At 42.2% G+C, this 72,089-nt stretch overlaps 1 long non-coding RNA gene and 1 pseudogene across 1 annotated transcript; one reads left to right on the top strand and one right to left on the bottom strand.

Moving 5' to 3' along the window:
• The first annotated feature begins 9,040 nt into the window (after positions 1 to 9,040).
• Positions 9,041 to 47,516, top strand: LOC143818242 (uncharacterized). Its single transcript, XR_013224410.1, has 4 exons — positions 9,041 to 9,141; positions 15,293 to 15,376; positions 37,889 to 37,962; positions 47,430 to 47,516. It is a non-coding gene; the product is annotated as an uncharacterized LOC143818242 (long non-coding RNA).
• Positions 21,268 to 22,880, bottom strand: LOC143817541 (jouberin-like; annotated as a pseudogene).
• Positions 47,517 to 72,089: the final 24,573 nt, after the last annotated feature.

Below are 72,089 nucleotides of genomic sequence, written 5' to 3' on the forward strand. Positions count from 1 at the left end.
TTGTCAGTGAAAATAATGGACAGTACATGGATCTCATCTGAGATTTATCTGTGTGTTGTCCGCTTTTCACTGGCAAACCTCCATCAGTTATTATTTCTGCATGCAAGAAAAACTGATGACACACGGATAGTAAAAATAGACACATGGTCCAAACACTGATGATAATCTGATTCAGCACACTCATGAAAATCGGTCTATTTTTGTTAAAACTGATGTGTGGATTTGGCCTAGCACATGACAGGTAGCAAGGTAGGAATTCTGCATATGGTCCCCCAGAGATGGATTGACAGGACACACAATTAAAAAATAATAATACAATGCAGTTAATTTACAAGTTGTAAACTCATCCTTTGCTCTGTGCATATTGCTGCTCAGAAAAAAAATATTGCTTTAGGTTTAGTTAAAATATATTATACAATGGCAGTTATTCAGTCTTGATGTTAAATATCCAAAGGTAGACATGACAGGTCCCTGATCAATAATTGATTTCTTAACTATATTTGGTTACTATTTATTCTCACATCACCTGTTTTAGCCAATTCTGTGACCTTTGGATTTTCTATACCTTGTAGCTTAACTTTGTGTTCATATTTTTCGTCTGGAAGAAAATGAAATACATTCCTGTAGAGCCTCCTTCTCAACTATGAAAGAGTTAAACCTACTTACCAGTAATTCTCCAAATGGTGGAATGTGTGATTATTGTGAGCTCAGTAAGTGCCCTTTGCCCATTCATAATAAGTGTAGTCTCTTTCTGAAAGCATCTGCCATGGCCTTCAGTGTGCGTATTGTACAATGTTCCTCTCTCAGCTGAGGTTCAATTCACTCAAATGGCTGGCTCCACTCTATTCTTTAGAAATGGCACTTGACTTGCAATTAAGCTCAGCACAACACAATACAAATGGGTTGCTGATGGCACACACTTAGTGTTCAGTCACTGATTGCCTTCTACAGGCTGCCTCTTTTTACACAGTCTTGTATGGCTGTGTGATATCTGTAACACGTTATTGCATGGAGAGAAGCAAGTCCCCTGTTATACTGTATTTGGAGATGTTCAATGTTTGAAGCCTGGAACATGGCGGTTTGCATTCAGAATGTCTGTTGTGTGTTCGAAAGATTGCTGCCATTTAGCGGTAAACAATAATATTGCATTTTATATTTCTCAGAAGGTTAGTAAGAGACACAGTGGTTAAAAGAGTGCATGAATATATAGCATAGGACTCATATTTCTAAATTGGTGTTCCAAAAAAATCATTACAAGAATTTTTAGAATAATCCTGGGGGTTCAGTGTGACCATTTCTAAAACCAAATGAAAGGAACACAATCACCAGGATAGGCTTCTTTACCTTTTACTTGCAGATACTCTATATGTGACAATTTGTCTGATCGACACCCATCCCTCTGTTATACCTCATCTCATACCGCAATGCTCAACTTAACCTTGACTCCTTGATCCAAAATAGGAAGAGGTTATTGTGCGTGATCTGGGGAAACACTCACTTGAGTTGACACTTTTGGGAGCTATTTAGAGTCCAAAATGATGTCCAGTCCATGAGTATTTGACACTTAAAATAATCTACAAGGCTTTTCTGCTGATAATGCACAGGTTAAGACCCATTTTCCTATAATGAACAACCTATCTAACTATATATTTCTAAATGATTGAATCAGTGGTGGACTTATCATTGGGAAACCTGTGTAGCCGCACAGGGACCCACGTGGCCTACCACCACTTCCAGAGCAGGTAAAATGGTACATTATAATGAGTTTTTGCACTGCAAAGAGCCCATGAACTGTTCTTGCACAGGGGCCAACATCTGTCTCTGTTCCCCACTGTCTTCAGTATTGAAAAAAAAAGCCTTTAAGCTTTGATCAACAAATTTGTTGTGCTCATTGGTAAATATGTTCCTACCTCTACAACTTGTTTCTGGTCCAGAAATAAAAAAAATCAATTGCCTTTATTCTGTAGGACTTTGATATTGGCTTTGAATTGATCAATTATATAATAATAATAATAATAATCTTTATTTAGTGTGATATCTACTCCGTTGATCCCTTCAGCATAGGGTCCACCAGTGGTTCTTTATGTCTTTGTGTGATTGAATGGAAGGTATTCATTTGCACCCTCAGAAGATACTGCTCTGGTACTTTTTATATTTTACAAGTTTATGACTTTTTTTCACCCTTGGCATTCACTTACTACAACTAAGATTTTCGTAGATGGAGAAATTGAAAAAAGACAACCTTTCACGTGGAGGTCCTTGCCATAGTCAAACATACTCTCATGTTGCACATTTCTTGCAAAGCTTCAATTTCTAATGTCCCCTATTCTAATAAATGCAGATATTACAGATGTTGTTTAAGACAGGTACAAATTAAGTATTAAGTAAAAGAGTTTACCAAGCAATTAACAAGAGCCACACAAGTATACTGTAGATAATATGACATTCATTTACACATAGCCCTTTCCCCATCCTTCAATAACATTGAACAAAACTTTGAAATACCACAGTTTGCAAATTAAGACCTTTAAAATAATTGAATGGCTTCAGTAGCAATGGGATTATTAGGATAATGTGATGTTTAAGACGGGCTTTTGTTTTGCTTCTCAAAGGAGTTTCTTGAATTTTTGCTGAGCTCATTCCACAAGGGACCTCCTAGCGAGAGATCAGTTATGACTTTTATTAAAGTCAGCCGGGCCCAATACCTGGATGTGTTAAAGCCTGAAGGAATTTCTTTCTGTAGCTCTGATTGAAGTTTAATGGAAACTAGACAAAGGAAACGCTCTTAACCTGCTCACCCACCTCTTCCAGTGTAGAACTGTACTGGGGACATGTCCTCGTCCTCAGAGACTAAATCAAAACTGATGGCTTTTTCCGTTATCTCAATGCCTTGTGGAGAGAAAAATCTAGAGGGATTAACAGCTGAAAGAGAATCCTGACCCCCAAGAGGCCAAGTTTCTGTATAAATTCACCTTTCGCCTGCCCAATTCATCCAAGTAATATAGAGTACGTAGAAAATGAGTCGCTAATTTGGCGGACTTACTTGATTCAGGTAAATAAATAGTTGCCAATTTCTCTTTATGTACCAAATGCTTAAAGTGATTTTTGAATGTTTTTGGAATGACACAATTTTTTTCTTTTTTTAACACATTTTTTTCTAACCAAAGAACAGAAGAAATCCCTGTAGAAAAGAGATATGTCTTGTTTCAGTTTCTTACAGAAGGTGTTGAATAAGGAAAAGAAGACATTCCCTGCCATGTATCAAAATAATATTTTATATTATTCACATTGCAAACAAACTCAGGGCTATGAAAGGAAAAAGTGATCACGGTAGCAGGATAAGCAGCTGTTATGTGGTGTGAAAATGGACTAAAATGGAAACAATTAAAAAAATAAATAGCTTACCAGTCTGTGATGAAATCCTCAAACCTGCCAACGCCCAGCACGGATCGGGGTGAGCACCCATGCCAGATGAGAACAAGAGGAGAAATGATCCAGCTTGAGGCGGAGGTGGCTAAAACTTTGTGAAGCTTTATTGGACAACTTAAAAATGTATAATGTTCTTCAAAACATATGCATAGCAAACACCTGGCACACCAGTGAGGATGATCAATGCGTTTCAACTACAGAGTCTTACAGAGATCATGAGTAAGACTCTGTAGTTGAAATGCGTTGATATACATTTTTAAGTTGTCCAGTAAAGCTTCACAAAGTTTTAGCCGCCTCCGCCTCAAGCTGGATCATTTCTCCTCTTGTTCTAAAATGGAAACACATCCATTTCCATACAAAACATCACCTATCTATTGACAAGTCAATTTCAAATCTCATTTAACTTTAAAGAAGCCCTCCTCCCATCGAAATTACTATCCTCCTAATATATTGCAGTCATCATATTATATAGCACTGTGTACTTACAATTGCTCATTTTGCCTTTCTACCCAGCTAATTATTCTCTTTTCTCTGCTCTAAGTAGAAACCGCAAATCTCAGGTCCCTGGAGGGGAAATCATTCCCCTCTCCAAAGGACTGACCCAGCTGCCCTGCTCCCCCCCAGATACTTTTGCAGTGAAGACTCACGACTCATACAGAGAAAATTGATCTCCTGCTTCTCCATAAACTTAGAAGGAATCAGCTAGTCAGTTTTTAATCATTTGATGTCATAGACCTAATGGAAGAGAGAAGAATTAGCTGGGTAGAAAGGTAAAATGAGCAATTGTAAGTGCACAGTGCTATATAACATGATGATTGTTATATGAATATATGAAGAGTATAAAAACTTTGATGGAGGAGGGCTTCATGGAAACTAGTGCAATATTGTCATGTGCTTGTGAAACTGCTTTGCTTGGTTATAATACCACATGATGTCACTTGGAGGCAAAGCATATCATTTATACTGTCTGGCATGATATCAGAATAGGGCTGGGAAGTTGACTAATGTCATCATGGATAGAACTGTGATGTCAGTGTGGACAGGTATCGCTTACACTAACGCATCATGTCAAAACTGACATTCTTAAAGATCTACTTCGCATGTCTCAGCATAATACCATAGCTACACACAGCTGTGGTGTACTACCTCCATTTTGTTCTTTATAGTTGGAGGATTGGTCTTGATTTGTTCCTACATTTTCCTTTTATCTATATCCATCTGTCCGTCCATCCATCTATCTATGATCTATCTATCTATCTATCTATCTATCTATCTATCTATCTATCTATTATCTATCTATCTATCTATCTATCTACCTACCTATCACTTTTCATAACATGCAATGTTAATATAAATACCAAGAAATTAATTTTGTGATGTATCTTCGAGCAGTAAAAATTTTACATTATATATACATATTTTTATTTTCTTATTAATATTAACATGTAATTTAACAGAAGAACCCTTATATGTTCTATACACAAAAACCTTGATCTGTAACTGTACAAGGACTTTAATACTAGGGATGACAAATCTCTACTCAAGTGTTTCATTTCATCATTCGTCTGAACCTTCTAAGATCCAAGGCCGATAGGAAACTCGCAATCGACTGTGTTTAATAATATGCATGTCCCAAGCAGTATCAAATCCCATCTGCAAAATAAGAAGATTGCATGACAGACACAGATACAATCTGACGTGCTGGAGGACGTGATTTATTAATGGCCACCTCACTTGGTGGAAAACATGGCAGGAAGCTAGAGAAGAAATGGTGATGATGTATTGGGCCGGAATGTTAGGAAACAAGTGTTGCCTGCATTAATTCTAAAGTTTGTTGCTGATGTTATTTTTAAATGTGTTTTTTTGCAGAAAAATAATGTTTTGTGCTAAAACAATTACCATTTAGGGAGGGACTGTGGAAAAAAACTAAAACAATAAAACTAAAACAATGAAAACTGAAGGGAAAAAAATTAAGAATAAGTTAAAAATCAAAACTAAGTAATTGTTAAAAAAAGCTGTCTATAGTAAATCCTTATAATAATCACTAAAAATGTGATCAGATCCTTACAGAGTTAAGGATGTCCTCTTCTCAGCTGAAGCTGTATTGATGAAGAAACATATGGGGGACATTCTACTTATTCTCATTTTGGACAATTCACAGTAATAATCTGATACTGTATTTTTTTTTCAGGCTCGTAGTTAATGATGCAGACTATATTTTGACACTTTGGGTTCTGTATAGTTATTTATTATACCATTCATGTTGTACATGGCCTTTATTCCTTGGCTTATGTGGCCGTTTTTAACCTTTTTTTGTCATGGCCTTTTTACATAGAACACAAAGTGCTATTTTAAGTGTTTTCATTTGTCTGTGTGAAGTTATTTGAGAATAAAGATTAATCTTTATTACTTTTTGCATGTTTTTTTTTTTTTTCTTTTTTGTTCCTTCATTATCACAACGCTGTATCTAATTAACATAAAAGCAAACACCATTGAGCATATCTATTTATAAACTTCCATTTACCAGTTGTCCCTTTCCCAAAGCTGCCTATAGGCAAAGGCCTCTGTTACCTGTAAAAACCCTTAAGAAGAGATAATCAGACCCCAAATGCAATCATGTGATCATAAGTTAAACTATAAAACTGTAACCCGTTGGTGATATTCCTTTATTATGGGCAGCTCAGCATAGTTCACAAATGTGTAAGTTCATTACTTTGTATTTGTGCCCACTTTTATACCTTTCAGTTCATTAGTAGACTTAGATGTCCATTTGAAATGAAAGAAACCCTATAGAATCCTTAGCTCTGGGGGCGCTACTAGGCACTTAGATCTGGAGCCCATACCCCTGTCATAAGTGTATCACACCGAATCTGTGTCAGTGCCTCTGCGGTGTTGTCAAAAGGTTCCTACAATGAGTGCTGCACTCGCCTTACTTCATGCCCAGTGCTGGAAGTCATTTGGAAGCTCATATTTTGCCTGCATTTGTCTCAGCATTTCGGTCACAGCGGTTATCTGACTTATGTGTTACAGCACAATCAGTCAATTAGCAGCTGCGCTGGTGACATGTGTGATGCTGCTCGGTGCACTTAACTACTGCACCGGATGCTACTAACACTAGTAGGAAGTGCCAATTCTGCCTTGCCTGACGCCACCAAACAGGAAGTTATGGTGATACAAAGGACTGCAGGTAACATTTACTACTTTATTAGTCCTCAGAGAGTTATCACTGTTATCTGGGGTGTTACATGGGGCTGCGCACTTAGTGCATTATCTGTAGAGTGTCATCAATGTGTATTATATGTGGTGCCACCTATTAAATAATCTGTACTCAGAGAGTTATCACTGTGTGTTATTTGTGGAGTAACATGGGACTGCAGGTAATATCTACTACATTATCATGCACAGATAGATATCACTGTGTTATCTGTAGTGTTACATAGAACTGCAGAGAGAGAGGAACGCTGACCATAAGAGCTTACCCTCTACAGAAGAGAGACATACCTAGGAACCTTGGAGATGGAAAACGACGCTGCCATACAGGCTGTGCTCTACTGGGAACCGCTGATCTCTAATGACCCAGGTACTGATCACCACTGTACAAGGTATGACAATCCACTAGATGCCATAGGTGCAGGGCATTATGGGGAGGCCCACACGGCCACAAAAAATGACATTAGCCCGCTCTGAGATACTTCAGCAGTGTTGGAGATTTTTTATTTTTTTTGCGAACCGTGAATTGAATCTGAAAATTCTAATTAATTTCAAAATGCAAATTTCAGGAAATTCGTCTTGAACTCAGTCCTCAAGTTCCTTATGTCTATTTATTACCCCTGTACTGGGATATCACTGTTTTTATTGTCCCCGTATTGTTACATCACTCGGTAATACTTTGGTACCATGTCATTGCTATTTCTATTACCACTGTCCTGTGAAATCACTGTGTTTATTATCCCTGTACTTTAGCATTGTTGTGTGTATTATCCCTGACTATGATATTGCTGTGGTTATTATTCCTGTGCTGTGACATCACTCTGTGTATCATCTTGGTTCTGTGATATCACTGTGCGTATTACCCTAGTATTGTGACATTGTTTTGTTTCTAATATCAGCACTCCTCCCATTCGGCCCAAGTGTTTTTAATTATTGATTTTTATTTTTTATAACTATTCAGTTAATATTGAATGTTGTACTGATCATTGTTGTGTACTGGTCATTGTTGTGTGCTGGTCATTGTTGTGTGCTGGTCATTGTTGTGTACTGGTCATTGTTTCCATAGTACTGTGCCTTTGGGGTGGTGTAACAGCAGCAATGGCATACTATTATGACTCTCCAGGTCATTATGAGTTCATAGATGCCAAACATGACTAGGTTCCTTTTTATCTAAGTGGTGAAAAAAATGTCAAACTTTGCTAAAAAAAAAAAAATTGTGCCATTTTCCGATACCCGTAGCGTCTCCATTTTTCATGATCTCGGGTTGGGTGAGGGCTTATTTTTTGTGTGCTGAGCTGGCGTTTTTAATTATACTATTCTGGTCCATACACAATCTTTTGATCGCCCATTATTGCATTTAAATACAATGTTGTGGCGACCAGAAAAACGTAATTCTGGTGTTTTGACTTCTTTTACTCGCTACGCCATTTAGCAATCAGGTTAATCATTTTTTTATTGATAGATCGGGCAATTCTGAATGCGGCAATACCAAATATGTGTAGGTTTGATTTTATTTTTATTGTTTTATTTTGAATGTGGCGAAAGGAGGGTAGGGTGACGTGAACTTTTATATTTACATTTTTTATATTTTTAAACACATATTTTTTTTACTTTTGCCATGCTTCAATAGTCTCCATAGGAGAGTAGAAGCTGGCACAACTCAATCAGCTCTGCTACTTAAGTGCGATGGTCATATAGTAGAATTGCTGAGTTGTTATGAGCGCCGACCACTGGGTGGCGCTCACATCAATTCGGCAGTGACAACCATAGAGGTCTCCAGGAGACCTCGGGTTGTCATGCCGACATACCGGTGACCCGCGATCACGTGACGTGGGTCACCGGTGTGGGAATTTCCTGCGCGATTGCCGGAAGCGCCATTTAAATGCCGTTGTCAGCGTTTTACAGCGGCATTCAACTAGTTAATACCACTGTGGCTATTGCGGGTGCATGTCAGCTGTTCAAAAGCGGAAAGGTCCCTAGAAAGTTGTGGGCTCACAGCTGGAGCCCACATCAAAGGGAGGGATACCGACATCAGCGTAGTATTACACCCGATATTGGTAAGGGGTTAAAGTCAGGGACCCACTAACAGGTTCGCCATGACATGGTAGTGAGCTTCCTACAGTATGATCAGTATGAACCTTGTGATCAGTTTTGTATATTTTTGCTTAGCTGCAAAAAGATCAATGTACATGTTTTGGATGTGTGGTCGCTTTGTACAGCTATGCTATGATGTGTTTATTATTCTTGTTCTGTGACATCACTGTGTTTGTTACTCCAGTACTGTGACATCACTGTATTTACTATCCCTGTATTGTGGAATCACTACGCTTATGTTTGTACTATGACATCGCTGTGTATATTATCCCTATACTCAGTAGCATAGCTTCTGGGGGGGCAGAGGGGGTGGTCATCCAGGACCCTGCTCTCTGAGGGGCCCACCCAGAGCTACACTACTGTTAACTGTATGGACATGTGCAGAGCGCCCATACAGTTGCACTCTATGTAAGTAATGTATAGCGAGCACCACCTATCTATAGAGGGAGGGATCAACTACTACATATGAAAAGTATGACTTTTGAGAAAAAGAGGCCAAGAGATGTGTAGACAATAGTGACCACTCACATATATATGTGTATATATATATATATATATATATATATATATATATATTTTTTTTTTTTTTTAATTTTAACAAGAAAAAACAAAACAGAGGCAGGTGCAGCCATGCACCTGCCCCTGATAAAGCCGCATTGGTAGCAGCGTTACGCATGGGGGCACAATCCTGCCTGGGTGTCACTTCTCATGGCATCTTAATATGATATCTCTCTAAAAACGTGTTGGTCATGCTAGTATAGTGTATCTTTTTTTTTTTAAAAGTGCAGCGCACCTCTAAGGTTACACTTTGTTGAAGAGCAGGGAGACTCGATCTTCCTACACTACCAGTTGGCCACTATCGGACCCTTGAGCAGGAGGGAAGGGGCATGGTGTCAGCAACTTCAACTGTATCAGCTGGTTGCCGATACAGTTGAAAACACTGATGAGACAAGGAATATCCCATTCCCTCGCCTGTCATTCCCCCTCTGCATCTGACATCCCTGATGCAGACACTGACAGCGGGCACAATGACTTCATAATTTGGCTCCCGTTGCCATGAGATGAGTGGATGCTAGGAGCAGTGGGGGAATGAGGAGCAGAGGTGAGTGTGGAGTGCATTATACTATACAGGCATAAGGGGAGTGCATTATACTATATAGATGCCAATGGGGAGTGCATTATACTATTCAGATTCTTCCTATGGGTAGTACATTATACTATATAGAGGCCTATGGGGAGTGCATGATACTACATAGAGGCCTATGGGGAGTGCATTATATGATATGGAAGCTATTTAGTGGACCATCACACAGTGTGAGGAATACAGTAAGTGGGCCATCATACAATGTGGGAGATAATATGGGGTCGTTGTACAGTGTGGGGGCCATCATAGAATGTTGGAGCCATCAAACAGTTTGGGGGCTACTAAAGGGTCAGTATATTGTGTGGGGTTACTCTACAGCGAGGGGGCATTATACTATGTATAAAAGAGCATCATACTGTGTAGAGGGGAGTTGTGCAGAGGGGAGATTAAGGACATTATTAAATGTTAAGTGGTCACTTATAGGGGAACTCAGGTTATTGTGACTGTCAAAGGGGCACAGATAGGGCATTATTACTTTCTACACTGTGTTCCAAATTATTATGCAAATTGGATTTAAGTGTCATAAAGATTTAATTGTTTTGTTTTTCAAATAAACTCATGGATGGTATTGTGTCTCAGGGCTCAATGGATCACTGAAATCAATCTTAAACACATGTGATAATTGGTTTTCCAGGTGATTCTAATAAAAGGAAAACTACTTAAAAATTATATTCCACATTATTAAGCAGGTCACAGTTTTCAAGTAACATGGGAAAGAAAAAGGATCTCTCTGCTGCTGAAAAGCATCAAATAGTGCAATGCCTTGGTGAAGGGATGAAAACATTAGAAATTTTCCAAAAACATAAGCGTGATCATCGTACTGTTAAGAGATTTGTGGCTGTATCTGAGCACAAATGTGTTTGTGCTGATAAAGGCATAATGAGGAAGATTTCTGCCAGGCAAGTTCATCGGATTAAGAGAGCAGCGGCTAAAAAGCCATTACAAAGCAGCAAACAGATATTTGAAGCTGCTGGTGCCTCTGGAGTTACTCGAACCTCAAGGTGTAGGCTCCTTCAAAGGCTTGCTGTGGTGCATAAACCTACTATTCGGACACCCTTAAACAGTGTTCACAAGCAGAAATGGTTGTATTGGGCCCACACATACATGAAGACTAATTTCCAAACAGTCTTGTTTACTGATAAGTGTTGAGTAGGGTTGAGCGACTTTTATTTTTATAGGATCGGGTCGAGTGAAATCGGCCAATCCTATAAAAAAGTCGGGGTCGGGGTCGGCCGAAACACGAAACCCAATGCAGTGCAATGGGATACTATGGTTCCCAGGGTCTGAAGGAGAGGAAACTCTCCTTCAGGCCCTGGGATCCATATTAATGTGTAAAATAAAGAATTAAAATAAAAAATATTGATATACTCACCTCTCCGACGCAGCCTGCACCTTACCGAGGGAACCGGCAGCCTTCTTTGCGTAAAATGCGCGCGTGAATGGCCTTAGAATTAGGAATTTAGGACCTGAGAATTACGTCACGGCTTGTGATTGGTCGCGTGGCGGTCACATGGGCGGCCACGACCAATCAGAAGCCGTGACGTCATCTAAGGCCATTCACGCGCGCATTTTAAGCAAAGAAGGCTGCCGGTTCCCTCGGTAAGGTGCAGGCTGTGTCGGAGAGGTGAGTATATCAATATTTTTTATTTTAATTCTTTATTTTACACTTAAATGTGGATTCCTTTACCGATTTCCGATATCGCAAACATATCGGAACTCGGTATCGGAATTCCGATACCAGATTCAGAAGATCGCCGACCTCATGGCCGACCCCACACAGGGGTCGGGTCGGGTTTCATGAAACCCGACTTTGCCAAAAGTCGGCGACTTCTGAAAATAGCCGACCCGTTTCGCTCAACCCTAGTGTTGAGCAACCCTGGATGGTCCAGATGGATGGAGTAGTGGATGGTTGGTGGATGGCCACCATGTCCCAACAAGGCTGCAACATCAGCGAGGAGGTGGAGGAGTCATGTTTTGGGCCAGAATCATGGGAAACAGCTGGTAAGGCCCTTTAAGGTTCCTGAAGGTGTGAAAATGACCTCTGCAAAGTATATAGAGTTTCTGACTGACAACTTTCTTCTATGGTCTAAAAAGCAGAAACGTGCCTTCAGGAGAAAAATCATCTTCATGCATGACAATGCACCATCTCATGCTGCAAAGAATACCTCTGAGTCATCGGCTGCTATGGGCATAAAAGGAGATAAACTCATGGTGTAGGCACCATCTTCCCCTGACCTCAACCCTATAGAAAATGTTTAGAGGATCATCAAGCAAAAGATCTATGAGGGTGGGAGGCAGTTCACATCCAAACAGCAGCTCTGGGAGGCTATTCCAATTTCATGCAAAGAAATACAAGCAGAAACTCTCCAAAAACCCACAAGTTCAATGGATGCAAGAATTGTGAAGGTGACATTAAAGAAGGGTCCTATGTTAACATGTAACTTGGCCTGTTGGGATGTTTTGGAGTTAAATAGCTTTTTTGTTCAGTGAATGTGACCTCCTAATGCTGCAAATTCCACAAATGAGCATTTTCAGTTCTTTAAAACATATCAAATGTTTAGAAATCCTACTGTGCATAATAATTTTGAACAGTGCATTTTGAGCTTTTTATTCATTTTGGAGATTATACTGTTATCATTGGGAGGTTTCTTCAATAAAATTTGATGTATAATCTAACGGGTGATGACTTTTATTAGACTGACTGTCATTTGCACAGACCATTTAGGAAAATCTGATAAAAATGTAATTTGCATAATAATTTGGAACATAGTGTAGGTGGCAAAATGTATTTACTCTTTTCTAGGGCACTTGCACCCGGCATTCCTATATTCTAGAGGGCAAAGAGAACCACACAGCAGGTGCAGTAATAGGGACACATATGGCAGCAGTGGCTCAGTATTGGGGTATCAGGTGCAGTAAGGCTACGTTCACAATTGCTTTGTGCGCCACAGCGTCGGTGATGCAACGCACAACGCAGGAACAACGCATGCACAACGCATGCACAACGCTGCGTTTTGCGACGCATGCGTTCTATTTTTGAATGCAAAAAAAATGCATCATGCTGCGTCCTCTGCGTCAGGACGCTTGCGCCAAAAAGGACGCATGCATCCCAAAAACGCAACGCAAGGCATGTCCATGCGCCCCCATGTTAAATATAGGGGCGCATGACGCATGCGGTGACGCTGCAGCGCCCGATGCTGCGGTGCACAACGCAAATGTGAACGTAGCCTAATAGGGACACATACGGCAGCAGCGGCGGCTCAGTATCGGGGTATCAGGTGCAGTAATAGGGACACATACGGCAGCAGCGGCTCAGTATTGGGGTATCAGAGGCAGTAATAGGGACACATACGGCAGCAGTGGCTCAGTATTGGGGTATCAGCAGGATGAGGAGTTTGTCCAGGTTGGGAATAGATGAGGACGGTGCAGGAAATGTGAAAATGTGAATGTCTTTGTTGTAATCTCTGCAACGGAGTCCAGACTGGTAGAAGTTGTCATGTCGGTCTGGGCCAGGTGGAAAAGACAGGAAAAGTGTACGATTCCATCAGAAAGAAAGTCACCTGTAAGTCACTATCTGTAACTGTGCTGTAATCTATTACATGCAGGGCCGCCATCAGGGCATTACTGCCCTTACTACAGTATGGGGCCCGATGTTCAGAGGCAAAAAGGGGGGCCCGAACACACTGGCAGCTCACTCCGCTCGGGCCCCCCTCTCTTTGTTTCTGTTCATCGATCCCCTGGAAATTTTGTTCTATTCTGCCGAACACCCGATGCATAACAACAATGTGGTGATTTAAAGATACACCTACAGTGTTTGTTAATGCATCGGGCGGACAAAAATGGGCACTGCACCTTTAAGTTGTGGCCGGCCTGGGTGCATCATGGTCCTGATGTCACGCTGCTCCTGCTCACACTTCCTCATTCTGAGCAGAGCAGCGTGCGGGGTGACTGGTGTCGGCGGGCGGATGAAGTAGGCTGAGGAGGAGGAGGCGGCGGGCAGTCAGGCAGGCAGAGTAAAGTGAGGAGACTGCATCCAGTCTCTCTGAGTCTGGTGAGCAGAAGAGGTTTCAGGTGGCTGTGCCTGGCAGCATGTGGCTGATGAGGGAAGGCGAGTTGTGATTGGGGGCTGCATCCAACAAGGTTCAGGGGGAGGATAGGGGGGACTACCAGCCCCCACTAGCCTCCCCTGGACCCTGCAGCCCCCAGTTCCCACTAGCCTGCTCCTTGGCACTGTAGCCCCCACTAGCGTCCCCCTGGGCACTGCATCCCCCACTAGTCTCCCCCTGAGCCCTGTTAGACGTGGCCCCCAGTCATGGACTGGGGCTGCATCCAACAGGGCCCAGGGGAGGCTAGTAGGGACTGGGGGCCGCGTCCAACAGGGTGAGGGGAGGCTGCTCAGTGGAGTGAGGGGAGGCTACTCAGTGGAGTGAGGGGAGGCTACTCAGTGGAGTGAGGGGAGGATAGTAGGGGAAGGGTGCTAAGGGGAGTGTGCATCCAGCAGGTGGAGATTGCGATGGTGAGTCTGCGTCCTGCAGGGGGAATCTCTTGTGGGGAGTCTGCATCCCTGTTGGTGGAGGCTGCTAGGGTGAGTCTGCGTTCAGCAGGAGGAATCTGCTGCGGGGAGGCTGAGGAGACTGCGAGGACAGCCAGGGCTAGTCGACGATTGCATTTCAAGAGGGTGCTAACCTCTGTGAACAGGTAGCAAACAAGAATAGTTGACAAGTGTAAAGAGTTGTGGAATTAATGGTGCTATAAAAGTTAGTAAAATAAATAAATAATAATAATTTTTATTTATATAGCGCCAACATATTCCGCAGCACTGTACATTATAGAGGGGACTTGTACATACAATAGACATTACAACATAACAATAAACACAAATCAAAACAGATACCAAAAGGAATGAGGGCCCTGCTCGCAAGCTTACAAACTATGAGGAAAAGGGGAGACACGAGAGGTGGATGGTAACAATTGCTTTCGGTGTTCGGACCAGCCATAGTGTAAGGATCGGGTGTTCATGTAAAGCTGCATGAACCAGTTAACAGCCTAAGTATGTAAAAGTACAGACACAGAGGAATGGTTTAATTTTTTTGAATGAACCACACAGGGATAGTTAGGTTAATGCGTTGAGGCTGTAGGCCGGTCTGAACAAATGTGTTTTTAGGGCACGCTTAAAACTGTGGGGATTGGGGATTAATCATATTAACCTGGGTAGTAAATAAATGGGGTGATCACCCCTTTACTGTTGACTACTTTTTATTTTTTATATTATCACTTTGAGTTAAGTTTTGAGGTGTATTTATGTTCTAGAATTTATAGATTTTTAATAAATACCAATAAAGATATTTTTAGTTTTGCATAATCGGTGATTATATATGTAATAATATACACTGTTTCCATTTATTTGGCGGGCAGGCTGAGGCAGCAGCGGTGTGCAGGCTGAGGCGACCATTAGATTCTTCTTGACTGGGTGGTGGGCGCGGTGGCAACATCGGCTGTGTGAGTAAATAACAAGTCCATGTATTCGTTTGTCCACCATATCAGTAAGTGATTGTATGATACAATCATTCCTTCCCCCTCCCCTTCCACTCCCCAACAGCAATGTGTATATGTTACTGGATGATCCTGACCTGCTGCAAAACCTAATGCCCAGCAGAAGCTCAGGATCATCCAGTAATTTATAAGTTTTGGTTGGGGTTTGGAAATGGGGGGGAGAATTATTAATGCAAGTGAGTATATATGATTGGGAAGCATCTTTATTATTATGACAGTGTAATTTTTAGAAGGGGGAAATCGGTCTGCGCTCGCACAGCAGTGCATGGACTGGGCGGCGATCTCCTGACCAGCATCCTCATACATGCTGTGAGGCTGCTGAGTTCAGGTCAGGAGACCCGCGTCCGGTCCATGCACCTCGGTCCAAGTGCAAACCGATATTCACCATCGGTTCCTCTAGTCAGATTCCTCTAGTTAGATCAAGAGTCTACCTTGTCATGGTGGAAGGCTTAAAAAATATTTTGGTCAAAACAAAAGCTGATTGCTATGCATGTGATATGGTGTTAATGTGTGATTGGTGAGGACGTGGTGCAGAAGTGGAGTTTTTCCAAGAGAGGGCAGAGGGACTGTGGAAGGTTCGATGGGTGGAGGCGGAGCTAGGGTTGATGCGGAACTGGGGGTGGAGCCTGGGTGGAGTTTCAATGGGGCCCCAAAATTTTGACAGTATGGGGCCCTGAAATTCCTAGTGGCAGCCCTGATTACATGTTCTGCAGGACTGGTATCTACCACTAAATAGGCACCATATAGCGGCAATATCATTGTTGGTCTTTGTATAGAGATTTTTTTAGTTACAGCTCTGTTATCTGCTGAGGTCTTCTTATACCTACAATTAGGATTGCCACCATAGTTGTAATCAGGATTACATGCTTAGGGGCCCACTCAGAAGTTTTGCCCCTCCTGATCCAGAACCTTAGGTATGCCTTTGCCAGTTCTGTAACCATCTGTTTGATTGCCGTATTTATTATCTCTGTACTGTGTCATCACTTGTGCATACTATGTTGGCACTGTGGCGCCACTATGGGTATAATCTTGGTACTTTGTTGTCATTGTATTTATTACTTCAGTACTGTGACATTACTGTGCATATTATCTCGACACTGTATGTGTATTATTCCTGTGCTGTGACATCGCTGAGTCATTAATCCTGTTCAATGGTGGTGTCACAGTGTTTATTACCTCTGTGTGCTGAGTGCATTACCTATGTACTATGACATCACCATGTTTATTATTTCCTGTACTGTGAAATCACTGTGTTTATTATCGCTACACTTGACGTCACTGTGCATTATCTCTGTACTATGGCATCACTAAGTGCATTATTCCTGTACTGTGACATCACTGTTTATTGTTTCTGTAGTACGAAGTCATTGTTTATTTTCCCTATTTTGTGACATTATTGTGTTTATCATTCATGTACTGTGACATTGCCATGTTTATCCTGATACTGTGACATCACTGTGTTAATTAACTGTGTACTGTGACATTGCTGTGTTTATTATCCATGTACTCTGGGGTCATTTTACTATTATACAGAAGCCACAAAAGGGGTAGAGGGTTAAGCATGGTAGAAGAGGACATTTAGCCTTTTTGGGAGTTGGCTGCTTGAAGAGAGACCTAACTATGTTAATTTATTTTTTTGGATACTATTGATTTAGGCAGAATTAAAGGAAGATACTTTTATTGTTAGCACATCACAGGGGCACTAGAGCGCTATGGAGATATGGAGATGCATTTGAAATTATCAGTCATGGATAGATCAGCCATGTTAAAGTCTGCAGAGATGACTCATAAATGAAAGAAGTCTTAGCGGTCTGTGCTGGATGAAGAACAAAAGTGAAAATTAGTATTTTTATTGGTGACGTCACTGGTGACTCAGTGGATTTATCTGTACAACAGTTATGGCTAGTGTTGAGCATTCCGATACTGCAAGTATCGGGTATCGGCCGATACTTGCTGTATCGGAATTCCGATACCGAGATCCGATATTTTTGTGATATCGGGTATCGGTATCGAAACAACATTAATGTAAAAATGTGTAAAAGAGAGAATTAAAATAAAAAATATTGCTACACTCACCTCTCCGACGCAGCCTGCACCTTACCGAGGGAAGCGGCAGCGTTCTTTGTTTAAAATTTGCGCTTTTCTTTCCTTTACGTGAGTCCCGGCTTGTGATTGGTTGCGTGCCGCCCATGTGACCGGGACGCAACCAATCACAGCAAGCCGTGACGTAATTTCAGGTTCTTCAGGATTTTAAAATTACGTTCCGGCGTTGTGATTGGTTGCGTCGCAGTCACATGGGAGACGCAACCAATCACAGCAAGCCGTGACGTAATTTCAGGTCCTTAAGGATTTTAAAATTACGTCCCGGCTTTGTGATTGGTCCGCGTCCCGGCAACATGGCCGCCATTAACCAATCACAAGCCGTGACGTCACGGGAGGCTGGACACGCGCGCTTTTTAAAATGGGCGCGTGTCCAGCCTCCCGTGATGTCCCGGCTTGTGATTGGTTGCGCCGCGGTCAACCAATCACAAGCCGGGAGGCTGGACACGCGCCCATTTTAAAATTTTAAAATGCGCGAGTGTCCAGCCTCCCGGTTTGTGATTGGTTGACCGCGGCGCAACCAATCACAAGCCGGGACGTCACGGGAGGCTGGACACGCGCCCATTTTAAAAAGCGCGCGTGTCCAGCCTCCCGTGACGTCACGGCTTGTGATTGGTTAATGGCGGCCATGTTGCCGGGACGCGGACCAATCACAGCAAGCCGTGACGTAATTTCGTCACGGCTTGCTGTGATTGGTCCGCGTCCCGGCAACATGGCGCCGTGACCAATCATAAGCCGGGACGTCACTGGAGGCTGGACACGCGCGCTTTTTAAAATGGGCGCGTGTCCAGCCTCCCGTGACGTCCCGGCTTGTGATTGGTTAATGGCGGCCATGTTGCCGGGACGCGGACCAATCACAGCAAGCCGTGACGTAATTTCGTCACGGCTTGCTGTGATTGTTCCGCGTCCCGGCAACATGGCCGCCCTGACCAATCACAAGCCGGGACTTCACGTAACCAAGTAAAAGCGCGAATTTTAAACAAACAACGCTGCCGGTTCCCTCGCTGAGGTCCAGGCTGCGTCGGAGAGGTGAGTATAGTGATATTTTTTATTTTAATTCTTTCTTTTACACATTTATATGGATCCCAGGGCCTGAAGGAGAGTTTCCTCTCCTTCAGACCCTGGGAACCATCAGGAATACCGTCCGATACTTGAGTCCCATTGACTTGTATTGGTATCGGGTATCGGTATCGGATTGGATCCGATACTTTGCCGGTATCGGCCGATACTTTCCGATACCGATACTTTCAAGTATCGGACGGTATCGCTCAACACTAGTTATGGCTGAAAGTGTTTGCACCCTTGAAATTGTTCCAGAAAATTAAATATTTCTCCAACAAAATTATTGCAATTACACATGTTTTTCTCCTTTGTGTGTAGTGTAACAACACAAAAAAAAGAGAGGAAAAGCAAATTGGACATCATTTCAAACAAAACCAAAAACATGGGACTGGCAAAATTTTGGGCACCTTTCTAAAATTGTGGGTAAATAACTTTGTTTCAAGCATGTGATGCTCGTTGGAACTCACCTGTGGCAAGTATCAGGTATGGGCAATATGAAAATCACACACGAAATCAGATAAAAAGGGGAGAAGTTAACCTCTGCAGAGGAGAAAGAGGAGAAAAGAACTGTCTGAGGACTTGACAAACAAAATTATTAATAAATATCAACAATCTCAAGGTTACAAGTACATCTCCAGATATTTTGATGTTCCTTTGTCCACGATGCACAACATGATCAAAAAGTTTAAAACTCTTGGTATGTAGCTAATCTCCCTGGACGTGGATAGCGAGAAAAATTGATAAAAGGAAACAACGCAGTCCGAATGGTGGATAAGCAGCCTCAATCAAGCTCCACAGAAATTCAAGTGGTGCATCAGTGTTAGCTCAATCTATCCATCAACATTTGAAAGAAATGAAACGCTGTGGCAGGATACCCAGGATTACCCCACTGCTGACACACAGACATAAAAAAGCTAGAGTAAGCTAAAATCCTTCTGGTAAAGCGTCTTCTGGACAGATGAGACCTAGATACAGCTGTTTGATAAAGCACATCATTCTACTGTTTATCGAAAATGTAATGAGACATACAAGAGAGAGAACACAGTACCTACAGTATAGTCAAATATGGTGGGGTTCAAAGATGTTTTGAGGTTCTTTTGCTGCCTCTCACACTGGGTGACTTGACTGTGTGCAAGGCATCATGAAACCTGAAGATTACCAAAAGATTTTGGGTCGCAGTGCAGTGCCCAGTGTCAGAAATCTCGGTTTGTATCCTTGGCCATGGGTTTTCCAGTAGAACAATGATGACCCAAGTCATACTTTAACCCCTTAACGACCAGAGGTATGTTTGGTTTTGCATTTTCATTTTCTGTTCCCCTTCTTCCCAGAGCCATAACTTTTTTATTTTTTGGTCAAAATGGCCATGTGAGGGCATGTTTTGTGCGGAATGAGTTGCACTTTTGAAGGACATTATTGATATTACCATGTCATGTACTCGAAAAGGGAAAAAAATTCCAAGTGCTTTGAAATTGCAAAAAAAAGCAGTAAATGCTAAAACTGACCTGCCATTATGATTTTCCGGGTCAAAATGCTGTAACAATCAGCAAATCCTTCCATAAAAGAATCAACCATTTTCATATGTTGGTCCTTAATTGTTTTAGAAAGGGTTAACAGAGAACGAGTGAGCAGAACACTTCACAATTTTGACCTTTTAATGTCATAACATATTAATGTTGATGTGATAATTTTATTCATTGGCAGAGGTCATTATGTCTACCGAGCTTACTAACCATAATGGTTGCTTGTGGGTTGGAAATGTCCATAGATCAAACACATCTTTTATACTGGTATCCACTGTATCTAATATTTTGTGATACAATTTGCTCAATTCATAATAGTTTACTGGTTCTATTCCACAAGTCTGCTTCTTTAAAAATATACAGTTATAGCCAAAAGTGTTGACATCCCTGAAAATTGTTCCAGAAAATGAAGCATTTCTCCCAGAAAATTATTGCAATTACACGTTTTGTTGTACGCGTCTCTACTTCCTTAGTCTGTATTGGAAAAACACAAAAAAAACAGAAAAAAGGCAAATTGGACATCATTTTACACAAAAACCCACAAATGAGCCTTGCAAAATTGTTGGCACCCTCAACTTAATATTTGGTTGCACACTCTTTGAAATAAATAACTGCAATCAATCACTGTGTGTAACCATCAACAAGCTTCTTACACCTCTCAACTTGAATTTTGTACCACTCATCTTTTGCAAAGTGCTCCAGGTCTCTCACATTTGAAGGGTGCTTTATGTCATTAGCAAATTTAGGATCTCTCCAATCGGATTTAGGTACATACTCATTGCTGTCCACTTCAGAAATCTCCAGCACTTTGTTTTCCAACAATTTCTGGGTGCTTCTTGAAGCATGTTTTGGGCCATTGTCCTGCTCGATGCTGGAAGACCCGGCCATGACGCATCACAAACCCAGCTTTCTAACTCTGAGGACTACATTGTAACAAAAAATGGTAATCTTCAGATTCCATGATGCCTTACACACAGTCGAGGCACCAAGGGCCACATGCAGCAAAACAATCCCAAAACATCTTTGAAATTACACCATATTTGACTGTAGATACTGTGTTCCTTTCTTTCTGGGTCTCAATTCATTTTGGGTAAACAGTAAAATGATGTGCTTTTTCAAACATATCTATCTTGATCTCATCTATCCACAGGACGCTTATCCCAGAAGGATTTTGGCATAGTCAAGTACTGTCACATACAGAGTTGATGGATAACGGTTTCTGGGATGTTTTAGCCACCATTCATAGACATGAGTGCTGGAAGCTACCCTGGCTCTTGAAGGAGGGTAATAAAGTTGTAGACGTAGCTTTTTGTCTACATTGAGCACTTTATTAGCACCTACAATCTTCAAAAAAGCCCATGCAATATTGTGGAATCCTTTCTCCTTGATTTCAATGTCTGAAATAGTTTTTAAAATATCTTCATGTATCAAATCAAGAATCTCAAAGAAGATGATAACATTAGGGCTGTCTTCCTTGATGTGCAAAAAGTGTGTGAACTTCTCCATAAAAATGATTTGTTCATCCCACTCAGGACTCAACGTTTTCAGCCGCTTGAAGTCGTACGGCTGTGTGCACTTGGCCAGAACATACTCATTACTTTCTTGGTCATGAAATGATAAAACTGCATCAGAGCTGGTTTCTTTCTTGACATATTCCCCTGTTTTTTGATCAATGATGTGAATCTTCACCAAGGGTCGAGATACCTTAAGGTCAGTCTTGAGTTTGTCTGATCGATGAATATAAACTCCCAACACCAGGCGGTCATCATACACAAATCCAGGGCTGCTGTCATCTATGTCATCTTCTCCTGCATCAAGTTTTTCTATATCATCCGTTTTAGGCTTTTTCTTAGATTTCTTGCCTTTAACTTTAGGAACAGCTTCCTGTTATTCCGCGTTATGCAGAGATGCCTCTGGCTCTGGTTGACTATGCACTTCTGCTGGTGTGTCTTCCAGCCCCGAAATGGACATAACACTGGTTTCTTGCTCAAGTTCCACCAATTCTCTCTTCTTTTTCCTTTTTTTCTTGTCAGTATCATTTTACAGTAGATGTTGTTGGTCGTCCCCGGTGAAGTTATGAGCCCTTAGTTTCTTTTTTATTTTCTCTTTGATTTCATTTGTTTCCTCCTGCGAAACATGGAGCCTATAAGCCTAAAAAAGCTCTTCGTCATTTTCAAGGTCAGTAGGGCTATGCTCTTCCCTTGAAGTAGCCTCCTCTGTAATCCCAAAACCTTTGACTTGCTGGCCATAAAACTCTGAACTACTAGCGTTGAGTTGATGTGCAACATCCAAGTTCCCCATTTGAAGTTCGCTCGGGTTGTCTGTCCCACTAGTTTTCTTTTTTTTCTTCTTTTCAGATTTTGCATGCTTTTGCTCATTAGTACTGGTATTGCCTCCATCTTCACTTCCCTGCAGCAATTCTCTTGCTTTTTTCTTTGCAATCCTTGGGCTATCCTCTTCTATGCGTGTTGTTCTGCTCTCTTAAACACGATCTTTGGCCGGGTGCAGTTGATTGCTGAAGGTTTCTAGTATAACATGTTCCTCTTTAGGTGTTTTCTTCTTTTTTGTCTTTTTCTTCGCTTCTGAAAGAGCGGCATAACTCTCGAACACCTCATCAAAGCGACTCTTTGTCCTCACTTTTGCCTCACTTTCTACTGTAGGCATCTTCAGTCCAAGAACCAATACAGGTCATCTAAAATCATGATGGCTTCATATCTGACCAGATTTCAACCTGAGCGATGGAGCCTGCGCCCTGCCCGGGAGCTCACAGGACATGTCACTTGGCATAGTCAAGTACATTTTGGCAAGATGCAGTCCATCTTTTTTATGTCTCTGTGTCAGCAGTGGGGTCCTCCTGGTTCTCCTGCCATAGCGTTTCATTCCATTCAAATGTAGACAGATAGTTTGCACTGACATTGATGCACCCTGAGTAGTGTTGAGCATTCCGATACCGCAAGTATCGGGTATCGGCCAATACTTGCGGTATCGGAATTCCGATACCGAGATCCGATACTTTTGTGGTATCGGGAATCGGAATCGGAAGTTCCCAGTGTATGGTTCCCAGGGTCTGAAGGAGAGGAAACTCTCCTTCAGGCCCTGGGATCCATATCCATGTAAAAAATAAAGAATTAAAATAAAAAAGGGATATACTCACCCTCTGATGCGCCCTGGTAGTAACCGGCAGCCTGCTTTGCTTAAAATGAGCGCGTTCAGCACCTTCCATGACGTCACGGCTTCTGATTGGTCGCGTGCCGCTCATGTGACCGCCACGCGACCAATCACAAGCTGCAAAGTCATCCCTCAGGTCCTAAATTCCCTTCTAGGAATTTAGGACCTGAGGGATGACGTCACGGCTTCTGATTGGTCGCGTGGCGGTCACATGAGCGGCACGCGACCAATCAGAAGCCGTGACGTCATGGAAGGTACTGAACGCGCTCATTTTAAGCAAAGAAGGCTGCCGGTTCACAGCGGTAAGGTCCAGGCTGCGTCGGAGAGGTGAGTATATCAATATTTTTTATTTTAATTCTTTATTTTACACATTCATATGGATCCCAGGGCCTGAAGGAGAGTTTCCTCTCCTTCAGACCCTGGGAACCATCAGGGATACCTTCCAATACTTGAGTCCCATTGACTTGTATTGGTATCGGGTATCGGTATCGGCGAGATCCGATACTTTGCCGGTATCGGCCGATACTTTCCGATACCGATACTTTCAAATATCGGACAGTATCGCTCAACACTAACCCTGAGCCTACAGGACAGCTTGAATTTCTTTGGAACTTGATTGGGGCTGATTGATCCACCACCCGGACTATTCTTCGTTGCAACCTTTCATCAATTTTTGTCTGCAATCCATGTCCAGGGAGATTAGTTATATTGCCATGGGTTGTAAACTATTTGATTATATTGCGTACCAAGGACAAAAAAACATCAAGATCTCTGGAGAATGGACATGTAACTTTGAGATTCTTGGTAATTTTCAACAGTTTTGATTCTCAATTCCTCAGACAGTTCTCTTCTCCTTTTTGTGTTTTTCATGCTTAGTCACTTAGTGATGCACACACAGATGCACAGTGAAAAGATTGAGTACATTTTGTACTTTTTATCTGGTTTCAGTTGTGATTTTCATATTACCCACAGCTGTTACTTGCCATACGTGAGCTTGAATGAACATCAGATGCTTGTAACAAAGTTATTTTCTCACAATTTTGGAAAGGTGCCAATAATTTTGTCCATCCCATTTTTAGGCTTTTGCATGAAATTACAGTGGGTACGGAAAGTATTCAGACCCCTTTAAATTTTTCACTCTTTGTTTCATTGCAGCCATTTGGTAAATTCAAAAAAAAGTTCATTTTTTCACATTAATGTACACACTGCACCCCATCTTGACTGAAAAAAAAACAAAAATGTAGAAATATTTGCAAATTTAATAGAAAAGAAAAACTGAAACATCAAACGGTCATAAGTATTCAGACCCTTTGCTCAGACACTCATATTTAAGTCACATGCTGTCCATTTCCTTGTGATCCTACTTGAGATGGTTTTACTCGTTCATTGGAGTCCAACTGTGTTTAATTAAACTGATAGGACTTGATTTGGAAAGGCAGACACCTCTCTATATAAGACCTCACAGCTCACAGTGCATGTCAGACCAAATGAGAATCATGAGGTCAAAGGAACTGGCCAAGTAGCTCTGGACTGACTAATGTGTGCCGGCCAGGTAAGTTGGTGATCCCTGTGAGGCAGCTTACACGGAAGAGAGGACTGACAAGGAGTCAGCAGGTGGAGCAGGAGCTCCCGAGGAGCTCCCGTCAGGTACCTTTACAGACTGTTGGTGCTTGTGTTGTTCTATGAACTGTGTGGTCTCCCACGGCAACTGAACGGAGAGAGGTTCAGCATGTTTAGAGACCGCGACCCAGTGTCATATGCGCTATATGTGACTTGGGACATTGGTGAACTGTACGGCGTACGGACACCCATGGTAACTGGGCGAAGTGAGAGGTCCAGCATGTTTAGTGTCCATGAGTTAAAGCCGTAAATGAAGTGTTTAAGATAAAGCTGCATGTTAATATCACCAGTTGGTGCCTGTTGTGTTTCGTGAAATGTATTTAATGAACTGTGCATAACCCGGTTTATGACACTTTAATAAACCGTATAGACTGTGTTTAAGTGAAAAATCGTGCCTGACTACGTCAATCCCGTGCCAAGCGAGTGTCCCCAATACACTCAGTAAGAGCAATCTTACACTGTGTACGACCATGCAGATCTGCTCAAATTGATGGTTAGCACATACCACAGCAGGGGTGGAAGCATAAGTTGACACATTAAGGTAACTTATTTCCATGCCTGTAGAAACACATGTGTGAGTACTGCTATGTCACCAGTCCTGTCAGTTAATCATTATTCAAGTCATTGAAGGAGGGGACTCGGGATCTCCTACATCACTGACTTAATTTATGATGAGCTCAGATAGCTGAAGACATGGCAGAAACACTCACTCCTTGGCTACTTCAGGCAGGGAAATGTGATACTTCAGACAGGGAAATGTGTTGCCTCACAAAGTAACAGCTCCAAACTCCTATTGTTTCATCTGTATACTCACTTATTATAAGTGACTTATGATTCCTGCCCAGGCCAGGTGCTATGGTATGTGCTGGAAATGAACAGGAGCAGCTCTTTATGGTCAGACACAGCCATTAAGCACAGAACAAAGCAGGGCAACATTTATAATATTACTAGATGGAGGCCCGATTCTAACGCATCGAGTATTCTAGAACATGTATGTCCACGTAGTATATTGCCCAGCCACATAGTATATTGCCCAGTTACGTAGTATATTGCCCAGTTACATTGTATATTGCCCAGTGACGTAGTATATTGTCCAGTTACATTGTATATTGCCCAGTGACGTAGTATATTGCCCAATGATGTAGTATATTGCCCAGTGACGTAGTATACAGTACAGAGCCACGTAGTATATTGCCCAGTGATGTAGTATACAGCACAGAGCCACATAGTATATTGCACAGCCCATGTAGTATACAGTAGTGCCCAGCTACATAGTATATTGCCCAGCCACGTATTACACAGGTTAAAAAAATTAAAAATAAAGATATACTCACCTTCTGCAGGCGCGTTGTAGCTCTGTCGCCTGTGTGGGGTGCAGGCGGCAGCTTCCGGTCCCAGGGTGTGATGACGTCACGGTCACGTGACCGTGTCGCGGTCACATGACCGTGATGTCATGGCAGGTCCTTGTCGCGCAGGACCTGTGATGACCATCCTTGCCACCAGAACGTGCCGCTTGCATCGCGAGGAGCGGGAAAGGCGGCGTAGGTGAGTATATAATCATTTTTTATTTTTTTAATTATTTTTAACATTAGATGTTTTTACTATTGACGCTGCATAGGCGTCAATAGTAAAAAACTTGGTTACACAGGGTTAATAGCAGCGGTAACGGAGTGCGTTACCCGCGGCATAACGCGGTCCGTTACCGCCGGCATTAACCCTGTGTGAGCGGTGACCAGAGGGGTGTATGCGGGCGCCGGGCAGTGAGTGCGGGAGTAAGGTCATTTTCTTCCGGACTGTGCGTGTCGCTGATTGGTCATGGGCGTATTGCCACGACCAATCAGCGACTTGGATTCCATGACAGACAGAGGCCGCGACCAATGAATATCCGTGACAGACAGAAGGACAGACAGACAGCAAGACGGAAGTGACCCTTAGACAATTATATAGTAGATTTCAGCATGGGAACATTTTCTTTAACACATTCAATTGTGTAAGTTATTATGTCAAGAATCTCTTTTGTTTAAAATGTCCTTTTATTATTGGAGAACCCCTTTAAGAAAATAAATGATACAAAAACACAAAATGAATGGAAGATAGTAATGAAACACAACCAGTCTCGGCCTGGTCAATAGAGAAACAGACATGAACACATTTAGAAATGCATTGAACACATAAATACAGGTATGATCACTTCGTAGCCCTTGCTGAAGAAGATAGGAAAATTCAGGAGTTGTGGTGCTCCGCATAGCTGTAGTCCTTTGATTGTAGCAAATGGTCAGAGATAAACTGTGCAGACCCTTGATGATTAACAAGTGACAGCATATATAAGCAATATGTTATGTAGCTATATGAATACTATTATTATTATTTATTTCTAGAGCATTATTAATTCAATGGAGCTGTGTATATGAAAAGGATCTAACTACAAAATATGGATATAGAATACAATGAACACATTAACAATGACAGACTGGTACGGAAGGGTGAAGACCTTGTACCTGCAGGCTCACAGTCTACAGGATAGTGGGGAAGGAGAAAGTAGGTTTGGGTGTTGTGGCAGCTTTAGTTGTGGTGACGTGGCAACGGGGTCATTGCAGGTTGTTAACTTTCTTGAAGAGATGGGTTTTCAAGTTCCATCTTAAAGTTCTGAATGTTGTGGAAAATCAAAAGTGTTGGGGCACAGAATTCCAGAGGATGGAGGATACTCAAGAGAATTCTTGGAAGAGGTTAGTTGAGGAATTTAAGAGTGTGGAGGAGAGAAGTTATATGATCGCTCCCCTGCCTTAGTGTCCAATGTCCTTTTTTTGGTCAATGTGTTGGTTGTGCCACCTCAACCACCTTTTAATGGTCAAGGACAAGCCAATCACATCAGACAAGCCATCTTTAAAACCCTTTCATTATCTGTCGTGGACTAAGCAATATGTCACTTTTGGTTCTTAAAGTCTGCAGAGGTATTTGTTCCTGTTCCATTTGGCTTGTACAGTATATTGTCTACAACTACACTCTGCCTTAGGTTATGTTCACACTTCCAGTAATGATCCAATAGAACGAATTGAAGCGCAATCCATTGGCAAAAAAGTTGTGCAGACACATCTTTTTAATCCGTTTAAAAAAAACTGATCTCTGCTGGATCAATTTTTTTTAGCATTGAAGTCTAAGGAAAACAAATCCTTTAATTATCCATCTGTTTTCTTCCATTTGCAACACATCTAGAAAGCAAAAAATGAATCTTTCACAAATAAAAGAAAATCTGATTGCTAATTAACATATACATTTTCCATAGATTTCAATGCTAAAAAAATGGATCCAGCAGAGATCAGTTTTTTAAATGGATAAATGGTCAATGGATTACTAATGAAACTGTTCTGATCACCACTGGGCATGTGAGCATAGCCTAAAGGTACCTTCACACGAAATGACATCGCTAGCGATCCGTGACGTTGCAGCGTCCTCGCTAGCGATATCGTTTCGTTTGACACGCAGCAGCGATCAGGATCCTGCTGTGATGTCGCTGGTCGCTGAATAAAGTCCAGAACTTTATTTGGTCGTCCGATCGCCGTGTATCGTTGTGTTTGACAGCAAAAGCAACGATACCAGCGATGTTTTACACTGGTAACCAGGGTAAACATTGTGTTACTAAGCGCAGGGCCGCGCTTAGTAACCCGATGTTTACCCTGGTTACCAGCGTAAAAGTAAAAAAAACAAACAGTACATGCTCACCTGCTCGTCCTCCAGCGTCTGCGTCCTGACACTTACTGAGCGCCGGCCCAAAAGTGAAAGTGAAAGCACAGCGGTGACGTCACCGCTGTGCTGTTAGGGCCGGAGCTCAGTCAGTGTCAGGAAGCAGACGCTGGAGGACGCGCAGGTGAGCATGTACTGTTTGTTTTTTTTACTTTTACGCTGGTAACCAGGGTAAACATCGGGTTACTAAGCGCGGCCCTGCGCTTAGCAACCCGATGTTTACCCTGGTTACCCGGGGACCTCGGCATAGTTGGTCGCTGGAGAGCGGTCTGTGTGACAGCTCTCCAGCGATCAAACAGCGACGCTGCAGCGATCGGCATCGTTGTCGCTATCGCTGCAGCGTCGCTTCGTGTGAAGGTACCTTTACTTAGCACATGCACTGCCTGAATGCAATTACTGGCCGCTACTACCATAATTAGATGTCCTTGACCCTCCTACATATCAGCTGCCAGGAACTACTCTGAAGATAGCAACCTAGTGATTCCTTGTGGGAAAGCCTATAATTGCTTATAGTTTTAAAGGGTTAAGAAAGTATAACCCCTTTAACTTCTCTAAATGGTTTAGTCCTAGCTAAATTGGTAACCCAAAGTTGGTCCACATGTCCTGTTGGCCTCAACACTTGCTGTGACTTGGTGAAACCCCCCTATTGAATACATGCAGTCTGAGAAACAAGACCCATGCCCCTCCATATTCCAATCTAGGCAATTTAAAGCTCCAATAATTATCACATTTAGTTTCCATTATTTTTTTGTCAATAACTGTTGAAAAAAATGATTCTTAAGAAGAGTAATTTGTCAGAATCAGTAATTTCGGATCCATTCACAGTTACTTATTTATTTCATCGCTTTGATGAGAATAGGTCAGACTGTTTTTTCATGCAGTAATAACAAACTCCCAGAACCATTGTAAGGCAAAGAAGGTTAAATGCCTACTAACAAATTGTAAAAATTGTAAGGAATGTCAATTGCATCATAATGGATCATGATAGACCATAATGGATCATAATGGATCATTTTGGATTGATATACATGTCACTTCTGTCATTGAGCCTTTTAAAAAGTGGAAATCTTATTGTCAGTGTGAGCAAGGAACAATTGTGTGCAATATCTGTTATGGGCTTCCATATTTTTGAAGGCAATAATAACAGTCTGCAGTGCAAATATTTGGCATGAACAATATAGAATTATATGCTGTACCTGATGAACATTATTGTAAGTTAGTGGAATTTGTCACAACTGTCCCTGTTACACAGCTTCATTATAAATTAAAAAACATCACAGAAAAATTAGGCCATACTTACCCATACCTGGTCACAATACCAATATACTGCAGGATGCAGACACATACTGTAGATTAGATGGGCTTACCAGCACTTTATCAGTGCACCTACAAGAACATGCTTCGCACTGATGAGGGCCGACAGCCCGAAACACTCTGCGGATTGAGATACTGATTTGGCTTTTATCCTAAGTCATATTGCAAGACTCATTAAAGGGTTGATTGTGACTTGTAGGATCGCTACTTCCAGGGCCGGCTCCAGGTTTTTGAGGGCCCCGGGCGAAAGAGTCTCAGTGGGCCCCCCCTTTAACACATACCACGATTCATGATGTCCAGATACAGCAGAGAAATATAGGTATAGTACAATGCCAGATTTCACTTCTTACATGAGTGATAGCTATTGTAAATTCTGCAGTGTATATATACAGGACAGGAAGAGTGGTACTGTACAGTGTATATATACAGGGGAGAGGTACTGTGCACAGTATATATATACAGGGGAGAGGTACTGTGCGGTGTATATATACAGGGGAGAGGTACTGTGCGGTGTATATATACAGGGGAGAGGTACTGTGTGGTGTATATATACAGGGGAGAGGTACTGTACAGTGTATATATACAGGGGAGAGGTACTGTGCGGTGTATATATACAGGGGAGAGGTACTGTACAGTGTATATATACAGGGGAGAGGTACTGTGCGGTGTATATATACAGGGGAGAGGTACTGTGTGGTGTATATATACAGGGGAGAGGTACTGTACAGTGTATATATACAGGGGAGAGGTACTGTGCGGTGTATATATACAGGGGAGAGGTACTGTACAGTGTATATATACAGGGGAGAGGTACTGTGCGGTGTATATATACAGGGGAGAGTGTCATGATCTCAATGGCAAGAGAACATAGCATCAGCATATATAGGAACTAGCTCTTGGAAGATGGGAACTGAGCTGACCATGAACTAAACCTAACACACAACTAGCAGTGGCCGGGTAGCATGCCTACGTTGATTCTAGATGCCCAGCACCAGCCGGAGGACTAAATAATGCTAGCAGAGGAAAATATTAGTCCTAGCTCACCTCTAGAGAAATACCCCGAAAGGAGACAGAGGCCCCCCACATGTATTGGTGGTGAATTAAGATGAAATAACAAAACGTAGTATGAAAATAGGTTTAGCAAATTTGAGGTCCACTTACTACATAGCAGAAGACAGAAAGAACACTTTCATGGTCAGCTGAAAACCCTATCAAAATACCATCCAGAAATTACTTTAAAACTCTGGCATTAACTCATAACACCAGAGTGGCAATTCCTGTTCACAAGAGCTTTCCAGACACAGTAACGAAACTACAGCTGTGAACTGGAACAAAAATGCAAAAACAAACATGGACAAGAGTCCAACTTATCTAGTAGTTGTCTAGGAGCAGGAACAAGCACAGAGAGGCTTCTGATAACATTGTTGACCGGCAAGCAACTAACAAAGCAGCAAGGTTATATAGCGACTCCCACATCTTGATGGGAACAGGTGAACAGAGAAGATGAAGACACCAGTTCAATTCCACCAGTAGCCACCGGGGGAGCCCAGAATCCAAATTCACAACAGTACCCCCCCCTCAAGGAGGGGGCACCGAACCCTCACCAGAACCACCAGGGCGATCAGGATGGGCCCTATGAAAGGCACGAACCAGATCAGAGGCATGAACATCAGATGCATTCACCCAAGAATTATCCTCCTGGCCGTATCCCTTCCACTTGACCAGATACTGGAGTCTCCGTCTGGAAACACGAGAGTCCAAGATTTTCTCCACAACGTACTCCAACTCACCCTCAACCAACACCGGAGCAGGAGGCTCAACGGAAGGCACAACCGGTACCTCATACCTGCGCAATAATGACCGATGAAAAACGTTATGAATAGAAAAGTATGCAGGGAGGTCCAAACGGAAGGAAACAGGGTTAAGAATCTCCAATATCCTATACGGGCCGATGAACCGAGGCTTAAACTTAGGAGAAGAGACCCTCATAGGGACAAAACGAGAAGACAACCACACCAAATCCCCAACACAAAGCCGAGGACCAACACGACGGTGGCGGTTGGCAAAAAGCTGAGTCTTCTCCTGGGACAACCTCAAATTGTCCACCACCTGCCCCCAGATCTGATGCAATCTCTCCACCACAGCATCCACTCCAGGACAATCCGAAGATTCCACCTGACCAGAGGAAAATCGAGGATGAAACCCCGAATTACAGAAAAACGGGGACACCAAAGTGGCAGAGCTGGCCCGATTATTGAGAGCGAACTCCGCCAATGGCAAAAAAGCAACCCAATCATCCTGGTCAGCAGACACAAAACACCTCAGATATGTCTCCAGGGTCTGATTAATCCGCTCGGTCTGGCCATTCGTCTGAGGATGGAAAGCGGACGAAAAAGATAAATCTATGCCCATCCTAGCACAGAATGCCCGCCAAAATCTAGACACGAATTGAGTCCCTCTGTCAGAAACGATATTCTCAGGAATACCATGCAAACGAACAACATTTTGAAAAAACAGAGGAACCAACTCGGAAGAAGAAGGCAACTTGGGCAGAGGAACCAAATGGACCATCTTAGAGAAACGGTCACACACCACCCAGATGACAGACATCTTCTGAGAAACAGGCAGATCTGAAATAAAATCCATCGAGATGTGTGTCCAAGGCCTCTTAGGAATAGGCAAGGGCAACAATAATCCACTGGCCCGAGAACAACAAGGCTTGGCCCGAGCACAAACGTCACAAGACTGCACAAAGCCTCGCACATCTCGTGACAGGGAAGGCCACCAGAAGGACCTTGCCACCAAATCCCTGGTACCAAAAATGCCAGGATGACCTGCCAACGTAGAAGAATGAACCTCAGAGATTACTCTACTGGTCCAATCATCAGGAACAAACAGTTTATCAGGTGGGCAACGATCAGGTCTATCCGCCTGAAACTCCTGCAAGGCCCGCCGCAGGTCTGGAGAAACGGCTGACAATACCACTCCATCCTTAAGGATACCTGTGGGCTCAGAGTTACCAGGCGAGTCAGGCTCAAAACTCCTAGAAAGGGCATCCGCCTTAACATTCTTAGAACCCGGTAGGTATGACACCACAAAATTAAACCGAGAGAAAAATAATGACCAGCGCGCCTGTCTAGGATTCAGGCGCCTGGCGGTCTCAAGATAAATCAAATTTTTGTGGTCCGTCAATACCACCACCTGATGTCTGGCCCCCTCAAGCCAATGGCGCCACTCCTCAAAAGCCCACTTCATGGCCAAAAGCTCCCGATTCCCAACATCATAATTCCGCTCAGCGGGCGAAAATTTACGGGAAAAGAAGGCACAAGGCCTCATCACGGAGCAGTCAGAACTTTTCTGCGACAACACTGCCCCAGCTCCGATCTCAGAAGCGTCGACCTCAACCTGAAAAGGTAGAGCAACATCAGGCTGACGCAACACAGGGGCAGAGGAAAAACGGCGCTTAAGCTCCCGAAAGGCCTCCACAGCATCAGGGGACCAATCAGCAACATCAGCACCCTTCTTAGTCAAATCGGTCAATGGCTTAGCAATATCCGAAAAACCAGCAATAAATCGACGATAAAAGTTAGCAAAGCCCAAAAATTTCTGAAGACTCTTAAGAGAAGAGGGCTGCGTCCAATCACAAATAGCTTGAACCTTGACAGGATCCATTTCAATGGAAGAGGGGGAAAAAATATATCCCAAAAAGGAAATCCTCTGTACCCCAAAAACACACTTAGAACCCTTCACACACAAAGAATTAGACCGCAAAACCTGAAAAACCCTCCTGACTTGCTGGACATGAGAGTCCCAGTCATCCGAAAAAATCAGAATATCATCCAGATACACAATCATAAATTTATCCAAATAATCGCGAAAAATATCATGCATAAAGGACTGGAAAACTGACGGAGCATTTGAAAGACCAAAAGGCATCACTAAATACTCAAAGTGGCCCTCGGGCGTATTAAATGCGGTTTTCCACTCATCCCCCTGCCTGATTCGCACCAAATTATACGCCCCACGAAGGTCAATCTTAGAGAACCACTTGGCCCCCTTTATGCGAGCAAACAAATCAGTCAGCAACGGCAATGGGTATTGATATTTAACAGTGATTTTATTCAAAAGCCGATAATCAATACATGGTCTCAAAGAGCCGTCTTTTTTTGACACAAAGAAAAAACCGGCTCCTAAGGGAGATGACGATGGACGAATATGTCCCTTTTCCAAGGACTCCTTTATATATTCTCGCATAGCAGCATGTTCAGGCACAGACAGATTAAATAAACGACCCTTTGGGTATTTACTACCCGGGATTAAATCTATGGCACAATCGCACTCTCGGTGCGGAGGTAACGAACCAAGCTTGGATTCTTCAAAGACGTCACGATAGTCAGACAGGAACTCAGGAATTTCAGAGGGAATAGATGATGAAATGGAAACCACAGGTACATCCCCATGAGCCCCCTTACATCCCCAGCTCAACACAGACATAGCTCTCCAGTCGAGGACTGGGTTGTGAGATTGCAGCCAAGGCAATCCTAGCACCAAATCATCATGTAGATTATACAGCACCAGAAAGCGAATAATCTCCTGGTGATCCGGATTAATACGCATAGTTACTTGTGTCCAGTATTGTGGTTTATTATTAGCCAATGGGGTGGAGTCAATCCCCTTCAGAGGAATAGGAGTCTCCAAAGGCTCTAAATCATACCCACAGCGTTTGGCAAAGGACCAATCCATAAGACTCAAAGCGGCGCCAGAGTCGACATAGGCGTCCGTGGTAATAGATGACAAAGAGCAAATCAGGGTCACAGATAGAATAAACTTAGACGGTGAGGTGCAAATGGAAACAGATTTACCAAGCTTTTTAGTGCGTTTAGAGCATGCTGATATAACATGAGTAGAATCACCACAATAGAAACACAACCCATTTTTCCGTCTAAAATTCTGCCGCTCGCTTCGGGACAGAATTCTATCACACTGCATACTCTCTGGCGACTTCTCAGTGGACACCGCCAGATGGTGCACTGGTTTGCGCTCCCGCAAACGCCTATCGATCTGAATAGCCATTGTCATGGACTCATTCAGACCCGCAGGCACAGGGAACCCCACCATAACATCCTTAATGGCATCAGAGAGACCCTCTCTGAAAGTCGCCGCCAGGGCGCACTCATTCCACTGAGTAAGCACAGACCATTTACGGAATCTTTGGCAGTAAATTTCCGCTTCATCTTGCCCCTGAGATAGGGACATCAAAGTTTTTTCTGCCTGAAGCTCCAAATGAGGTTCGTCATAAAGCAACCCCAAGGCCAGAAAAAACGCATCCACATTGAGCAACGCAGGATCCCCTGGTGTCAATGAAAAAGCCCAGTCTTGAGGGTCGCCCCGGAGCAAGGAAATCACAATCCTGACCTGCTGTGCAGGGTCTCCGGCAGAGCGAGATTTCAGGGACAAAAATAATTTGCAATTATTTTGAAAATTCTGAAACCCAGATCTATTCCCCGAGAAAAATTCCGGCAAAGGAATTCTCGGCTCAGATACAGGTGCATGACAAACAAAATCTTGCAAATTTTGTACCTTCGTGGCGAGATTATTCAAACCTGCAGTTACACTCTGAAGATCCATTACAAACAGGTGGACACAGAGCCATTCAAGGGTTAAGAGGAGGTAAGAAGCAGCTAGACAGCAATTAAGGGCTATGCAGCAAAACTCTGAAGGGAAAAAAAAAAATTTCCCTTAAACACTTCTCTATCTCCTGCTTCAGCCCAAACAATTAACACTTTGTGGGCCGGTCAAACTGTCATGATCTCAATGGCAAGAGAACATAGCATCAGCATATATAGGAACTAGCTCTTGGAAGATGGGAACTGAGCTGACCATGAACTAAACCTAACACACAACTAGCAGTGGCCGGGTAGCATGCCTACGTTGATTCTAGATGCCCAGCACCAGCCGGAGGACTAAATAATGCTAGCAGAGGAAAATATTAGTCCTAGCTCACCTCTAGAGAAATACCCCGAAAGGAGACAGAGGCCCCCCACATGTATTGGCGGTGAATTAAGATGAAATAACAAAACGTAGTATGAAAATAGGTTTAGCAAATTTGAGGTCCACTTACTACATAGCAGAAGACAGAAAGAACACTTTCATGGTCAGCTGAAAACCCTATCAAAATACCATCCAGAAATTACTTTAAAACTCTGGCATTAACTCATAACACCAGAGTGGCAATTCCTGTTCACAAGAGCTTTCCAGACACAGTAACGAAACTACAGCTGTGAACTGGAACAAAAATGCAAAAACAAACATGGACAAGAGTCCAACTTATCTAGTAGTTGTCTAGGAGCAGGAACAAGCACAGAGAGGCTTCTGATAACATTGTTGACCGGCAAGCAACTAACAAAGCAGCAAGGTTATATAGCGACTCCCACATCTTGATGGGAACAGGTGAACAGAGAAGATGAAGACACCAGTTCAATTCCACCAGTAGCCACCGGGGGAGCCCAGAATCCAAATTCACAACAGGAGAGGTACTGTACAGTGTATATATACAGGGGAGAGGTACTGTGCGGTGTATATATACAGGGGAGAGGTACTGTGCGGTGTATATATACAGGGGAGAGGTACTGTACAGTGTATATATACAGGGGAGAGGTACTGTGCGGTGTATATATACAGGGGAGAGGTACTGTGCGGTGTATATACTTCAACAGCCACCCAGCCCAGGCCCCCAGCACCTGTCCTGTATATATATTATATACACTGTATCTATACAGGCTGTGCTGGGGGCCTGGGCTGGGCGGCTGCTATAGTATATATATATATGTCAGCTGCAGCCGCCCAGCCCATGGCCGCCCCAGGTCACCCAGACTGTCAGAACATACAACGATAGCATGGCACTCACTCAGGCGCCGGTAGAAGCTCCTCCAGTCCAGAATCTGCCTGTGCCTGATTAGTTCAGCACTGCACCCAGCCAAGAGAGCAGAGCAGGAGAACTCTCCGCCCACAATGTCACGCTGGCTGTTTCCTTAACCCCTATGTGCCTGGCCCTGCACTGACTGAGAAGATGCTTGTGCCAGGCAGCGCAAATTGAAAGGGTAGAAAGGGTTAAAGCGGCCAGATGGATCTATGACTGCGTGAGTGGGCCCCCCTGTCTTGTCAGGGCCCCGGCACTTGCCCGGGTGCGCCGGGTGCTGATGCCGGCCCTGGCTAATTCCAACAGGTGGCGCTATAGAGTTTAAGTCCTCTTTTCTCTGAAGAGGCAATTTGTACCTACAAGAACAGACAGCCCAATTTCTCCCACCAAGTATTGGTACATGGGGCCTTTTTTCCTGTGATGTGTCTTGGATTTGATGTCCTTTTCAGTGAATTGCTTTTTATTTTAGCTTAGTGACTCACAAGAGAACGGGGACTCTTGATGTGGATTGTCAGCTTGTGTATTTTAGCCAAAATATCAACTAATACCTCATATATTTGTCATATTTCTAGGATGCGGACAAGCCTTGTTATGCTGGTGGATTTATAAGTTGTCACTCTAGTGGGGCGCAGTTACAGATACCTGAATAGTCCGCTTGACCTAGTAAAAGCCTTATCCATGTAAATGTATTATTGTAAGCAATGACCCCCTCATCACCTTGTATTACTGGTTCCTTTCTACATCCTGCAGTATATTGGAATGGCCATTTTTTCAGTGATGTTTTTTCGAATGATATGTCCTCTATAGTGACCTTCATTTTGGATAGATTCCAGTGTTAAAAAATCTTTACCCATCTATATATATACTTTGTTTTTTTAATACTAACATTAGCTTATGTTTGTTTTATATCTAAGTGAGTTTAAAAAATTTCTTTTTTATATAAAAGAATGGCTACAATGTAATCAAACCATCCATGAACAAAAAAAAGAACCCTTGCTTTTCCTTTTTTTTCAGTAGAAAGCATACTACACAAGATGGATCATCTGGCAGTCGTTCGGTTGTCACCAGCCAGGGAGGATATAAAACTTGTAAGGGTATAAGCTGTTTATTTCATGCCAGGATTGGCCATTGTAGACACACAGGGTTAAACTATCCCTTTTTATGGCAATGGCAATCTGCACAAGAGCTTCTCTAATTTCCCATCTCAAGTGATTACAGCTTTATGATCGGATGAATATTTGTAATTAGTGCTTCATAAAAAGCTGCAAATTACTTGGTATTAGTGAAACAAAAAAAAAAAAACTGCCGAATTCACTGGTCCCTTTATAACAATAGTGTTTGGGATTTTTTTTTCTTTAAATGTTGTACATTAATTTCTTCATGCATGATAAAAGAATCAGATAATTCATCTTTACATGTTTTCACTGTCGTTTATCTGTATTGTTAAAATTGAAATCTGAAAGAAAAGATTAAAAGTGAGATTGTGAAATATTGTATATATCAAAACAAATATTGTAGTAATATGAAGAAAATCTAATAAACATAACACCAAACACTTTGCAGACCACATCCATCTGCATGTTCATTCGTCACCCATAAAAATATAAGTAATGGTAACCAAAATTAAAGGCTCTACATCCTTTCTGCAAGCTGATGTTACTTGTCCTATGTCAAACCACAAGGATTTTAATTGAAGATTGACATGTTCAAATGTTTTCTAAAAATGTACTAATGTTAAAAAGATACTGAACTATATGATAATGATAAAAATCAGATTTGAACAAATATTAAAGGATTTTAACTAAATGCCATTCACTTGTGTTACATAAAAAAATACCAACATTCTATTTACTGGTCACATATTTTTATACAGAATAGACTATTATAAAAAAAAACTAGATGGTGGCCCAATTCTAATGCATCGGGTATTCTAGAATATGTATGTATGTATGTAAGTCGCGCTTAGCACAGCCACGTAGTATATAACAAGACAGTACGTAGTATATAGCACAGCCATATAGTATATGACACAGCCACGTAGTATATAACACAGACAGGCACGTAGTATATAACACAGACAGGCACGTAGTATATAGCAAAGCCACGTAGTATATAGCACAGCCACGTAGTATATAGGACAGCCACGTAGTATACACTCCCTGACAGAAGTTATGCTGCTTATCTATGTTATGTAAATGAAGGCTTATAACCTGACGTTAAATTCATCCATTGGTTGTATAAATAATTCTTTTGAAAGCTGAAACCCTCTGAAATGTGGTTTATGTTAAGAAAAGAAATTGGCATCAATGCAGAAATATTGATCAGTTAATGGACACAGAATGGTCAGATTTTGGCAAGACAAAAGTTTTGTCGCCAGGTCATATAATGAACCCAATCCTAGTTTACATCCTCAACTGTGCTCAGTAAATGATCCGTTAATTCGTTTGTGTGTATAAAAAGAAAGCCAGCACCTCAGACCTTCACTTGAACTGCAACTTGAGCTCTGACAACATGCCAAAAATCCACCCTGCGACCAAAGCCTGGATTATCACGAGGCAGAACACCAGATCCACTGCAGAGGTGGCTGGCACTAGGGTTGAGCGACCTTTACATTTATAGGATCGGGTTTCACGAAACGCGACTTTTTCAAAAGTCGGGTCGAGTGAAATCGGCCGATCCTATAAAAAAGTCGGGGTCGGGGTCGGCCGAAACTCGAAACCCAATGCAGTGCATTGGGTTTCCAATGGTTCCCAGGGTCTGAAGGAGCGGAAACTCTCCTTCAGGCCCTGGGATCCATATTTAAGTGTAAAATAAAGAATTAAAATAAAAAATATCGCCATACTTACCCTCTGATGCGCCCTGGTACTAAGCGGGAACCTTCCTTCCTTAGAATCAGCCTTCCAGGACCTTGCGGTGACGTCGCGGCTTGTGATTGGTCGCGCGGCCGCCCATGTGACCGCTCGCGCGACCAATCACAAGCTGCGACGTCACCGTGACGTCACCGAAGGTCCTGGAAGGGCTGATTCTTAGGAAGGAAGGCTGCGGGAAAGAAGCCGAGGGTGAGTATATTCCTATTAGGTATATACTCACCCTCGGACGCGCCCTGCTTCTTTCCGGCAGCCTTCCTTCCTAAGAATCAGCCCTTCCAGGACCTTCGGTGACGTCACGGTGATGTCGCGGCTTGTGATTGGTGGCGCGAGCGGTCACATGGGCGGCCGCGCGACCAATCACAAGCCGCGACGTCACCGCGACGTCACCGTAAGGTCCTGGAAGGCTGATTCTAAGGAAGGAAGGTTCCCGCTTAGTACCAGGGCGCATCAGAGGGTAAGTATAGCGATATTTTTTATTTTAATTCTTTATTTTACACTTAAATCTGAATTCCGATACCAATTCCCGATATCTTAAACATATCGGGAATCGGTATCGGAATTCCGATTCCAGATTCAGAAGATCGCCGACTTCATGGCCGACCCCACACAGGGGTCGGGTCGGGTTTCATGAAACCCGACTTTGCCAAAAGTCGGCGACTTCTGAAAATTGCCGACCCGTTTCGCTCAACCCTAGCTGGCACCTTTAATGTGTCTCAGCATCAAGTACAAAGAATTAAAAAATGATTTGAAGAGACTGGAGATGTGTTTCACAAGCCCAGATCCAGCTGACCCTGCAATACAACTGCTCAGGAGGAACGTTTGTTGGTTAGAAAATCCAAAGCAAGCCCCTTTTCCACTGCAGCAGAGCTCCAACAGGCCTGGTCACCTCAAGTCCCTGTGTCAACTAGAACAGTTTGTAGGATTCTATCTCAAAATGGCCTCCATGGTTGAATCAGTGCCCAGAAGCCAGCACTAAACAAAAGGCAAATAAAAAGCCGTATGGTATTTGCAAAGTCCCACAGTCTGCTAAACAAATGGATGCTGGAAAAGTGGCAGAAGGTGGATTTCTCTGATGAATCTTCAGTAGAATTACACCACAGGCGCCACAAATACTGCAGGAGACCTACTGGAGGCCATATGGATCCAAAATACACCCAAAAAACAGTTACATTTGGTGGTGGAAAGATCATGGTCTGGGGTTACATTCAGTATGGGGGTGTGCGAAACATTTGCAAGGTGCATTGCAATATCAATAGCCTAAAATATCAAGAAGTATTAGCTACCTCTTATATTCCAAATCATAAAAAGGTCAAATTCTGCAGCAGGATACTGCTCTCTCATACATCCATCTCTACAACAAAGTTCCTCCTGGCAAAAAAGATCAAGGAGCTCAAGGACTGGCTAGCCCAGTCACCAGACGTGAACATCATTGAGCATGTTTGGGGTAGGATGAAAGAGGAAGCTTGGAAGACAAAACCAAAGAATATAGATGAACTCTGGGAGGCATGTAAGACTGCATTCTTTGCTATTTCTGATGACTTCATTAAAAATTGTATGAATCATTGTTGAACCGCATGGATGCAGTCCTTCAAGCTCATGGAAGTCACAGAAAATATTAAATATGACTCTAATAGCACCACAACTTCATTCATCAATGTTATGCAACATATATTTGTATTTTAAGTTAATTATTTGTTTGAATATCACATTGCTTTCTGTGGGCGACAAAACATTTGTCTTGCCAAAATCTGACCATTCTGTGTCCATTAACTGATCAATATTTCTGCAATGATGCCAATTTATTTTCTTAACCTAAACCACATTTCGGAGGGTTTCAGCTTTCAAAAGAATAATTTATACAACCAATGGAAGAATTTAACGTCAGGTTATAAGCTTTTATTTACATAACATGATAAGCGACATAACTTCAGTCAGGGAGTGTAGTATATAACACACGCCATGCAGTATATAACATAGCCCACTCAGTATATAACACAGCCCACATATATTTTCATTTGTCTGCCAATCACATTTTGGTTGCAGCTTTATATTCCCTCTACAGGCATTTCCTGCTGGTGATAGATTAATTTGGATGTTCTGCCATTCTTTTGACATTGACATTTTGAACAAGTCTGTGAGATTCCAGCTTAGGGTATTTGCTTTGCTGATTCTTAGCTACACTTTGGACCTATCTTCTGTTTATCATTAGGAAGTAGGCAGTATATTTGTTAACAGTATTTGCTTTATTATTTATTTGGTATTTCATTATTTACTTTACTCACTCTGGGATCTTTTCTTTGTTCAGCACACTTCACTTCTTGTAGGTAATTCACACTTTGCTCTGCCCTTTGGTTATTTAGGAGCAATATGAAGCAACTCCCTGGCCTTTTAGGCAGTTTAGGCCAGAGTTGCATCTTCTTGTCTCTGGTTAGGTCTATCTCTGCACACACAGGTACAACTAAGGACTGCGGAGTCAGGATATCTAGTTTGAACAGGAACAGGCAGGGCCAGTTACAGTTTTAATGTATAACCTATTTTTCCAAGTTGCTACACAGGCATAGCTATACTAGTTAGGAGCAGTCAAGATGAGCTGCCATTGAGTGGGGGCATCATTGTGTTATCTTAGGGTGCCAACCTCCTGAGGTCAGGCAGGGACAGACCAGGGTCAGAATAGGGCTATTACCAGTCTGAACAGGGATTTGTCAGGTTCAGGTATTCATTCCCCTGGTTTGTATGCTGCCAGTGTGGATGTGCTTGTGCAGTCATAACAATCAGTCTCAGTTATATTATATGAGATTTATACAGCAGAGTCTCAGTGTATTCTGAGTACATCATGTATCATTTGTACAGCAGCATCTCATTGTATTATATGTGATAAATAATGCAGAGTCTCAGTGTATCTTAGGAAATGAGTTCAGCAGAGTATCAGTATATCCTATGTGATGTATAAAGCAGTCTCACTGTATCCAATGTGGTTTATACAGCAGTCTAAGTGAATCCTATGTAATGTAGACAGCAGTGTCTTTGTGATGTACACTGCAGCGTCTCAGTGTATTATATATGATGTATTGTGTAGTCAGGGGCATAACTATAATATTTTATACAGGTTTATACTCGCTGAAGCTTAAGGGAACTAAATGATCCCTTTGACTCATATTAGGAGACCAATGCTATTATAGACCCATGATAGTTAGGAGCCCTATTTCAGATTTTGGTTTAGATCCTACAATCTTCAAGTAATGACACTTAAAAAATAGAAACCAAAACAGCTTTTTTAAAGGCTTAAAACTGGTTGAGGATTAGTCAAACGTTGTTAGAATGGTGAGGTTGTGGAAAACAGTTACATGTTGCAGGTCACAAACCATGGCAAGGCTGCGCACAGCAACAAGACATAAAGTAGTTACACTGCATCACAAAGATCTCTCCCAGGCAAAGATTTAAATGCAACCAGGAGTTTCAAGATGTGCTTTGTAGAAACACCAAGAAATGGGCTATGTTGGGAACAGTAGATGCAGTGTTCGGCCAAGGAAACCTAGTATCAAATATGAAACACACATATTACTTGCTTCCCATTGAAATTGGAAGATGTCCAGGAATGCCATCAGAAATTGAAGCTACCAGTGAAACCCAGCTCCATCCATATTGTTCAGTGTAGTTTGGCTTGAAGTAGTCTTCACAGAAGAGTTTTAACCAAAAACCATACTGTCAATATAAAAACAAATCCAGGAAAAAGATGTGCACACTGTCACTGGGTTGGTGCAGGCATGAACAAAAATAGTCCAAGTATAGGAAAAATCAGCCGCACTCAATTGGTTGAAAGTTCAGCAAACTGTGTAGTTTCTTTATTAACATATACAATAAACATCACCAGGTGCTTTTTTAGGAGGTAAATGGGTGGCGGACTATTCAATTCGGGTAACGTTTCGACCCCAGCGGGTCTTTATCAAAACCTCACTGTAAAACAGATACAAACATATAAGTGAACTGTACATATATACATGTAATCTATTAAAAAGAACCGAAAAAAGGGAAAAAAAGAAAAATAACAACAACAATAACATCAGGTCCAAAATTAATAATGGTACTAATTGACAGCTGTAACAACAGTATTTCTGCCCCATACAATTACAAGAACATACTGTGAATACCCTATCATAGGGGTGGGGAGTCCCCCAATTCTTTGCAGGTAGGAGCAAGGCTATTACGGAGAAACAGTCATATAGAGCACATATACAGGTCTAGAACAGGAAACCAGGTGCAGCGATCAGGTCGCTGATGCAATGTACTGACCTTGTGCCAAAGAGGTAGAGGAGAGGAGAAAGAGCCGAGTTCCCATAGGGCTAAAGGGAAGTAGAGAGAAAAAAACAACAGGGAATAAGCAAATAGCCAGTAAAGCAAGTAAGCCACTATAAGCAAGAGGAGAACGACTTAATAATTACCAGCTCTGGTGCAGTTGTGTGGAAGCGCGTCCGCCTGGTGGGTGATGTAGGAGCAAATGTGTAAGGCTGCAAGTATTTATACACAAGACCCATGCGGTGATATCCGGGTCTGCGCAGTGGCTCAGACTGGGAAAGAGGCTAGGAACGCTGTGTATTCAGACCGAGTCTGCGCTGTGGCCGCAGAGTAGATGCCAGCAGCGTGATAGTCCGGCGCCTGCGTAGTGTGTTCAGGGAGATCTGTAGAGCGCTCTGGCTAAAGCTACTGCAGGTTGGGGCGGAGTCCAAGCAACCAGCGTGGAGGACTAAGGGAGCGTGTATGTCTCTTTACATACACGCTCCCTTAGTCCTCCACGCTGGTTGCTTGGACTCCGCCCCAACCTGCAGTAGCTTTAGCCAGAGCGCTCTACAGATCTCCCTGAACACACTACGCAGGCGCCGGACTATCACGCTGCTGGCATCTACTCTGCGGCCACAGCGCAGACTCGGTCTGAATACACAGCGTTCCTAGCCTCTTTCCCAGTCTGAGCCACTGCGCAGACCCGGATATCACCGCATGGGTCTTGTGTATAAATACTTGCAGCCTTACACATTTGCTCCTACATCACCCACCAGGCGGACGCGCTTCCACACAACTGCACCAGAGCTGGTAATTATTAAGTCGTTCTCCTCTTGCTTATAGTGGCTTACTTGCTTTACTGGCTATTTGCTTATTCCCTGTTGTTTTTTTCTCTCTACTTCCCTTTAGCCCTATGGGAACTCGGCTCTTTCTCCTCTCCTCTACCTCTTTGGCACAAGGTCAGTACATTGCATCAGCGACCTGATCGCTGCACCTGGTTTCCTGTTCTAGACCTGTATATGTGCTCTATATGACTGTTTCTCCGTAATAGCCTTGCTCCTACCTGCAAAGAATTGGGGGACTCCCCACCCCTATGATAGGGTATTCACAGTATGTTCTTGTAATTGTATGGGGCAGAAATACTGTTGTTACAGCTGTCAATTAGTACCATTATTAATTTTGGACCTGATGTTATTGTTGTTGTTATTTTTCTTTTTTTCCCTTTTTTCGGTTCTTTTTAATAGATTACATGTATATATGTACAGTTCACTTATATGTTTGTATCTGTTTTACAGTGAGGTTTTGATAAAGACCCGCTGGGGTCGAAACGTTACCCGAATTGAATAGTCCGCCACCCATTTACCTCCTAAAAAAGCACCTGGTGATGTTTATTGTATATGTTAATAAAGAAACTACACAGTTTGCTGAACTTTCAACCAATTGAGTGCGGCTGATTTTTCCTATAATATAAAAACAAAGCCAAGCGATTCAACTAAGCACAAAAACACAGGCATTGGAGTGCTGTAAAGTGGCAGCAGATCCTCTGGACTGATGAGTTAAAAGTTGAAATATTTGGCTATAAAAGAAGCAGTTAGGTCTCCAAAGGGCTGGAGAGCGAACCATAATTAGTATCTGCAGGCAACAATAAAGCATGGTGGAGGTGTTTTCCAAGTTTAGAGCTGCATTTAAAGGGAACCTGTCACCCCGTTTTTTCCGTATGAGATAAAAATACCGTTAAATAGGGCCTGAACTGTGCATTACAATAGTGTATTTTGTGGACCCTGATTCCCCACCTATGCTGCTGAAATACGTTACCAAAGTCGCCGTTTTCGCCTGTCAATCAGGCTGGTCTGGTCAAATGGGCGTGGTGACATCGCTGTTCCTTCCCCCAGATCTTGCTTATTTTTCCGTTGGAGGCGTAGTGGTTTGCGCATGCCCAAGGCCCGAATCCACTTCATAGGTGTGGAAAAAGCGCGATCTGCGCTATTCCCCTGGTGATCGGTGGGGGCGGCCATCTTCCTGTGGCCGCGCGTGCGCAGATGGAGCGCTCTGCTGCCCGGGGCTTCAGGAAAATAACCACGGGATGCCGCGCGTGCGCAGATGGAGATTGCGGCGCCCATTTTCCTGAAGCAGAGTTCGCATCTCGGCTTCAGGAAAATGGCCACCGCGATCTCTATCTGCTCACGCGTGGCATCCTGCGGCCATTTTCCTGAAGCCGCGGGCAGCAGAGCGCTCCATCTGCGCACGCGCGGCCACAGGAAGATGGCCGCCCCCACCGATCACCAGGGAAATAGCGCAGATCGCGCTCTTTTTCCACACCTATGAAGTGGATTCGGGCCTTGGGCATGTGCAAACTACTACGCCACCAACGGAAAAATAAGCAAGATCTGGGGGAAGAAACAGCGATGTCACCACGCCCATCCCATGCTTCATTTTCTGGGAAAATTTAAAGGGTCATGACTGTATCTGACTATGGATCAGGGAACAAGATTTGGGCACTACTTCTTGTTGGTTCCGTGAACAATTATTTTAACAATCGGTTCAGCTAAAACGTGTTAGTAAAGGCAGAATCCCATCTCTGCATATATAGATAGCATATATCATACATTAAACAAATATTGTAAAAAAAGAAAACTAAAGATTTAGGACTAGTACAAAGAAGTCAAGTCCTCAGTAAATCACTGAATTCTACCATGACCATGAAATAAGTAGTCTCATGAATTAGATGATAGATTTTTGTTTATTTAATCCAGTGTATCACTGGATATTGCAGGTTGGCTGGCAGAGGTCAGAAAGGACAGACATAGATTTAATTATTTGGTAGTGGACTCAACCTTTCCCCATAGATAATTATACTCATAGTAAGAACCAAAGGCAGCATGCACATAAGAAGCATGCATAAAGTATATAAAATCAATACATGTACATTTATACTGTAAGATCTTTTCTGTCCCAATGCCTTGATACTTATAAGATGCACAAACACAATACAACAGCAGGAGGATTTGTTTGAAGTCAGTAAGAAAGAATATATTATTACAGGTATGCTATTATGCGCTGATATAATATGCCAGTCGAATTTGAATGTATATACCATATGTGTCATTTTGTTTATCTCTCGTTACTATGCTTTAAGTTGTTGTTGATGCCACAGCATGTTTGGTTGCTTCAAAAGTTGTTCTTTTGTTGTTTTCCAAAATAAATCCAATGTTGCATTTATCAATTGGACATTAATGTATATAATATATTTTCTGTGTGAGCATACCTGTAGTATATATGATCCTTTATCACATAATAAAATTCTACCACCCTTGTGGATATGCTTCTATTTGCAAATATGTGGAAAATGTGTCTGAATAAAGCTGGGTAAATAATTAAAATAAATACTAATTATTATTATTGTATAACAGCCTTCAGATCGATCTTGAGCCATGGCGACTTGATGGATGAACGCTCTGTAGGAAGATCGATCTTGTGCAAGCCTAGATAAGTCCAGTCTTTTCCACTGTTATCTTTATTGTACTAAGCCATTGGGTTACTGGTAGTGTTGAGCGATACCGTCCGATACTTGAAAGTATCGGTATCGGAAAGTATCGGCCGATACCGGCAAAGTATCGGATCCAATCCGATACCGATACCCGATACCAATACAAGTCAATGGGACTCAAGTATCGGACGGTATTCCTGATGGTTCTCAGGGTCTGAAGGAGAGGAAACTCTCCTTCAGGCCCTGGGATCCATATTAATGTGTAAAAGAAAGAATTAAAATAAAAAATATTGCTATACTCACCTCTCCGACGCAGCCTGAACCTCAGCGCGGGAAGCGGCAGCGTTCTTTGTTTAAAATTTGCGCTTTTCTTTCCTTACGTGAAGTCCCGGCTTGTGATTGGTCGCGTGCCGCCCATGTGGCGGCGACGCAACCAATCACAGCAAGCCGTGACGTAATTTCAGGTCATTCAGTATTTTAAAATTACGCTCCGGCTTTGTGATTGGTTGCGTCGCAGTCACATGGGCGACGCAACCAATCACAGCAAGCCGTGACGTAATTTCAGGTCCTTAAGGATTTTAAAATTACGTCCCGGCTTTGTGATTGGTTGCGTCGCAGTCACATGGGCGACGCAACCAATCACAAGCCGTGACGTCACGGGAGGCTGGACACGCGCGCATTTTAAAATGCCCGCGAGTCCAGCCTCCCGTGACGTCCCGGCTTGTGATTGGTTGCGGCGCGGTCAACCAATCACAAGCCGGGAGGCTGGACACGCGCGCATTTTAAAATGCCCGCGAGTCCAGCCTCCCGTGACGTCCCGGCTTGTGATTGGTTGCGGCGCGGTCAACCAATCACAAGCCGGGAGGCTGGACACGCGCGCATTTTAAAATGCCCGCGAGTCCAGCCTCCCGTGACGTCCCGGCTTGTGATTGGTTGTGGCACGGTCAACCAATCACAAGCCGAGACGTCACGGGAGGCTGGACTCGCGGGCATTTTAAAATGCGCGCGTGTCCAGCCTCCCGGCTTGTGATTGGTTGACCGCGCCGCAACCAATCACAAGCCGGGACGTCACGGGAGGCTGGACACGCGCGCATTTTAAAATGCGCGCGTGTCCAGCCTCCCGTGACGTCACGGCTTGTGATTGGTTGCGTCGCCCATGTGACTGAGACGCAACCAATCACAAAGCCGGGACGTAATTTTAAAATCCTTAAGGACCTGAAATTACGTCACGGCTTGCTGTGATTGGTTGCGTCGCCCATGTGACTGCGACGCAACCAATCACAAAGCCGGAGCGTAATTTTAAAATACTGAATGACCTGAAATTACGTCACGGCTTGCTGTGATTGGTTGCGTCGCCGCCACATGGGCGGCACGCGACCAATCACAAGCCGGGACTTCACGTAAGGAAAGAAAAGCGCGAATTTTAAACAAAGAACGCTGCCGCTTCCCTCGGTAAGTTGCAGGCTGCGTCGGAGAGGTGAGTATAGCAATATTTTTTATTTTAATTCTCTCTTTTACACATTTTTACATTAATGTTGTTTCGATACCGATACCCGATACCACAAAAGTATCGGATCTCGGTATCGGAATTCCGATACCCGCAAGTATCGGCCGATACCCGATACTTGCGGTATCGGAATGCTCAACACTAGTTACTGGTCTTCCTCGTTGCCTGGTGCCTTCTATTCTTCTGGCCATGATGCCCTCCAGTGAATGCTCTCTTAGTATGATGTGTCCAGAGTAGGCAAGTCAGAGCTTGGTGATCCTTGCTTCGAGTGACATGTCTTGATTTGTTCCGAAAATGATTTGTTTGATCTTCTTTCCATACATGCTATTAATAACATCCTTCTCCAGCACCACATTTCAAAGGGGTTAATTCTTGTGTCCTGTTTCTTTATTGTCCATGTCTCTCATTCTTCTTACTACAGAAAAGATCAGACTATGTATGAGCCATGTCTTCGTAGCCTTTGAAATTTTCCTCAATTTGAAGACCTTGTCCAGTGACATCATTATTGATTTGTCCATAGCTATTATCCCTTTGACTTCCAGTGTCATCACTGCATCTTGAGTGGTCATTGCTCGGAGTAGGTTGAAGCACTTTACAACTTTCAGTTCATTTACGTGCATCTCAATTGTGTCCCGGTCATACCTGGCAGTAGTCAATATCTTTTTTTCTTTGTATTGAGCAGGAGTTCCAAGTTTCAAGCTTTCCAGCTTGTCACTCCGTACTAAGTCCTTTATTCCATCTGTGCTTGTTGCTATCAATGTTGTATTGTTTACATATTTAACATTGATGATGATTCATCCATCAAGTTTGATTCCTTCTTCTTTTTTGGCAAGTTCAACCTTCCTGGAAAGTTTCTGCGTATAAATTGAAGAGAAATGATGGCAAAATTCCTTGCTCCACTATACTTTGAACTATGCCATGTTTCCGTGTTCCATTCAAACTGTTGTTTCTTGGTCGATGTAAAGGTTTGTAATAAGGTTGATCAGATGGTTTGGCACACCTCTATCCTTCATGGTATTCCAAAGTTCCTGGCGATCAACTCAATGGAAGGTTTTGCTGTTGTCAATGAAGCAAAACTAGATCTCCTTGTTGTATTCTTTAGCCTTTTCCATTATCCATCTAATGATAACAATTACAGTATGTTTCTTGTTTTTTTGCCTTTTCTGACTCATTCTTGCTCCTCTGGTAGCTCTTTGTCAAAGTAAGATTGTAACTGTCTATATAGGATCTTCAGTAGCATTTTGTTGGCATGCGGTATGAGAGCAAGAGTCTGATTATTCCCACAGTTGCTATCATCTCCCTTCTTTGAATAAAGACACCGATCTTGTCCAGTCCATGGGCCATTTAGCAGTTGCCCATACATGTTGACATCAACTGCAGCTTCTGAAGACTTTAATAGCTCTATTACAATATTGTTACATCCAGGTGCTTTGTTTTTTGAAGCTTTATTGCAGCAATGAGCCTCAGTTTCTTCCTGTATCACTGAGTCGTTCTTGCAGAGGTGCTCCATGTATTCTTTCCATCTTTTCTTGATCTGTTCTGGCTTAGCTAGATTGCTCCATTGGCTTCTTCCAACATTCCCACTCTTGTTTGAAACTATCATCTCTTTGATCTTTTGGTATGCCTTCCTGGTCTTGCACTTTAGATGTTCACTTTCTATCTCTGTACATATTTTTTCAAGTTCTTTGACTGCTCGAATGGCTCTCTTTAGTCTTTTACTGATGTTGTCTGCATCCTGCTTGTTACCTTTTGCATTTACCATTCATCTTTATTTAATCATCTTTAGGGTCTCTCCTGTTAACCATGACTGCGGGTGTCTCTTCTACCTCTAGTTTATTGTTTTTCTGGCTTCTTCAGTAACAATAGTCTTTATATGTGTCCAGAATTCTATTGCCTTCTTTCATCAATATCCAGTGATATAAATTGGTTGTGCAGACCGTTCCAAAAAACAGGTATGTTGGTCAAATTGAAGTTGGAAATGACCAGTTGTCTAATGCATTAGCGCAGCTTGACTCTAATCTTTGCTGTCAAATGTTTATGAACAGCTCCATGGTCATCTCCTGGCCTTGCTTACTCTGTAATGATCGACGACCTCATCATTGGTAAACAAATTGTCATGTCGGACGCTGTTCAGACCAGGTCGTTCGACAGACAGCGGTAATTCCGCTTTTGACCACTATGTGCTCATTGGTGTAGGCTAGATTTTATCTAGCTGTTCCGGGGTTAATTTACCTGATCCTCGGATTGGAAGCTGGGCCATGCCCATTGCCTTTAAATAGTTCTCCTGATCATTGGGCGTCGCCGATTATAGCTTCTGTCTTGTGCATAGTTATCTCGGTCTGGAGTGGAGAGCTGGTTGTTGGAGATTCGTTGCTGGTGGTGTATTTTCCTTTGTCTTATTTACTCCTTCCTATATTTGTATTTATTTTGCCCTGCACATTTATAGTGTATTCCTGAGTTACTGCGGCGTGGTGTATATTTTCCTTTATCCTTGTCTGTGCTAACTGTGGGTATTGGTGTATTACCTCTTCACTGGGTGGTGGGCGGAGGTTTCAGCCTAGGGTTGAAACAGGAGACAGGGTGAGGTTCGAGGCCTGGACATGCACACCATCAGTGTAAACTTCAGGTAGAGGGTCAGTCAGGATTTCCCTAGTCTGAGGGAAATTGCAGGGGCCCGGGTTATTAGCTCTCGCTCACCTAGTCTCCCCGTGACACAAATATTGTATGTAGTAAATCTGAATCTTATAAGTCCCATTCAGTTATATCCATGTTTAGAGTAACAGTTTGTGATTTTGGAAGATGTTCATGATGGACAGTTGATTTGTTGTACAATAGTCAATTAATCTTCCTCTAGCCTTGTTTTGTTCCCCAAGTCCAAAGTTTCCAACACCGATTCCATGTTTCCAACAACACTCCATTGTTTTGGTGTCTTGTCTATTTCTTCTTGAACTTGATTGTCGAATAGTTCAACGTCCTCCTCTCCGGCATCGGTTGTTGATGAATAGACTTGTATAACTGTGACATAAATTGGTACTCCTTATAGTCATATCAAGATGATTCTATTACTGACTGCATTGTACACCAGGACTGAGTCAGACAAACTTCAGTTAAGAATAAAAGGAAAACCTTTTCTTCTTCAGTTTTCATTGCCAGAATAGTAGGCCCAATGTCCGTTTGACTAGAAATGCCCGGATTGAGTCCATCTTAATTCGATAATTACGAGTAAGTTGAGTCCTGTTCTGTCAATTTCGACTTTGAAAATAAGTTTTCCTTGGTTTATGAGATTCGTACATTCCAAATTCCAAACTGTATGATATCTCTGCAGGTTTTGATCTTTCCTTTCGACCAAGTGATATCAGCACCAAGACATCCTTGCAACTTTGATCCTGGCCCATCGTTAGCATTGGTCATACTCAGGTAAACCATTGGGTCTTCTACAGAAGCATGTTTAGTGCCTTCCAACCTAAGGGGGCATCTTTTAGAAATATATTGAATGCCTTTAGTGGCACTCTCTAATAAGTTTTTTTGACATAATATGACAGTAGATTGTCAGTCCTTTCTTGCCAGCAGTGATGTAGCTCTCATGAAGGAGCCCTACTGTATCAGAGATGTATGTTGTCAATACAAACCTCTTCATCACAAAATGTCCTGCTGCTGATGCTGGGCAGTATGCTTAGTTTGGTACCTCAGTTGGAACCTGTCTGCCTGGGGTGTCCCTGAAGGCAAAATAGATCACCTACGGCATTGCTTTGAACATCACTCATCCTCACAAATACACACAACAAATACACAATACAGATATAAAAAAACAGCATATACATCAAATACACAAAATATACAATACAGACATCAAATACACAATAGGGACAAAGCTGCTTAGAGTCTCTGGGTCTCATGCTGCGCAATGGAACCTGAAAGTGGTTGTAGACAATGGCTGTAAAGTGTCAGAATGAGGTTCCATAGCCTTTGTTTGTTGGAATCGCTGGGTTATGTCGGATTCAAATTTTTTACTCTTTTTAATAAACTAGTGAGCAAGGGAAAAGTGTGGGGCAGTCTTTATTTCATTAAAGTATTTTTGCGTTTGTTTTTTTATTACTGGGTTAGTAATGGGGTGTCTTATAGAAGCGCAGATTTGAGGCATGTCAGGTGATGCTCTACTTCGGGGGCATCTGTGGGATGCTATTTTTAGGCTGGGAAGGGCCCAATAACCATGGACCTTCCAGACTGATAATATCAGCTCACAGCTATATGCTTTACCTTTGTTAGTTTCAAAAATAGGGGATTCCAAGTCGTTTTTCATTTAATTATTTATGTGGCTTAATAGAAGGCACTACAAGCTATCTACTGTATCTATCTATCTATTTATCTATCTATCTACCTATCTATGTATCTATCTGTCTATTATCTATCTATCTATCTATCTATCTATCTATCTATCTATCTATCTATGTAGTATTTATCTATCTGTTATCCTTTCACATCACTTAACAATCTGCAATATTCTGCATTCTATTCCAGTACATGTCAAATGTACAGCACACGGATGTCACACATGTACACAATGATGACACATGGATTGAAAAACGTACACATGGATATTGAAAAAAACACACAGATGGTCAAAACGGAACATTCCACACGGATCTGGTTTATGCGAACATCTGAAGGTGGCCTAAATCCACGTTTACAAGTTCAGTTTTTGGGCAGAATATCCCCCTACCTGATCTATCTATTATGGTAAATGGCACCATGCTCTATCCCGCACCTGAAATCCGCTGTCTCGGGGGTAACTCTCGACTCTGCCCTGTCCTTCAAACTGCACGTCCAAACTCTTGCCACCTCCTGTCGCCTCCAACTCAAAAATATTGCCAGAATCTGTCCCTTCCTAACCCCACAATCTACTAAAACTCTTGTGCGTGCCCTCATCAGCTCCCGCCTCGACTACTGCAACACCCTCCTCTGTGGCCTCCCCGCTAACTCACTTGCACCACTCCAGTCTGTCCTCAAGTCTGCGGCCTGGCTAATTCTCCTCTCTCCTCGCTACTCCCTTGCTTCTCCCCTCTGAAAATCCCTCCACTGGCTCCCAATTCCCCAACAAATCCAGTTCAAACTACTAACACTGGTCTACAAAACCATCCACACACTGCCCCCTCTCTATATCTCTGAACTAATCTCCCACTATCTTCCCTCACACAATCTTCGATCCTCCCAAGACCTCCTACTCTCCTCGTACTTATTCGTTCCTCACACATCCGCCTCCAAGATTTCTCCTGAATATCCCCCATCCTCTGGAATTCCACGCCTCAACATATTCGATTATCCACCACCCTGTTAGGGCTAGCGGAATGCACCGACTATAGATAGGTAGCTAAAAGGTGCGTTCGCAGCCCGGGGTCCACCGTGCAGAGATATCTTCTGCAAAATAACGGTGGATAGCCTTTGAGCTCACACGTGGGTTAAGCTTCACCCCGTGTGAACTGGAAGCGATCTCTGCTGACTCACAGAGTCGCGCTCTACACAAAACTATTACCCTAACTAAGGGTTGTGCTTGCTCTGGAATTCTTCTGTGCTAACCGCACACATGAAGGAACCAGATGCTAAGCCAAGGCTAATTGCCCCCACTGACGCTAGCTGCCTACCTGAGTGTACAGTCCTAAAGCTACAGCCTCACACCACATATGTATAGAGTGGTATAGTATCCACTGGCATAAGCCAAACACATTTGATACTAGCACATGGCCATGCGACCATGCAAACCTCTTATAGTTGCAGCTCTACAGGACCTTCCTGGTGGACCAATAGGAGCTGCAACAGGGCCTCAGTGTGTGACCCCTGACCTCCAAAGAGAGGTCCTCCCGTGGGCATGCTCAGTGCATGAAAAGCAGGACTTAATCCGAGAAAAGCCTGCTCGCCGCTGACCCATGCTGGCTACAAGGGCAGAGCCTGGAAAGGCAACAGTAACCAATCGCACTGTATCAGGCTGAGCCAGACACTGGGACTGACGTCTCCGCTGAGCAGGCTTCACTGTGGCTGGAGAAGAATGAAAGACTGCAGCGGACATTGCTCGAGATTCCCCCTGTGCAGCGGCAGGAACTCGACGCCTAACACACCCTTGGATCCTTCAGACGGAACCTGAAAACCCATCTCTTTAGGAAAGCCTACAGCCTGCAATAACCATTCTGCCGCCTCACCAACCGCTCGAGCTGCCGCCTCACGACCACCAGAGCTGCCGCATCCCGACCTTCTGTCTCTTCCCCAGTATCCCGTAGAATGTAAGTCCGCAAGGACAGGGTCCTCTCCCCTCTGTACCAGCCTGTCATCATAAATTTGTGTACTGTAAATGATATCTATAACGCTGTATGTAACCCCTTTCTCATGTACAGCACCTTGGAATTAATGGTGCTATATAAATAAATAATAATAATAATAATAATAATAATAATTTTACATCTGTATTTGTAAGTCAAAACCAAGAGTAGGTGGGAAATGCAGAAATGGTGACGTGCTTCCATAATACTTTTCCTCTGAGTGTTCCACTCCTGATTTTAGCTTACAAATATTCAAATAAATTACTGACCAAATGCTGAACGTGTGAACGTGGCCTTAAGAATAGTGATGAGCGAATTGTAAAATATTCTGATTTGGGAAAATTGGCACGAGTAATTTCTAATATCCATGTATTCATACCAAATAACGAATCCAATAGGAGTCAATGGGAAAGCTGAATATTTTTCTGCTAGACCCAACAAACAGCTCTGGGGGCATGAGAAAAAGCTAAAATGGATGGGAAAGAGCTAAAACTAAATGGTAACAGCATGGAGAAGCTGCCTGCATGCCATTCTGACTCAGATATGGTATATGGAAATAATGTTGTCAGACTATTGTGCCGGTTTTATGGATTTATAAAAAGACATACCAAACCAAACTTAAATTTTTTAAAAGGGAAAATGCTTAGAAACAATTTTTTCCTTCATAATTACAGATATATAATTCAAAATAAAAATAAATAAAAACTAAAATAAAAATCATATCTCCCCTTTGGTGTATGTTCACATGGAGCGTTTAGGCTTTAGTTTTTCCTTTAACATTTGTGAGGGCTCTCACTCCTACCTTTGGGTGGTCCCTCCCTCATTCCAAATAGTTAACCAGATAGTGGAATACATATTCCCCATCATTTTACAAAGCTATTTAAAACATGCCCATTTGAATTTTGGGCTTTGCACGCCACCACCACCATGTCCACAGCCATGTCATTAAGAGGCACTTGTTTCCCATTTTCAGAGGGTTAACAGGTGCTAACCTGGGTTTGGAAAGGGCCCTCAGGTGGCCCTGTATCATACATTTGGAAGAGCTCTCACTGCTACATTTGTGAGGTCCTTTCCTCATTCCAAATAGTTAGCAAGACAGTGGAATACATTTTCCCCATCCCTTTAGAGTGTCAGTTAAAACATGCCCATTTGAATTTTGGGCTTTGCCCGCCACCACCACCATGTCCTCCACCATCTCATTATGCTGCCCTTGCTTCACATTTTCAGAGGGCCAACAGGTGCCATGAACCCTGTGTTTTGTGAGCTCCACAGTTCATTTTAGCCAATGGAGCCACTGTCATAGCGGGTGAAGCCGCAATAAGGTGAATATAATGCAGGAGTTGGGGGAGCTGTGTGATCAAAGTCAGTGAATTGGATATTACCAGACAGCAAAAGCATTACAATTAAATTCTGAATACTGTGTATGCAAGGGCATATATTGTGGTCAATCAGGCCTGAAACCCATGTCAGGAACATGTACAAGCCTCATTTTACTTGAAAGCAGCCTCCTCAAGGGAAAGATAAAGGAGTGCCATTGACCAATCTGCACAAGCCTACGCAGTTCTTCTAGAAACCACCCAACCAGGCAGAATATATCTTTTGCATGGTTTTGAGCAACAATGGAGTAATTACAGGATATGTCACAGAGAGTGTCGAGGTCTGTGGAGTGTATTACTCAGGTGACAGGCAGTGCAACAGAGCTCAGGTAAGGGCCTTAGTGTGGCAATGACCATGTTCCAATATGTGACCTCACAGCTCACAGTGCATGTCAGACTAAATGAGAATCATGCGGTCAAAGGAACTGGCCAAGCAGCTCAGAGACAGAATTGTGGCAAAGCACAGATCTGGCCAAGGTTACAACAGAATTTCTGCAGTACTCAAGGTCTCTAAGAGCACAGTGGCCTCCATAATCCTTAAATGGAAGAAGTTTGGGGCAGCCAGAAGTCTTCCTAGACCTGGCCATCCAGCCAAACTGAGCATTCATGGGAGAAGAGCCTTGGTGAGAGAGGTAAAGAAGAACCCCAAATCACTGTGGATGAGCTCCAGTGATGCTGTAGGGAGATCGGAGAAAGTTCCACAAAGTCAACTATCACTGCAGCCCTCCACAAGTCAGGCCTTTATGGCATAGTGGCCCGACGGAAGCCTCTCCTCAGTGCAGGACATATGAAAGCCCACATAAAGTTTGCTAAAAAACACATGAAGGACTCCCAGACTATGAGAAATAAGATTCTCTGGTCTGATGAGACGAAGATAGACCTTTTTGGTGATAATTCTAAGTGGTATGTGAGGAGAAAACCAGGCACTGCTCATCACCTACCCAATACAATCCCAACAGTGAAACATGGTGGTGGCAGCATCATGCTATGAGGGTGTTTTTCAGCTGCGGGGACAGGATGACTGGTTGTCATTGAAGGAAACATGAATGCAACCAAGTACAGAGATATCATGGATAAAAACCTCTGGACCTCAGACTTGGCCAAAGGTTAACCTTCGAATAAGAAGACGAACCTAAGCACACAGCTAAACTAACAAAGGAGTGGCTTCAGAAAAACTCTGTGATCATTCTTGACTGGCCAAGCCAGAGTCCTGTCCTAAACCCAATTGAGCATCTCTGGAGAGACATGAAATTGGCTGTCCACCAATGTTCACCATTCAACCTGTCGGAACTGGAGAGATTCTGCAAGGAAGAATGGCAGAGGATCCCCAAATCCAGGTTTGAAAAACTTGTTGCATCATTCCCAAGAAGACTCATGTCTGTTCTAGCTCAAAAGGGTGCTTTTACTCAATACTGAGCAAAGGGTCTGAATACTTATGACCATGTGATATTTCAGTTCTTTTTTAGTAAATTAGCAAAAATTACTACATTTCTGTTTTTTTTTCAGTCAAGATGGGGTGCAGAGTGTACATTAACCCCTTTCTGACATTAGACGTACTATCCCGTCGAGGTGGGGTGGCCCAGTATGACCACCGACGGGATAGTACGTCACATGCGATCGGCCGCGCTCACGGGGGTAGCGCGGCCGATCAAGGCCGGGTGTCTGCTGACTATTGCAGCTGACATCCGGCACTATGTGCCTGGAGCAGTCACGGACCGGCCCCGGCACATTAACCCCCGTCCCACTGCGATCAAACATGATCGCAGTGTTCCAGTGGTATAGGGAAGCAACGCGCAGGGAGGGGGCTGCAAGGGTCTCTTACCTCCTCCTCCCTGTAGCAGGCCCAGATCCAAAATGGCCACGAGGCTGCATCTGGGTCCTGCAGGGAAGTGGCTTCACAGCGCCTGCTCAGAGCAGGCGCCAGGAAGCCTCCAGGAGTGCACGTCAGATCGCTGATCTGACACAGTGCACAGCAAAGTGTCAGATCAGCGATCTTACACTATAACATTATGCCCCCCACTGGGGCAATGTTACAGTGTAAAAAAAAATTATTCACATGTGTAAATTTTTTTTTTTAAATACAATATATATATATATATATATATATATATATATGTATATATATATATATATATATATATATATATATGTATATATATATATATATATATATATATATATATATAGTACCTATAAATACATTCCTTTGTCTAACTTTAAAAAAAACAATAAAAGTACACATATTTAGTATCGCCGCGTCCGTAACGGCCCGACCTATAAAACTGTCCCACTAGTTAACGTCTCCAGTGAACACCGTAAAAAAAAAAATACGAGGCAAAAAACACCACTTTATTATCATACCACCAAACAAAAAGTGGAATAACACACGATCAAAAAGACGGATATAAATAACCATGGTACTGCTGAAAAAGTTATCTTGTCCCGCAAAAAACGAGCCATGATACAGCGTCATCAAAGAAAAAATACTAAAGTTATAGTCCTCAGAATAAAGCGATGCAAAAATAATTATTTTTTCTATAAAATAGTTTTTATCGTATAAAAACTCCAAAACATTCAAAAATTATATAAATGAGGTATTGCTGTAATCGTACTGACCGAAGAATAAAACTGCTTTATCCATTTTACCAAACGCCGAATGGTATAAACGTCTCACTCAAAAGAAATTCATGAATAGCTGGTTTTTGGTCATTCTGCCTCACAAAAATCGGAAAATTTTAACAATACAAACGTCAACTCGTCCCGCAAAAAACAAGACCTCACATGACTCTGTTGACCAAAATATGGAAAAATTATAGCTCTCAAAAAGTGGTAACGCAAAAAATATTTTTTGCAATAAAAAGCGTCTTTCAGTGTGTGATGGCTGCCAATCATAAAAATCCTCTAAAAAACCCGATATAAAAGTAAATCAAACCCCCCTTCATCACCCCCTTCGTTAAAGAAAAATTTAAAAATTTAAAAAATGCATTTATTTCCAGTTTCCCGTTTGGGTTAGGGCTAGGGTTAAGGTTATGGTTAGGGCTAGGATTAGGGTTATGGCTAGGGTCAGGGCTAGGGTTAGGGTTAGGGTTGGGGCTAGGGATAAGGCTACAGTTAGGGTTGGGGCTAAAGTTAGGGTTTGGATTACATTTACGGTTGGGAATAGGGTTGAGATTAGGGTTAGGGGTGTGTCAGGGATAGGGGTGTGGTTAGGGTTACCATTGGGATTAGGGTTAGGGATGTGTTTGGATTAGGGTTTCAGTTATAATTGGGGGGTTTCCACTGTTTAGGTACATCAGGGGCTCTCCAAATGCGACATGGCTTCCGATCTCAATTCCTGTCAATTTTGCATTGAAAAGTCAAATGGCGCTCCTTCCCTTCCGAGCTCTCCCATGCGCCCAAACAGTGGTTTACCCCCACATATGAGGCATCAGCGTACTCAGGACAAATAGAACAACAACTTTTGGGGTCCAATTTCTTCTCTTACCCTTAAGAAAATAAAAAATTGGGGGTCGAAAGATCATTTTTGTGAAAAAATATGATTTTTTATTTTTACGGCTCTGCACTATAAACTTTTGTGAAGCACTTGTTGGGTCAAAGTGCTCACCACAGATCTAGATAAGTTCCTTAAGGGGTTTACTTTTCAAAATGGTGTCACTTGTGGGGGGTTTCAATGTTTAGGCACATCAGGGGCTCTCCAAACGCAACATGGCGTCCCATCTCAATTCCAGTCAGTTATGCATTGAAAAGTCAAATGGCGCTCCTTCGCTTCCGAGCTCTGCCATGCGCACAAACAGTGGTTTACCCCCACATATGGGGTATCTGCGTACTAAAGACAAATAGTACAACAACTTTTGGGGTCCATTTTCTCCTGTTACCCTTGGTAAAATAAAACAAAATGGAGCTGAATTCAATTTTTTTGTGAAAAAAGTTAAATGTTCATTTCTATTTAAACATTCCAAAAATTCCTGTGAAAAACCTGAAGGGTTAATAAACTTCTTGAATGTGGTTTTGAGCACCTTGCGGGTTGAAGTTTTTATAATGGTGTCACACTTGGTTATTTTCTATCATATAGACCCCTCAAAATGACTTCAAATGAGATGTGGTCCCTAAAATAAAATGGTGTTGTAAATATAAGAAATTGCTGGTCAACTTTTAACCCTTATAAGTCCCTAACAAAAAAAAAGTTGATTCCAAAATTGTGCTGATGTAAAGTAGACATGTGGGAAAAGTTACCTATTAAGTATTTTGTTTGACATATCTCTGTGATTTAATTGCATAAAAATTCAAAGTTGGAAAATTGTGAAATTTTCAAAATTTTCGCCAAATTTCCATTTTTTTCACAAATAAACGCAGGTAATATCAAAGAAATTTTACCACTATCATGAAGTATAATATGTCATGAGAAAACAGTGTCAGAATCACCAGGATCCGTTGAAGCGTTCCAGAGTTATAACCTCATACAGGGACAGTGGTCAGAATTGTAAAAATTGGCCTGGTCATTAACGTGCAAACCACCCTTGGGGGTAAAGGGGTTAATGAGAAAAAATGAACTTTTTTGAATTAACCAAATGGCTGCAATGAAACAAAGAGAGAAAAATTTAAAGGGGTCAGAATACTTTCCGTACCCACTGTATATACACACATTTACTGAATAAAACAATTGATAGGAGTGCTTCTTTATATGGTTAGCAGGACTGGTATCTATCAATATATACACTCACCGGCCACTTTATTAGGTACACCTGTCCAACTTCTTGTTAACACTTAATTTCTAATCAGCCAATCACATGGCGGCAACTCAGTGCATTTAGGCATGTAGACATGGTCAAGACAATCTCCTGCAGTTCAAACCGAGCATCAGTATGGGGAAGAAAGGTGATTTGAGTGCCTTTGAACGTGGCATGGTTGTTGGTGCCAGAAGGGCTGGTCTGAGTATTTCAGAAACTGCTGATCTACTGGGATTTTCACGCACAACCATCTCTAGGGTTTACAGAGAATGGTCCGAAAAAGAAAAAAAATCCAGTGAGCGGCAGTTCTGTGGGCGGAAATGCCTTGTTGATGCCAGAGGTCAGAGGAGAATGGGCAGACTGGTTCGAGCTGATAGAAAGGCAACAGTGACTCAAATCGCCACCCGTTACAACCAAGGTAGGCCTAAGAGCATCTCTGAACGCACAGTGCGTCGAACTTTGAGGCAGATGGGCTACAGCAGCAGAAGACCACACCGGGTACCACTCCTTTCAGCTAAGAACAGGAAACTGAGGCTACAATTTGTACAAGCTCATCGAAATTGGACAGTAGAAGATTGGAAAAACGTTGCTTGGTCTGATGAGTCTCGATTTCTGCTGCGACATTCGGATGGTAGGGTCAGAATTTGGCGTAAACAACATGAAAGCATGGATCCATCCTGCCTTGTATGGAGCATCTTTGGGATGTGCAGCCGACAAATCTGCGGTAACTGTGTGATGCCATCATGTCAATATGGACCAAAATCTCTGAGGAATGCTTCCAGCACCTTGTTGAATCTATGCCACGAAGAATTGAGGCAGTTCTGAAGGCAAAAGGGGGTCCAACCCGTTACTAGCATGGTGTACCTAATAAAGTGGCCGGTGAGTGTATATAGTCACTGTATGAGGATATTAGCAGTCTTATTAGTAGTAATAACGGTAATGCGATCTCACCTGATTGCATCTGTTTAAATGGTGAGTAGGTTGGTATAATTCTGAATACATGATGGAAATGATGATGATGATTATTTAAATCTTCATTGTATATGAATGTATATGAATGAATATGGCAGATATCCCTTTATCTAAGCGCCCAACGCTGTGCTGTTATATATACTTTATTCCTATTTAGCAGCAAGCTTTAGCAAAGAAAATGTTTATCTGATATGAGCATGCATTGCCTGCTGACAGAACTTCATTGTGTATTCCCTAAATGGTTCATTTTGTTTTCCTAAACTTCTGAAACACTCGATCCATTGAATTTCTCCAAGACAGCATTGATTTTATCCTTTCTTTTCTTATTCTTTCTTCCTTCCCCCTTCTTCTTCTAAACTACACCTTGTTATCTTTTCTTTGGTAATTGGCGACTCGTAATGACTTTGGCAATTTAGCGTGTTCTTGTAGACACTTTCTCTCATTCCCCCTGATAGCTGAAGTCAGGAGAGAGGGCTTGTCTGTCAATCTCTGAAGCCTGTCATCGCCTTTGATTGACAGCTCCTACTGCCTCAATGGAGACTACTTTCCAAGCCCATTTCTGCTCTGTGTATTTCTGTTTTTTTTCTTTTCTATTTTTCTCTTTTCGCTCTTCTACGATAATACTAGAGGGGGTATGCAGTTCACTTTATAATCTGCATTTAAATCCAGCTTGATACAAGGCCATTCTCTACGAAATGATCACAAAGTCTTGTTAGTTTGCATTGAGAAAAAACCCTAGAGGTTTTCTTAAGCTATGATTCTATTGTCAGTTAGTGACCTCCACAAGCACCTAAGCTCTCATCTCCAGCCCCCAAATCCCCATTAATTTCACTGAGAAAAACACAACATTCTTGTCCACGAGTCCTTGAACAAGGCATTGAACCAAAATACTATCCGTGTCGTCCATTAATTTTTTTTGTGCTTTATTTTTCTTTAGTTAGAAAATCTGAGCAGTTAACAATGCAGCAAATTGGTCTCATGATGGCAGAGATGCTAATATTAACGATACCAGTCATTTCCATTGCCAAATCATCCCTGCTTATCAGTCATATGCTGTAGATTATGTGCAGTAAAATACTTTGGAGAAAAGACACTTTAATAGAATCTTTTCTAAAAGTGATTATATTGTTATTATTTTATTTAACGGAATTAATTTTGATCAAAGTAAAGTTGTAGTGGAAAATTTACACGAAAATGGAATTTATCATCTATATGCCAGAATTAAAAAGTTGCATAATTTGTCACAATGGGGCATTTATAGGAAAAAAAATGAAACTTTTTTTTTGTTTTGTCATTTTACTGAAAAGTGGGCAGATGTAGCAAAAAGGGTCAAGGGCAACTGTTGTTCAATAAATTTACTATAGTGTATTCTAGTAAATTGCCATAAATTGTACCTGAAATGTACGACAGCCCATAGCTGATGGACATTTCTTTTTCTGGCACACAGACAACACAAACATGTGTACAATTTCTTAGCATGTGCATCTCAATAAAGGTGCTTACCTTAATTCAGCAGGCTTTTGGTTTAAGACTGGCTTATGAATCAACCGTCTTGATAAATTCGCCCCTTCCATCACCAACCCCAACAGTACTGATCTTTCTCTTTTATCGTTCTTTCTATTACAGTGAATGTGTAATCAAAAAGTAGCATATTGTGGCTCAGTGGTTAGCACTGTTGCTGCGCAGCATTGGGGTCCAGGGTTCAAATCCCACCAAGGACAATATCTGTAAGAAGTTTGTATGTTCTCCCCATGTTTGCGTGAATTTCCTCTGGGTATTCTGGTTTCCTCCAACACTCCAAAGACATACTGATAGGGAATCTAGATTGTGTTGTGAGCCCCAATAGGGTCAGTAATGATAATGTCTGTAAAGTGCTATGGAATATGATGACGCTATATAAGCTAAGCAATATAAATAATGCACATTTTTTATGTTTTACATTTTTTGCTGATTTTTAACTTTTAATTAGAGATGAGCGAATATCGTCAACTCTCTCCTTATTCGGCAAGCTATAGAGCTTACCGAATTAGCTGCAGAGGGAACCTGGATACCTGGAGCGCTCTGGATAATCACGTCTGCATTTGTCACTGCTGTGTGACAATCACAACACACAGGCTTTCCATGCATGTGCTGTAGATGTCACACAGCCGTGACACAGCCAACTGTGGCACCGGACACCTGATTATCAGGAGTGCTCCAGGTATCCAGGTTCCCTCTGCAGCTAATTCGGTAAGCGCTGTAGCTTGCCAAGTAAGGAGGGAGCCGATGATATTCACTCATGTCTACTTTTAATATAACTATTTTTAGCAAAAATATTGAAATATATCAATTTTTATTTTGGAAGCTGAGCCTAGTAACAGGCTGTCATTTTACTCTAGCGCACAAAATATCTGCCTACTTAAAATCATACTTTGTATATACTGCTCTAGCAGAAATTAAGAGACCACCACATCAAAACCCTGTCATGGGCAGCCCAATCTCCAGACCTGAACCCCATTGAAAACCTCTGGAATGTAATCAAGAGGAAGATGGATAGCCACAAGCCATGAAACAAAGAAGAACTGCTTACATTTTTGCGCCAGAAAGACTGGTGTAAAGCACGCCAAGACGCATGAATACTGTGATTAAACATAAGGGTTATTCCACAAAATATTGATTTCTGAACTCTTCCTGAGGTAAAATATTTGTATTGTTGTTTCTAAGTGATTATGAACTTGTTTTCTTTGCATTATCTGAGATCTGAAAGCACTGTTTTTTTCATGTTGACCATTTTTCTTTGCCAGAAAAAAACTACAAAATTTATTGATTGGAAATTCGGAGACATGTTGTCAGAAGTTTTTAGAATAAAAAAACAATTTACATTTTCTCAAAAATATACCTATAAAGAGAAAAATCAGACAAACTGAACATTTTGCAGTGGCCTCTTAATTTTTGCCAGAGCTGTATTCTATTTGCAGAAAAATAGAGACAGTAAAATGTTATAATATCTTATTAGGGAAAAGTGTCAGCTTGTAGTGCACCTCTTCTTTAAGAGACACTTTCTGTAGAAGTTCAGATACAGTGTCAAGAAACCAAAGAGAATCTCTCCCTCGTAGCCATTTAAGACTAAAGGCCCCGTCTCACATAGCGAGATCGCTAGCGAGATCGCTGCTGAGTCACAAGTTTTGTGACGCAACAGCGACCTCAGTAGCGATCTCGCTATGTGTGACACGTAGCAGCGACCAGGCCCCTGCTGCGAGATCGCTGGTCGTGTCGGAATGGCCTGGACCTTTTTTTGGTCGTTGAGGTCCCGCTGACATCGCTGAATCGATCCGTGACGTTCCAGCGATATCCATACGATATCGCTGTGTCTGACACGCAGCAGCGATCAGGGACCCTGCTGAGAATCGTACGTCGTAGCAGATCGTTTGGAACTTTCTTTCGTCGCTGGATCTCCCGCTGTCATCGCTGGATCGTTGTGGGTGACAGCGATCCAGCGATGCGTTCGCTTGTAACCAGGGTAAACATCGGGTTACTAAGCACAGGGCCGCGCTTAGTAACCCGATGTTTACCCTGGTTACCAGCGTAAAAGTAAAAAAAAAAAAACACTACATACTTACATTCCGCTGTCTGTCCCCCGGCGTTCTGCTTCTCTGCACTGTCAGCACCGGCCAGCCGGAAAACACAGCACAGCGGTGACGTCACCGCTCTGCTTTCCGGCCGCTGTGCTTACACAGTGCAGAGAAGCAGAACGCCGGGGGACAGACAGCGGAAGGTAAGTATGTAGTGTTTTTGTTTTTTTTTACTTTTACGCTGGTAACCAGGGTAAACATCGGGTTACTAAGCGCGGCCCTTCGCTTAGTAACCCGATGTTTACCCTGGTTACCCGGGGACCTCTGCATCGTTGGTCGCTGGAGAGTGGTCTGTGTGACAGCTCCCCAGCGACCACACAGTGACAAAACAGCGACGCTGCAGCGATCAGCATCGTTGTCTGTATCGCTGCAGCATCGCTGTCGGGGCCTTAATGCAGTAAAAGTGAAGGGGGATTATCTTACAGTCTGTCTGCCTCAGTTTACATGAGAGACTTATTGTGTGAGAGTGAGTAGACAACTGTATGGGGTAGATGCAAAATTTTTGAGTGCAATACAGTGGTGTAAGGAGTGTTTGGATTTGTAGGCAATTTTTTGGGCATTTAACCTTAACCCCTTCATGACCGGAGGTATTTTCATTTTTCCTTTTTTGTTCCCCTTCTTCCTACAGCCATAACTTTTTTTTTCTGTCAATATGGACATTTGAGGGCATGTTTTTTGCGGGACGAGTTGTACTTTTGAACGACACCATTGGTTTTAACATATTATGTACTGGAAAACAGGAAAAAAATTCTAAGTGCGGTGAAATTACAAAAAAAGTGCAATCCCACACTTGTTTTTTGTTTGGCTTTTTTGCTGTGTTCACTAAATGCTAAAAATGACCTGTCATTATGATTCTCCAGGTCAATACAAGTTCATGGACACCAAACATGTCTAGGTTCCTTTTTATCTAAGTGGTGAAAAAAATTCCAAACTTTGTTAAAAAAAAAAAAAAATTGTGCCATTTTCCGATACCCGTTGCGTCTCCATTTTTGTGATCTCGTGTTCGGTGAGGGCTTATTTTTTGCGTGCCAAGCTGATGTTTTTAATGACGCTATTTTGGTGCAGATACAATATTTTGATCATCCATTATTGCAACCAAGAAAAGGTAATTCTGACATTTTGACTTTTTTTTTCCTCACTACACTGTTTAGTTATCAGGTTAATCCTTTTTTTTATTGATAGATCGGGCAATTATGAATTCGCCGATACCAAATATGTGTATGTTTGATTTTTTTATTGTTTTACTTTGAATGGGGCAAAACGGGGGGGGATTTGAACTTTTAGATATATTTTTTAAAAACATTTTTAAAAACATTTTTTTTTACTTTTGGTATGCTTCAATAGTCTCCATGGTAGACTAGAAGCTGCCATAACCCGATCGGCTCTGCTACATACAGGCGATGATCAGATCGCCTGTACATAGCAGAATACCTCACTTGCTGTGAGCGCCGACCACCGGGCTGCGCTCATAGGGATCCAGCAGTGACAACCATAGAGGTCTCCAGGAGAACTCTGGTTGTCATGCCAACCCATTGGTGACCTGCGATCACATGACTGGGGTCACCAATGGACGGATTTCAAGTGCGATTGACAGACGTGCATGTTAAATGCTGCTGTCAGCGTTTGACAGTGGCATTTAATGGGTTAATAGCTGCGGGTGGATCGTGATTTTACCCGCGGCTGTTCCAGGCACATGTCAGCTGTTCAAAACAGCTAATACGTGCTGTGAAAGATGTGAGCTCAGCACCGGAGCCCACATCAAAGGGAGGGAGTGTGATGTGGGTGTACTATTATGTCCAACATCGTTAAGGGGCTAGGATAGGAAATATTGTCTCAACTGCTCTAAAAATATTCCAAAATAAAATGCATATCTATTTGTCTTTGCAGATGTGAAAAATTGTCAGAAATGTTGACACTCAAATCATTAAGGTATAAGTAAAAGAAAACTAAAAGTTTCAATAAACAATGTACCCACTATGTATTAATGTCTTCAGTGTGTCCATCTAAGGGCTACGTTATGCCATACTAGAATAAAAACTGTGCGCAGAAATAACTGACATGACTCCTAGCTAATAGGCTGTAATAAATAAAGTGTTTTTGTTGTCATTCTCCATCACACTGTATATGGAGGTGACAACGCTGCGTTGTTGTATTAATTGGGATTGATTTACATTAAGATTCCTGATTTTAGAAATTATCTTGCCAGTTGTGTGTCAGTCATAACTTACTAGGAGGTATATCGCTAAATGCTTTTAATGTGCTTCAATTGTCTTTATAATCAGGAATACAAGGTAAAGCGGAAGCCAAACGTAAAAACTAAAACATTTCAGTGGATTGTATTTCTCAAAGCATAGCTTCCAATTACATCCGACATTCTCTGCCGAAGGTACACAGCAAATAAAAATGCTAATAATAGAGGCAGATGATGAGTGTGTGAGTTCCTTAAATTTATATCTCAAATTTGAAGCCGACCTGCTTGCTCTTAAGTGAAACACCTACTAATCATACTTTCAGCAAGGGATCCCCACGTTGACATTTTAATTATGGCACCATTCTTTTCCCGGCTTTCTGTTTTAATAAAGAGCCTTTCTGTTGCTTTAAATCTAAAATTAATTAAGTCAATGTACTCCTTGGTAGCATATGGATCATAGACAATGGACAAGAATGATACTAGAAAATATAGTGTACGTAAGGAAGTTGTTTGACAAGGAAATGACAATAAGTCTGCTAGAGAAAACGTTTCTTTCAGGGAATGTGTAGCTATCGCAGAGGTTTGCTGATTTGTAAGGATATTACAGCAAGAAGCAAATTGACATAAAACAAGCTGGCGTTTTTTCTTGTTTTCTTTTAGATTGACAAAAAATTTTTCATCCCAGCAAATGACACAAATTCGTTAATAACCTGAATTAGGATAAAAATATTAAGAGCAAAGCAATTAGAGTGTACAGTATATATCAGCCACCAAGAGATGGAATACAAAACAGAAGGGCAGATTTCCTACCTCATGCAAAAATGGTGGATTTCAGAAAAGTATCAGATAACTGTTCCACATATTTTCAAAAGTTGTCAGTTTCCGTTATGAAATGAGCCATTTCTTAATGATTTTGACCTTCTGAATTCAAATCTCACAATGAAAATTTTTAGTTGGCTCTTGTTTCTATGATATCAAAGAGATTTCCTCTTACTGCTAAATATAATTAATGCTTAAACGTGTCAGTACTTTGGAACATTATTATTTTTGCAAATATGAAGATTCAGAATATTTTGTTATGACAATTTTCTGATTTTTATTTAGAAGAAACAGCACAATTCAAATAACTAAAGCATGTCTAAACAGTATTTTGAATTATAAAGTTACAGAAATTGCACTTCAAAATTTTGTTGCATTCAATGACAACCCTTTTTTGCTTGTCTCTTGTACTCCTGAATCGGATCATCTCTTACAATTGTCCAACAATATTCTGCAAGCATTGGTGTGTTCCATTTTTCTTGATATCTTTTCTCTGTAGCTGCTAATTCTTTGATAAAACTCTCAATGTGCTTGCCGCTCACTGCTCCACAGTTTGGTGGAAAGAATTCTAAATGCAAATGTAAGAAATTAATCTTTAAGGGCATGTTACAGCCAAGAGCCTTATGTTTTGAGGAGATTTTCCACCAACTCTTCATAGTAATTTGCTCTTGTGTTTAGCAAAAAATTAGTTACCACTAATGCTAGTAATACCCATGCAGCCTTTTCCTTGCTGTGCAACAACAAGAGAAACTTCTCATCTTGAAGAAGCTTACCAATCTGAGGTCCAACAAAGGTTCCTTCCTTTATCTTTGCTTCATTAAACCTTGGAAATATATCAATGAGATACTTGAATGCTTTTGCATTTTTATCCATTGTCTTTTGCAGATTTCAAAATTGGCACTGCATGACGATACTGCACACAAACTTTTTGCAGAATATGAACAAGCTTTGATAACTCTTATTCACTGGTTATGTTCTATATTCAAGTGTAGATTTTTCTGCAGCATTCATGCTTCGTGGCATTTCATATCAAGTAAGAGGCAGCAGAGGTCACAAACGGGAGACACTCTTTCTGTGCAACGGTGACAATCAGCAGACGCCAATAGGAACAATCGTTCTGTACAACGAATAGATGTTCTTTAAGAACTGTAAAAGATGATAGATGATAAACAAAAGATACATAGATAGATAGATAGAGTGGCATGTAAAAGTTTTGACACCCCTGGTCAAAATTACTGTTATTGTGAGTTAAGTTGAAGATGAAATTACCTCTAAATTGCCTAATGTTAAAGAAGACACACACCTTTAGTATTTTAGGTAAAAATAAAAAATATGTACAGTACTGCCACGTTTTGCTTTGATGACTGCTTTGCACACTCTTGGCATTCTCTTGATGAGCTTCAAGCAGTAGTCACCGGAAATGGTTTAAAATTCACAGCTGTGCCCTGTCAGGTTTAATAAGTGGGATTTCTTGCCTTATAAATGGTGTTGGGATCATCAGTTGTGTTGTGCCGAAATCTGGTGGATACACAGCTGATAGTCCTACTGAATAGAAAGTTAGAATTTGTATTATGGCAAGAAAAAAGCAGCTAAGTAAAGAAAAACGAGTGGCCATCATTACTTTAAGTAAGTCAGTCGAAAAATTGGGAAAACTTTGAAAGTGCCCCCAAGTGCAGTGGCAAAAACCATCCAGCGCTACAATAAAACTGGGTCACATGAGGACCGCCCCAGGAAAGAAAGACCAAGAGTCACCTCTGCTTCTGAGGATAAGTTTATCCGAGTCACCAGCCTCAGAAATCGCAGGTTAACAGCAGCTCAGATTAGAGACCAGGTCAATGCCACACAGAGATCTAGCAACAGACACATCTCTAAAACAACTGTTTAGAGGAGACTGTGCAGCAGGCCTTCATGGTAAAATAGTTGCTAGGAAACCACTGCTAAGGACAGGCAACAAGCAGAAGAGACTTGTTTGGGCTAAAGTACACAAGGAATGGACATCAGACCAGTGGAAATCTGCACTTTGGTCTGATGAGTCCAAATTTGAGATCTTTGGTTCCAACCACCGTGTCTTTGTGTGATGCAGACAAGGTGAATGGATGTACTCTACATGCCTGGTTCCCACCGTGAAGCATAGAGGAGGAGGTGCGATGGTGTGAGGGTGCTTTGCTGGTGATACTGTTGGGGATTTATTCAAAATTGAAGGCATACTGAACCAGCATGGCTACCACAGCATCTTGCAGCGGCATGCTATTCCATCCGCTTTGCATTTAGTTGGACCATCATTTATTTTTCAATAGGACAATGACCCCAAACACACCTCCAGGCTGTGTAAGGGCTATTTGACCAAGAAGGAGAGTGATGGGGTGCTACACCAGATGACCTGGCCTCCACAGTCACCAGACCTGAACCCAATCGAGATGGTTTGGGGTGAGCTGGACCGCAGAGTGAAGGCAAAAGGGCCAACAAGTGCTAAGCATCTCTGGGAACTCCTTCAAGATTGTTGGAAGACCATTCCCGGTGACTACCTCTTGAAGCTGATCAAGAGAATGCCAAGAGTATGCAAAGCAGTCATCAAAGCAAAAGGTAGCTACTTTGGAGAACCTAGAATATAAGACATAATTTCAGTTGTTTCACACTTTTTTGTTAAGTATATAATTCCACATGTGTTAATTCATAGTTTTGATGCCTACAGTGTGAATGTAGAATTTTCATAGTCATGAAAATACAGAAAAATCTTTAAATGAGAAGGTGTGTCCAAACTTTTGGTCCGTACTGTATATATGTATGTGTTTTAGAGGTATGGGGGCCCAAATAGAACTTTTACTATGGGGTACTGTGGTTTCTATGTATGCCCCTGCTTAAAGAGGGGTAATAATGAGGGCAATCTGGCATGTTGTTCATAAGTAACATAGCTAGCAAGGCCAAAAAAAAGACATTTGTCCATCCAGTTCAGCCTATATTCTGTCAGAATAAATCCCCAGATCTACATCCTTCTAAAGAACCTGACCGTCACCTTCCCTGGTATAAACAGATCCTCGGAGAGATATCTGTATTATCCCCTTAAGTACTTAT

The sequence above is a fragment of the Ranitomeya variabilis genome, chromosome 3 (assembly GCF_051348905.1).
Source record: "Ranitomeya variabilis isolate aRanVar5 chromosome 3, aRanVar5.hap1, whole genome shotgun sequence".
NCBI classification, from domain to species: Eukaryota; Metazoa; Chordata; class Amphibia; order Anura; family Dendrobatidae; genus Ranitomeya; species Ranitomeya variabilis.